Here is a 72,089-nt window from a genome sequence, read left to right on the forward strand (position 1 = left end):
TTTTAGAAATAATTGATATAATTACATGTAAAGGGAATAGAAATAAATAGCAATGAGTCTTATTTTACTTATGTTTTTCCCAGGTTCCTGGGTACCAATAGGTAGATTTATGCACATATATTTATAGGTTTAGTATTAAGGAACCAGAAGGAAAGTGGGCCCCTACTTAAGTACTGTCTCAACACAAGACCACCTTGTTCTAAGAATTTGGCAGTATGGATGTTCACCTTCCTGGCATGATTGCTGAAGACAATGGGTGCACAAGCAAATGTGGTGAAGAAAGCTGATGGTTCCCAGCGATCAAAAGATATAGCATCTAAGGTCTTAAAAGCCTGAAGATAAACAAGTGGCCATCTCACTGAGAAACAACAAAACCCACATGGAAGAAGCACACCAACCTGTGAGATCACAGGATGTCGAAGGGATCAGGTATCAGGCATCAAAGACCAAAAAACAAAACAAAACATAGTATAGTGAATGAGGGGGAGTGCAGAGTGGGGAACCAAAACCCATCTGTGGGAAATTGGACATCCCCTTGCAAATGGGCCACAGGGAGGAGATGAGCCATTCAGGGTGCAGTGTAGCAATGATGAAACATACAATTTTCTTCTAGTTCTTGAATGCTTCCTCTCCCCCACTATCATGATCCCAATTCTACCTTACATATCCAGCTGGACTGGAGGATGTACACTGGTGCAGACAGTAAATGTAAACACAGGGAATCCAGGACAGATGAACCCCTCAGGACCAGTGGTGAGGTAGAAAGTGGGAACAGATTACAAGGATCTATATATAAATACAAGGATCTATATATAAACTCCTCCCTGGGGGATGGACAACAGAGAAATGGGTGAAGGGAGACATTGGATGGTGTAAGATATGACAAAATAATAATAAATTATAAATTATCAAGGGTTCATGTGGGAGGAGGGAGTGGGGAGGGAGAGGAAAAAATGAGGAGCTGACACCTAGGGCTCAAGTAGAAAGCAAATGTTTTGAGAATGACGATGGCAACAAATGCGCAAATGTGCTTGACACGATGGATGGATGGAATGTCATAAGAGTTGTATGAACCCCAATAAAATGATTTTAAAATAATAATTTAAAACAAAAAAGAATAGCACCACGCCTGGTCACCAGTAACGACCCTGGGGGAAAGTCTTGCTTTAGAGCTGCTCCTTCAGAGCACTGCATGTTTCCACTCAACACACTGTTTTTCTGATTAGTCAGAACCTGAAGCACAAATTTCCCAGGGACCCTTCCCATTCCAAAATCTTTCATTAGAATTCTCTAAACCAAGCTCCAAAATAGTCCAGATAACTTCTCCATCTATCTTCAATGGTTCCTCACCAGTCTTTGAACACAAGTATATGACTTTTGTCAACATATTCCTCCGTTTAGGAAGTTGATGGAACTCCAAGAAGAAGTTTGTCATCAATCGACATTTCACCTGTTTTGACAGGAGAGAATCACTTGTACGCTCGAGTGCTTCCCATAGTGTTGTACTGTTAAGCTGTGCTCAACACCACCACAGTTTCTGTGGCGTTTTTCCAGAGCAGGAAGCAATATGTCACAGCCACATGTTGTTCACTTAAATCAGCTATCACAAAAAAAAACAAAACAAGATATAAGCAAAACTGCTTCTACGAAAAACTTCACAGTGACCAGAGAGAATCTTCCCAGGAGATCCCACTGTATGCACTAACTCAGAGTGAGCTGCTTGGTTCTGTCCTAGCTGGAAAATGCTTACAACGAAAGCTCCGCCCAGCAAAGCTTTTGTTTTGTATACCCCTTTGTATTCTTCCTTCGTAAGGTTGTTATCACACTGCCAGACTGTTTCCATGTGGGGAAACCACCAGGGATGGGAAAAGGGGATAGGGATGCCTTGCCCATTAAATCATTTATACTGCAACAATGGGTACAAGTACACAGCGGCTTCATAAGCGTTTGTGTCAGTCACTCAATAGGATGTCTTATGATGTCAATTCTCACCCCTATGTGCCTCCTACCATACCAAACCACATAAAGCTTTAATGAGATTTGCTTTTCATTTTACCATATAATAAATAGTATGCAATAAATATAGCTCTGAATTACTTAAATGTCATATTTTTAGATTATAAGGGTGATAGGCAAAATATTTTGTAAAATATTTCTATATTTTATATTATTAGTAACAACATCATTATTAACTGAGTGGAAGCCTTTATCTTTTTTTCTGTAATTAATACTTCATTCTCCAAAAACTTACTGATATATATTATAGGTCCATGAATACTAATTACCATAACATAATAGCAAAATCATCAGAAATTTGATAAAGGCAGTGGATATGTAAACACTGGCAGCAACCTAAACAGCACCTGTTCTGTTAGCTTGTGCAGATTAAACTCTGCGATTCAAAGTTTCACTAGTTGGACAATAACCACTGCTTTGGCTGGAGTATATCAGCCCACTATCCCTGAAGCTATTTGACTCATGGAGAGACCCCATAGAGCTTCTCCTCCAGGTTTCTGAGTCTGTAAATCTTCACAAGTAAATTAACCTAGAGTTGTCATCACCTTGCAGCTATATTGGTAGAAATACCCTGGGATTACAAAGGAATCTCTTTTAAAAGATAATCATTTCTTTAAAAACTGCACAAAAATTTAAAAACCGTCACTGTGGTCTCACCTCCTCTGACCGGGTTACCTGACGAGGTCCACACAATCCGACACCTCCCCAGTGTCAACAGTGCGAACACATTTATTTTGTGAGGATGGGACAGAACCAGGAAATATTTTGTACTGCTAAAAGTAGGGCTGCTGCTTGGCACCTAATAACAATAATTCCTTAATCAATTTATGTAAAGTTGATTCTGACTTACAGCAATCCTGTAGCTTCCCATTCTGTTGTCCTCTGGAATCTTCACCGACCCATATGACCACACCTTTTCTACAGTGCAGCTGGTAGGCTCCATCTCCGACCTGTCTTTAGTCACTGAACACTAACCACTGTGCCACCCAGACTCCTACCAACAATGCCCCTGACATGAGCCTTCGCTCACTGGGCCTAGAATTCTCTGCAAGGCTTTCTATGACTTCAAATGACCTATAAGAAGCTCGTGGCAATTTCTCCCGACAACTCTCTTTCACCCACTCTGGGCTGGTCCTGAAGAGGCGGATGTAGGAACGCCCTCTTCAAGGTCTGTTAGCACACCTGTGTCTCATACTTTCCCCTCCGCCCCTCGCTGTTTAGGGAAATTGGTTTTCTATTTGCATCAAGCCTGGTGGTGTAGTGGTTTGCTTTGGGCTGAAATTAGCATGGCCATCAGTTTGTAACCACCAGCTGCTGTGTAGGAGAAAGACGGGCTTTCTACTCCCATGAACAGTTACAGGTTCGGAAACCCAGAGGGGGGTCATTATGAGTCAGTATCAACTCGGTGGCAGCGAGTTAGGTGTGATTTTATGGCTATTGGGCACAGGAAACTATATATACTTCTCTTTGCTTTTTTGTTTGCCTCAAATATTTAGTCTAGGCTTGGAAACTATTCCTTTCTCTAAAGGCATAGACGTTTGGTAAACAAAACTAATGGGATTTCCCTTCTTTCTGACCTGTCACACCTGTCCCCTAAGGGATTAGACAGCTGCTTCAGAGGGGAAATCTTCTCTCAAAGAAATAATCAGAGGTCTATGGGTAGAGGAAGGATACTGGTTAATATTTCAAGAATTTTTAAAACTGAGGGTTTGTGCCTCAGACTTTTAAAAAATGGCTTTTTATTCAAAATCAAAATATGGTTACGTGATATGAACTCCTCACACAAATAAATAGATCTCATAAAACACTTCCACATGTATACTACTATACCCTGACTTAAGTTTTATATCATCAATGGACACGTGGTATCTGGAAGAACACTTTGGGCTTGAAATTGCTAGGCAAGATCTTCCTAGTTGGGAGGGAGGGGATATTTGAAAATTGGAAACTAGACTTAGCCAAAATACAGATTTCATTTTTTAAATGCCACCTAACTCTAAGGATTTTTGAATTTAACGATGAACAGACATTTCTGAAGACCTTCATCAGCCATTACATCAGGCAGGACGAGAAAGCCTTTCATGTAACACATACCCAGGAGAGATGTCCTGCCGAGCCAATGTCACCAACAATGTTATGTCAGGGAATTCTCTAAGCCCTGCATTGCCAGGCACCTGTGCTCCGGGGCATCCATCCAATCAACCAGAGAGCAGGCACCTTGCCACTTCAGCAGATGGGTATTAATGTTGAAGGCAAAGGACCCATGTACAGTATATATTTCAATTATGAGTGTGGAGACTTGGAGTCCCAGTTGGAATCATGTCCATTCCAACTTCCTGAGTCTAAAAAATGAGAGGCTGTGCCCTCCAGAACGCAGCTTTACATGAATTCGTTTTCAGGGAAAATACACCTTAACAAAGGAAAGAGCCTATTTCGCATGACAAGCCAAGAGTCAAAGGGAAGGAGATGAATACTCCTCAAAGTCCTTTTCCAGGCGTTTTATTTCGACTGAAACAGCACTGAAAAGTCAGGGGGAGTGGAGCACATCCACCATCCAGACATAATGTGTCAGAATTGACAGAATTTTGAAAACCTATGTTTCCAAATGTCAGATGTACACTCAGTTTATCCAAAGGGTTACAGTCCGACAAAGCTCAGAGGCAAACTGGCTTCTCGAAGGGACAGGAGTATCACCCAGTTTGGGTGTAAGACCCTTGTAGGACAGACTGAGACTGTCCTGCAGTCTGAGTTCTACCTTGGTATATGTAAAAGTATCTACCTCTTACACCGAGGAACACCATCAATGCTGACAATTTTAGGATGTATCTCCACAAGGTCGTTTTCAATAACACGATCAGAGGTGATTCTGCCCCTTATTCTGGCCAGTTGGGGTTACGGCATAAATGGCTGCATCTGGACGAATGGCTGCCATTATCTAAAGATGCATCGTCCCGATCGTCTCCTTTCCTTGGAGAAAAATCCAGATTCCTTTTGGAAAAGTTTGTTTTTAATAAAAATTAACTCAATACGTTTTCTTTTTTAAAAAAAGTAACAAGCTTATGTATTAAAAGAGTTGATTTTTTTCATATGGGCCCAACATATTAGTGGACATCAGACATCTCAGTTCTATTAAATTGTTCTATTGCACCTGCATTTAAATAGGGGAGGAGAATACTAGCTTCTTGTGGAATGCCATCTAGCCCATAACATGCCTTTAAATTTTCACGCAAAGATTCAACTATGTATTTTACTGCCCACAACCAATCCTGATATCCTTAGTGCCGTGGTCACAATTCACAGGCCAAATGAGACTTTGAAATAGTGATAGAATCCCTATCACTCAATTTAGACAGAGTTATGCACCAGTTTTGACAATGTAGATTTCAGACTGTTGCAATCATCCCAAACCCCCGTAGATTTGCTTACAGTCGGAAAAGGTACTTGGGACCCACTTTCCATTAATCATTTGTTCCAGTAATTTGGGAACACTGAAAGTTACTGCTGCCGTGCCCAAGGGAACCGTTTCCTCAGCTAGAGGACTGGCTCAGTAGCCAACGAAAAGGAGTAATAATGGCAACAAAACCCCCACGGCACCACTGGGTGTGCAATATTGGCTGAGGAGTTTTTTATTGAATTCCCAATGTCCCCACCTTTTCCTGTTAAGAATAATTCCTGTCAACCCCCTTTTGCACAAGTCAGGCTTAATTTCAGAAGACCCCGCTATTCTTACCATCATACGGAAACAAGAGGTGTGATCAGTGACCAGTCTAGCACCAGGCTGACTAGGATATCTGATCACCAGCCAGTGACAGACTTCCTCGACTATAAGAGCCATCTTGCTCTTACATCTGACTTACACTTGCACCGACACCAGCAGTACCACTCCGGACAAATTACTATACAAACAGCTACTACCTGGTGTCAGTTAGGGATGGCACAGACACATTCAGCTGCTAACTAAAAAACATTAGAGGTTTAAATCCACCCAGAAGCAGTCTAGAAGAAAGATTTGGAACTCTACTTCTGAAAACAAAACAAAATTCAGTTATTCAAAATCATATGACGAGCGAAGAAATTAAAATGCACAAGGAAACAGTTAGCCCAAAGGACTAATGGACCCTATGATCCCAGCTTCTGTGACTCTGAGATTAGAGGAACTAGATGGTACTTGGCTACCACTGCTGAGTCCCCAGAAAAGAATCATAGTTGGAGGTCTAGGATAAAGTTGGAGTAAAATGTGGAACTAAATTCAAAATCATGGAAAGACCAGGTGTACTCATCTGAAAGAAATTGGTGGTACCCAAGAGACCATATTATTTAGATGCCCCTCAAGGCTTTACCTAAACTTAGCCCATGGCTCACTAGTATTTTCAGGTACCAACAGGATCACCCTAAGTGAACAAGAGTAAGCAAAGCTTACAAACTAAGAACAAGCTACAAAGAAGGAGCAGAGTGTGTCCTTCACAGGAATTAGCCATTGAAAACCTTGTGGAGAACACAGACATACTAACACATACTGAAAACCCTATGCCAGACGATGAGCCCTTCCGGAGAAAAGGCCCCCAAAATGACTGAGGAAGAGTTGCCCTCCCAAAGTAAATATAACCATATTGTCCTGGGGGATTAAAACCTGCAGGAGGAAAGCCTTTAAGACCTTCATCTGCCGACGGGTTATTACTCAAAATGAGAGGAAAGAAGAGCAAACATCTCTTAATGACTGGAACTTAGAATGCACAAAATATGAATCTAGGAAAGTTGGAAATTATAAAAAATGAAAGAGAATACATAATGATCTCTATCCTCGGTATCAATGAACTGAAAGGAACCTGTGTTGGCCATTTTAATAAGATGATCATATAGTTACTACACTAGCATTCAAGATGAATAGAGTCACATTCATCATCCAAAAGGACATTTCAGGATCTATCTTAAATTTCTTAACGTACAATGCTGTCTGTGATAGCTCAATAGTCACAGTAAAATCTGAGCCAGAGGTCAACTTTGGAGCATACTATCAATTGCTCCCATGCAAATTCAGGTTGAAACTAAATAACATTTAAACAAGTCTAGGAGAGCCAACATGCAACCTTGACTATATCCCACCTGAATTTCAAGGATATCTCAAGATCAAATTTGACACATTGAACACTAATGACAAAAGCCCAAGTAAGCCATAAGAGGACATCCAGTGCACACATGAAGAAATAAACAGGTCATTAAAAAGACAGGAAAGACAGAAAAGATAATAGTGGAAGTCAGAAGAGGCTCTGAAACTTGCTCTTAATTGATGAATAGCTAGGCAAAAAAAAAGAATGAGAGAAAGAAAGGATGAAATCAAAGAGCTGAACAGAATATTTCAAAGGACAACTTGAAAAGACAAAGTAAAAACATTTATAATGAATTATGCAAACACCTAAAGTTAGAAGACCAAACTAGAAGAACATGCTCAGTACAGCTTCAGCTGAATACACTAAAGAAAAATTCAAGCCTAGAGTTGCAACTCCTGACTAATTACTATACTATTTGTATACTATTTGTATAGTAATTAGTGACGAGTGGTACTGGTACTGAAAAAAGAGAAAAGAAAGATTCTAAGGGCAAAATACTGAACGATGCAGGAAACATTAAAAAAATGGAGAAAACACACAGTCATTGAGCCAAAAAAGAACTGGCTAACATCCAACCATGTCAGGAGGTAGCATATGCCCAAGAAGCGATGGTGCTTAGGGAGGAAGGCCAAGAGTCGCTAAATGCATTACCCCAAAACAAGGCTCCAAGAAATTATGGACAATCCATTGAAATATTCTAATAAACTGATGAAACACTTGTAGCGCTCACTAGTCTATGCAAGGAAATGTATAAGGCTCAAGTGCTTCATCAGTTTATTAAAACTGTCAGCTGGGTTGCATTCTAAGCTAATTATTCTATAGTCTCATCTGGTAGTCCTACTGTGTGTGTGTGTGTGTGTGTGTGTGTGTGTGTGTGTGTGTTAGGGGTAAGAGGTGTTTAACTTCCCAGCTGATTGGCATGTGTGTTGACTGCACTCAGTCCCTAGTTACACTGCTGAGGAAGTAGTATCTGACTTCTTCCACGTATTCCCTGATTGGAAGAGAATCATATTTGCACCCAGTCCAAAGGAGGCCCAAGAGAATTATCAAATGATAGAACAATATAATTCATATCACATGCATAGAATTTTGCTAAAGATCACCCAAGCAGTTGTAACGGAATATTGGCAGGGAGCTGCCAGAGATCCAGGCTTGATTTAGAAGACACGGATCAAAGGATCTCATGGCTTATGTCAGATGGATCTTGGCTGAAAGCAGAGACTATCAGAAAGATGTCTACTTATGTTTTCTTCACTATACAGAGACATTCAACTGTGTGGATTATAACAAACTATGGATAATTGTGGGAAGAGTGGGAATTCCAGAACACTTCCTTGTGCTCATGAAGAACCTGCAAATGAATCAAGGGGCAGTTGTATGAACAGAATAAGGGGATAAAAACTGCCTGGTTTAAAGGTGACAGGCCTTTTCCCTCTCACTATACTTCAGTCTATATGCGAAGAAATTAATCAGGGAAGTTGTACTATATGAGGAAGAATGTGGCATCAGGACGGGAGGAAGGCCTATTAACAACCTACAATCTGCAGGTGCCATCACCTCGTTTGCGCAGAGTGAGGAGGACTTGAAGCAATTGCCGATGGAGAGTAAGGCTTGCAGCCTTCAGTGTGGATCAGTCAACAGATAACAGCGTGAGAAGATAAAAATGAAGTCGTCAAGGAATTTGTCTTGTTTGGATCCACACTCAATGCTTATGGAAGCAGCAGTCAAGAGATCAAACAAAGCAATGCCTTGGGTAAAAATCTGCTGCACCAGATCACTTTAAGGCGTTGAAAGCAAAGATGTTGCTTATGAGGCCTAAGGGGTACGTGACTTAAGTCAAGGTTTTTCAATCACGCCATATGTATGTGACAGTTGGACTTCAAATCAGAAAGAAAGAAGGAGAATCAATGCTTTTGAATTATGATTCTGGCAGAGATTACTGAAAATATCATGGACTTCCAAAATAACCAACAAATGTGCCTTGCAATAAGTTTAGCCAGTATGCTCTTTACAAGCAAATATGGTGACTTTGTCTCAGATACTCTGGACATGTTGTCAGAAGGGACCAGTCCTTGGAAAAGGACCTCATGCTTGGTAAAGTGCCGGGTGGAAAACCCTCAGTGAGATGGATTGACACAGTGGCTACTCAAACATGGGAACAAACCGCTGTTCAAGCAATGGGCCCAAGCATAGGAATGCTTGTGAGGGGGGCCCAGCGCCCAGTGCTGGTTTATTCTGTTGTACATGGTGTCTCTATGGGGTGGAATCAATGTGTTGTCACCTAACCACACCAACGATCATTCGCGGAGCTTTCATTGTGCATCAGAACCATGCCCAAATGTATCTTGTTTAGGCAGTACCTTACATAATTATAAAAGGGTTTCCACCAATCAGCATGTGTGTGGGCACTGAAAAGTAGTGCAGGGCATAGTACACTTCTCAGTGATGGGACTGGTGGGCCTCTAGCACTCCTGGTCTCTGTCCACTAAATGTCAAGCCTCTGCCAATCCTATGATGATCTTTACATCTATTTTATAGATTAAAAATCTGGTTCTCAGATAATTGGAATAAATTGATTAAATAAAAAAATAGCTAATAAGTGAGATACAAATCCAGATAGTTTTTATTTTTAAAGCATGAATTTTTCTCATCACATTGACCTACTGGATCAATTATTGCTCCCTTTTGAAGAAGCACAGATAATATAGTAATGGGCTGAGATGAAGACTAAGCAGCACCCAGCCTCCAGATATATATTCTAGAAAGGTCTATTTATGCTCAATTTTGAGTATGATGTTTCTATACAGCACTTTCACTATTTATTTCCTCATTCATTTTTTCTGAATTACTGTGTTAATTTCTACTCTGAATTTAAAGCACTTTTACATGAAAATTCCTAAAACAAATCAAAGAATATGAACTATGAAACCAAACAATCTACTTTAAAGTTTTAATGAATTTCAAGTGTTGCCTTTACTGTTCTAACATAATTGCTTATACTAGAAGATTCTTCACGCCAACACTGAACCCCTCTTTCAGGTGTAATCATAAACATTCCTTCCATTACATCTCCCCACTCTCGGGTACTTCACTTTGATCCCCTGATTGCCTAATATTCCGTTGTCTAATTTATTCTCTGAATCAACCAAAACCCCCTCTCATGAAGTCAATTCAGATTCATAGTGAATCTATTTAGGGTTCTGAAGGCTATAAACCTTTATTTTCTGAACAGGACTGTAAAATGGGAATTTTCTCCACCAATTAAAAGAAGCCCTACTCACATAATCCTGACATAACATCCACTAGCCTAGCCAATGTCCTATTGCTAGAAACATTACAACAGTGTTTCCCCAGCTTGAGTGTGCATCAGAATTACCCGGAGGGCTTGTTCAGAGACAACTTGCTGAGCCCTTTACCCAGAGTCTCTCGTTCAGCAATCTGGGGTGAGGGTCAAAGTCTAACTCATTCTCAGGTACTGCTGATGCTGCTGATCTAACAGCCGCATGTTGAGCATCATTGGAGACACACACATTCCTCCACTGCTGTGTAGCACAGGAAATGCTAATTGTGAGACACATCTAGCTAAGACGCGGTGTCTATGTTCTTGTGTGCATCCCAACTAAATATTGACAAGGGAGTGCTGCAGCTTTCATTTTAGCAACTTAAATAAAAACTTCCTTGAATTCCTGTTGCTAGGTGACAAGGAGATGTTAATATCCAAACCAAGTTTTCATAGGTGGAAACTAGACACATTGCCTAGGAGCTTAATTACCAGAGGAAGTCATGCTATAATTAAAGTGACAACAACCAAAAGCATAACAATAAAATAATAGTAATAATAGCAACATATTTTAATTGAATATTTACTATAGACGAGGCAATGTTCTAAGCACTATGAATTATCTCATTTATTATCCATCTTAGAAGATCAAGTTATACTTTTATATTATCAGTAAGGAAATAAGACTCAGGGAGTTTATATAACATGTCCAACCACACAGAGCCAGTGAACTTGTTTTGTCTGGTTGGAAAGGTAAATGCCTGCTTTTTGCTTCCCCTTCATTAGGTATTCACATGATCTAAATCCCTGGAGCAACGAGCCACGGTTTTTCACAAATGTAACAAATGGACGTCACATATAGAACATTTTCAAGTGTGACGCTGTATCTTTTGTCAAATGGTTAGCTGCCAGATGGGTGTGATTTGGGAGCCTGAAGATTAAAAGATTGTGTGATCCCTTAACCAGCCTACGTTTCTTTATCATATGCAAATCCCACCATTCAGTCCTGATGCTGCAGGGGAAACTATGTTCATGGTTGGTTAGCATGTCTCAAATTTATATAAATGGTGTAAATTCAGAACAATGTTAGCATTTTTATATTCATTTGTGTCATTATTACACAACTTTGATTAACTTAAATCAAGAACATGCTTTTGAAATATTTTGGCAAAAATCAGCTAAGGCAGAATGATTTTTTTTATTACAATGACTATATGGCCAGGGAAGCCAATTTTATCTTAACCTCTGCAGCCAGTCCACAGTCTGAAACGAAAGCCTCTAAAGAAAGAAAAACAGGGCTTAAAATGCACTTTTTCTACATAGTTAAAAACAACAACAACCCCACTAACAAAACAAACCTTTAAAAATTATTTAATAAATGACTGTGAATATGAGTAAAATGTCACTAGGGTAAGTGATCAACTATTGTGACATTAAGAATCGGAATTAAGTCATACATATTCTAAAAGGTTAGCCAATAATTTGAGTGTCATTTTACTTTATTCACACAAATACACATCTCTAAACACACCGTGATAAATGAAGCCATCAATCCTTGTAGCACAGTATTCTTTCAACCAAAACCCAACCCTCACTCTTTTTGAGAAAAAAAGTCTATAATTTTTAATAATTTTATGGCAAATAAAAATTATAGTTTGATTTTTAAAATCACTTAGCGCCTACTTCTCGATAGGATTCTGAATAACGGCCCTGTGACATTCTGAAGCATGTTCTGAAACATTCATCTTTAAGTCACTAGAACAACTTTGATTTGACTCTGTCTTTTCTGTGGGGAAGCAGCCCCGGTGGCCCTGGCGAGTAAATTGAACCCACTAGTTGCTTCAAGGGAGAAATGTGACAGACTACTTCCAGAAAGATTCCAGCCTCGGGAACCCCACAAGATAGGCACACTCGTTCCCGTGAGTTCCCATGAGTCAGGCTTGATTCTAAGGCAACAGGTTTGGTTTGGGTAACAGCCCCATAGCAATCACAAGATGCTCACTTCTAAAAACAGCAAGCTTTTCAGAATACTTTGTCATGTAAACAAATGCTTATCAGGATTTAAATTTTTAAGGTAAAAATTTTAAATAACATTTCCCACTTGCTATTCTAATAGAAGGAATTCTGGTGGTGGAGTGAGTAATGCATTGGGCGGCTGACTGCATGATCAGCACCTGGACCTCACAGCTATTCCAAGCTAATATAAGGCTGCCCTCCCCCATAAAGCCTAGAGCCCAGGTAACTCACAGGGACAGGTTCCTCTGTTCCATAGGATCATGGGTTGGAATAAACCCAATGGGAGTGATTTTGAGTTTTTTATTTGGCTTTACTTCGAATAGTGACGGTAATTTCTCACTGTGTCTGAGCAAGGTGAATTAAAAAGGCTAAAAATTGCAAGTATGAGGAGGTACCCACCCCCCAAAAAAAGGGTAAAAAGTTCCTCTGAGAGAAGATGTCATAGTCACATTTTTAGCCCACTATGAGAATCAAGCAGCTCGCTCTGAGTTAGTGCACCCAGTGGCATCTCCGGGGAAGGTTCTCTCTGGTCACAGTGAATTTTTCATAAAAGCAGTTTCGCTCGAACCTCGCTTTTTGTGATGCCTGATTGAAGGGAACAGTGTGCAGTGTGAAATGGTGTTTTCTGCTGTGGAAAAGTGCCGTAAAATATGCTGTGATGTCGAACACAGTTTATAAGGACAGGGCCATGGGAAAAACTCAAGTGTATGAGTGGTTTTCTCATTTTAAAAAAGGCAAAACGTGGATTGATGACAAACCTCATTCTGGAAGTCTGTCAACTTCCTGAACGGATGAAGATGTTGACAAAATGCTTGCATTTGTGCTGCAAGACTGAGGAAGGACCATTGGAGAGATGAAGAAGTTGTCTGGACCATCTTGGAGCTCAGTTCAGCAAATTTTAGTGTAAGATTTGGGAATGGGAAGAGTCACTGAGAAATTTGTGCCTTGGGTTCTGAGTGACCAGGAAAAAGAGTGTCCAGTGGAAACAGGCCAGGTTTGAAAGAACAGCTCTGATGCGACCCAGACGTTTTTCCCCCAAGGTCATTACTAGTGACTCAACAAGGTGCTATTCTTACCACCCAGAAAGAAAGCATCAATCAAGCCAGTGGAAGACACCATCATCACCTCGTCCCTTAAAAGCTTGTCAAATGAAATCAACGATCAAGACAATGCTCATTTATTTTGTTTTTTGGGGGTTTATTTGTGTTTTTGATGTGAGGGGCATAGTGCAGTTGGAGTTCATTCCACCAGGTCAAACTGTAAACCAAGCTTTCTATTTAGAAGTTCTGAAAAGATTGTGTAACAGTGTGTGACAAAAAAGGGCCAATTTGTGGCAGGCAGGGGACTGGTTTTGCCACCAAGACAATGCATCTGTTCAGGTAGCCATCTCAGTGCACCAGTTTTTGGCAAAAACAGCATGCCTCTTGTCACACCACACCTACTTACCTGACTTTGCTCCATGCGACTTTTTGCTTCTTAGAATGAAGAGGGATATAAAAGGACAGTGATTTGACAACATAGAAGAGGTGAAGGGGGGAAAAATAAACGAGGGGGGTGCTGTCAGCCATCTAAACAGATGAATTTGAAAAACATTTACAATAATGGAACTGCAGATTTGACAAATGTATTAAGTGTAATGGAGAGTACTTTGAAGGTGATAAGGTTGTTTTGTAAAAATAATTTAAACATATAACTTCGAAACATTTTTTCCCGTTTTTTTGAGGGTACCCCCTCATATGCACAACATAAGAAAACACTTCCTGGTCATGTGCTATCCTCAGGATTATTATGTTTGAGCTCATTGTTACAGCCCTTGTGTCAACACAGGTCATTGAGGACCGTCCTCTTGTTGGCTGCCCTCTGACTAAGTATGATGTCCTTCCCCAGGAATGGATCTCTCCTGTAAAAAATGTGGAGCACACATAAGTCTCGCCATCCTATCTTCTAAGAAGCCTCCCGCAGGTACTTCTTTCAAGACAGATACATTTTCTTTGACAGTCCATGGCATATTCAATATTATTAACAACATAAAGTTCTTTGACCAAATTAAATAAGTAAGCAGAAAATGGGGGGAAAGGTCATATCCAGGAAATATGAATTTTATGATTGATTGCTACGCTGATTTTAGGATTGTTGTTCCTACGTGCTGTCAAGTCAGACTTTAGAGTAAATCTCAAAATATCAGATGAAGCAATTTAATAATTTTATAAAATCTGCCTGTAGTACACTGCAATCATATTTAAAATTGTACAAACTCTGAGAGACCTCTATTAACTCTTATAGACATTTTTACATGCTCTTCTATGAGTGAATATATATAACATGTAGGATTTTTAAAAAATCATTTTATTAGGGGCTCATATAACTGTTATCACAATCCATACATACATCAATCGTATAAAGCACATTCGTACATTCATTGTCCTCATCATTCTCAAAACATTTGCTCTCCACTTAAGTCCCTGGAATCGGAGCCTCATTTTTTCCCTCTTTCCCGCTTCCCCTCCCTCATGAACCCTTGATAATTTATAAATTATTATTTTGTTATAGATTACATTGTCCAATGTCTCTGTCCACCCACCTTTCTATTGTCCCTCCCTCAGGGAGGAGGTTATTTGCAGATCCTTGGAATCAGTTCCCTCTCTGCAATCCACTCTCCCTCTACCCTCCCAGTATTGCCACTCTCACCACTGGTCCTGAAGGGATAATCCACCCTGGATTTTCTGTGTCTCCAGTTCCTATCTGTACTAGTGTACATTCTCTGGTCTAGCCAGATTTATAAGGTAGAATTGGGATCATGATAGTGACAGGGGGGCGGGGGCTGTTGTAAACATTTAGGAACTAAAGGAAAGTTGTATGTTTCATCGTTGCTACACTGCACCCTGACTGGCTTGTATCCTCCCTGTGATCTTTCCATAAGGGGATGTCCAATTGCCTACAGATGGGCTTTGGGTTCCCACTCTGCATTCCCCCTTATTCACAATGATATGATTTTTTGTTCTTGATCCCTTCAACATCTCGTGATCACACAGGCTGGTCTGCTTCTTCCATGTGGACTTTGTTGCTTCTGAGCTAAATGGCCGCTTGTTTACCTTCAAGCCTTTAGGATCCCAGATGCTATATTTTTTTATTGCTGGGCACAATCAGCTTTCTTCGCCACATTTGTTTATGCACCTATTTGTCTTCAGCAGTCATATCAGGGAGGTGAGCACACAATGATATGATTTTTTTGTTTTTTTGATGCTTGATAACTGATCCCTTCAGCACCTCATAAGCACATAGGCTGGTGTGGTAATGTGTAGGATTTTTATGAATTCTGACAATAGGTAAATGTGGACCCAGTTATGCTTTTGAACCTCACACAATACACAGAACCTAATAGTTTTTTTAAACCCTGGTGCAGCACATATATTTCCTTTTTAAAAGTTGATAACTCATAATTAATCCAGGTTTTTGAAGGCAGCAATGTGGTTGCTGGCTAACCCTTTCTTCCAGCTAAAAGATTGACATGACCATTAAAGTAACAACATATGGCTATGAATCCTGGCTCTAATCTGTTGATATGTCATCCAAGGAAACCTCGGTCTCCATTCCCTTCCCCTAGACTCCCTGAGTGGAGACAGCCTCCTGATGGTGCCAGACTGCTTTGGTGTGACTCACGTGCAACACAACCTAGTCACAATGCTTTACTCAGGTGCAGTCTCTATGACGGCTGGAAGCTGTAAGCTCTGCTGCACACTATCACCCAAGAATGGTGTCTGTGGCTCAGAACTAGAGGGGAAATTAATTTTATTTGATAATAAAAATAAATGAACCATATACACACACCATAAGAAGAATACTTTCAAATCACTCTGAAAAGCTGTTAATATCCACTCCTCTAAGTATTGAAGTAGTTGTTATTTTCTTGCAATACTATACATCACAAATCACATTTAAATTGCCATTCCATATTTCTGGTTCTGGATAGCTGGAATCATGTTGTAAAATCTGGGATAAAGATTTTGGCTCTGCTGGGACTGACCAGCTGCTGTCATGATAACCTGGATCAGAAAGAGCAGATGTAAACAAGGATGGGAGTATCCGCGTAGCACAGAGCACTTATTTTTCCTGAAGCGCTTCCATAAACAAAAAACAGACTCACTGCCCTTGAGTCAAGTCTGACTCATAGAAACCCAAAGCCCCTACATAACCCAAAGCTTGTGTGTTACTACATGTCCCAGATCCCCTCAACTACATTCAATATGAAATGGCTTATTGGAATTCTGTGACTCTCCTTCCTATCCAGACACTGTCTTGCCTTGAATATCCTACTACGTTTCTTTCTTATCTAAAAAATCAGATTTTTCCCTTGAAATCTTACATGCGAATGTAAGATTTTTCTTTTATTGTTCGCATTCATTTTATGAAAGTAAGTCAAAAGAATTCCTAGTAGCATTCCAGTGCACATGTACATGGGTTTATATGAATCGAAACATGTTCAAACATCTCTGTGATCCAAAGAGGGCTGCACACATTCTCTCAGTAATACACTTGTCTTAGTCTCATTAGTGAACCTTCATTAAAAAGAGTCTAATTAAAACAGTGGCTTCTAAACAAATCTGTTTGACTCACTAACACAGAAAGATCAGCTTAGAAGGTCAAGGGGATGATTTGGAGAGTGACTCCAAAGAGCTATCGTGACAGACTTCCTCAAAGCATGCAGGAGGATCACGGGGGCTGAGGGAAGAGGGGGGGTGGGTGGATTCTGAAGAAATTTTAAGAAAATTAAAAACTGTAATTGCAAGGGAAAGGCCAGGAAATTTGCAAGAAGGATTTTTGTTTTCAATCAGGGCAACATCCCTGCTCCTTCTCCAAAAGCAGCAAGGGCTGTCCTGTGAGAATTTGTTGAGAAAGGTTACCCCATTCACCTGACAGCCTTCATCTTGTTGCCAAGCTCAAAGATCATTTAAAATGCACACAGGTCTTGTCCCTGGAGTGTACCCAAAATGATGCTTTGATGTAGTGTAAATCTCAGAATACAAAATTATTTGAGGAAGAGATAAAGAGGTGAAAAAAATCACCTTTAGAAATGTTTGACCCCGCCCTCCAGAAGAACTTATTTCAAAAGACAGCATTGAATCTGCAGCTCCGAAAGAGGGAAATATCTGATCAGAGCACACGGGAGAAGATGAATGGGGCGGAGGAGAGAGTGGAACACATCCTGGCCCATCAGGCCTTCAGGACGATGACCCCAATTAGAGCACAGTCCACAGAGAGGACCACATTGCCAGCCCCACTATGAGACATGACACCCCTCACTGACCCATGGCCCTGTGGGGGACAGCACCTGAGACACATTGTGGGAATTGCGCCCGACTTGATCCCTCCACATCTAGGCAAAGCACTGGAGGAGTGCAGTGGAACAGCAAGGGAATGGAGCAGCAAGGTCCTCAGGGAATGCTGAAGGTGGACTTTGGGGCCAGGGTGTGGTGCCCCAACAGACTGGATTGCAAAACCCTCCTAAAGGCCAATAAACAATCCTTGAACTAACTACAAACTTGTCTTTCTTGTTGTGTTTTGTTTTGTTGTCAGTGGTCTGTTGTTGTTGTTTTGTTGTATATTGTTGCTTGGTTTTGCTCTGTCTTTTTTGATGTGCACATGTTATTATCTCCACAGGTCTCTCTAAATAAGATAGGCTGGATGAACAATCTGGAGGAGTAAACAATGGAATCAACAGTTCTAGGGGGACATGGGATAGGGGAAGGTGGGGGGAAAGGAAGTGGTGTTAACAAACCCAGACAAAAGGGAACAAGTGATCCAAATTGGTGGTGAGGTGGGTGTGGGAGGCCTGGTAGGGCATGATCAAGGGTAATGTAATAAAGAGGTATTGCTGAAACCCAGGTGGGGACTGAGCATAATAGTGGGACAGGAGGAAAGTTAAGGGAAATAGAGAAGAGAGCTGGAAGCAAAGGGCATTTATAGAGGTCTAGATAAAGACATGTATATATGCAAATATATTTATATATGAGGATGGGGAAATAGATCTATGCCCCTATACTTATAGGTTTAGTCTTAAGGTAGCAGAAGGACATTGGGCCTCCACTCAAGTACTCCCTCAATGCAACAATACTTTTTCAATTAAATTGGCATTCTGTGATGTCCACCTTCCTGGCACAACCGCTGAAGACAAAGCGGGTGCATAAGCAAATGTGGTGAAGAAAGCTGATGGTGCCCGGCTATCAAAAGATATAGCATCTGGGGTCTTAAAAGCTTCAGGGTAAACAAGCGGCCATCTAGCTCAGAAGCAGCAAAGCCCACATGAAAGAACACACCAGCGTGTGTGATCAGCCGAAGGGATCAGTAATCAGGCATCAAAGATAAAAAATCATATCATTGGGTGTACACCTCCATGATACGATCGCTGAGGACAAACGGGTGCATAAGCAAATGTGGCAAAGAAAGCTTATGGTGCCCAGCTATCAAAAGGTATAGCATCTGGGGTCTTAAAGGCTTGAAGGTAAACAAGCTGCCAACTAGCTCAGAAGCAACGAAGTCCACATGGAAGAAGCACACCAGCCTGTGCGATTATGAGGTGTTGAAGGGATCAGGTATCAGGCATCATCAGAACACACACAAAAAATCTTACCATAGTGAATGAGGTGGGGAGTGCAGAGTGGAGACCCAAAGCCCATTTGTCGGCCACTGGAGATCCCCTTGCAGAGGGGTCTAGGGGAGATGAGTGAGTCAGGGTGTGATGTAGCACCGATGAAAAATGCAACTTTCCTCTAGTTCCTAAATGCTTCCTCCACCTCACCCCTCACTATTATGATCCAAATTCTACTTTGCAAGTCTGGCTAGACCAGAGGATGTACAATGGTACAGATAGGAACTGGAAACACAGGGAATCCAGGGCGGATGATCCCTTCAGGACCAGGGGTGTGACTGGCAATACTGGGAGGGTAGAGGGAGAGTGGATTGGAAAGAGGGAACCGATTACAAGGATCTACATGTGACCTCCTCCCTGGGGGACAGACAACAGAAAAGTGGGTGAAGGGAGACGTTGGACAGGGCAAGATATTACAAAATAATAATTTATAATTATTTATAATTTATAATAAATTATCAAGGGCTCATGAGGGAGGGGGAAGGGGAAGGGAGGGGAAAAATGAGGACCTGATGCCAAGGGCTTAAGTGGAGAGCAAATATTTTGAGAATGGTGAGGGCAATGAATGTACAGATGTGCTTTACACAATTGATGTATGTATGGATTGTGAAATGATTAAAAAATCGTGTTTGAACTTAAATGAAGGACACGCCAAGAAATAATAACTTCATATTTTGATATATTTGTTTATGTAAGTTTTCTATGAATTTATAGCAATATTGTTTGACTTAGATTCATATTGAAAGCACATTAGTTGTTATCCTATTGCTGAAATATTTTTCATATATATTCTCCTAACAGTCAGTATAGTTTGATGAGCAAGTACACTTTCTCAAAAGAATTCTCTTTAACTCTTCCCCCAATAATTCTGTGTTCCTAGATTTACACTACAGCAAAACATCATTTTGGCTACGCTCCAGGGACATGACCTGTGTGCATTTTAAATCTACTGTTGCTTAGAAAGCTCAAAGGGAGGGACCACTGGGGTCAGACAGTCATTATCCTGAGATTCCATTAGACTCGCTGTGTTCTACAGCTGAGTTCTGAATCACTTTTCTACAGCGTCTGTTACTGGAAGACTACAGAAATGGTCTTTTTATTGTTTAAACAATCAAACATGGCTGAAGACTTAAAGAAGACTGAGGGTACTAGGGAGAGGGCAGAGCATGTCCAAGTCTGAGATCCCTGCCTCACCTTTTGGTTATTCAGTTTGGGGTTAGGGGACAATGTGTACGTAGGTCAATCTACTCAATGACAGTGAGTTTGTATTTTGGAAGTTGAGGTCAGTCTATTTTTCCATGAGCAGAATGTGTGTCTTAGGTAGAGATAAAGAACTCAAATAGAGATGGGAAGAGAAAAGGTAAGGAAAGATAGGGGCGGTGGGGGGGGGGGAGAGAAAGAGAGAGAGAGAATTCTGTTAAGAAAACCGTAAAGTTGTGCATGCCCAATTAAATTTTGTTAAGCATAATTTTTATTACAAGTAATTTAAATGAAAAAGAAGAAAAAATGCCTTTCTCTGTTTGCAACCCATTAAACCCATTTTCTTATAATGATTTTATTATAAAATACATCTACAATTCTAACTTTCCGTAGTTTTCTCTTTATGAAGACAGGGACCAGCCTTAATTATTTCTACAGTCAATTTAATGCCTGACATTTTTGTGCTTTCGTATGTAGTTGGTTCTATAGCGCAGTAAACCTATGTACAGCAGGAGGAAAGTGCCCAGTCCTGTCATTCTCACAGTTGTTATGATTGAACCCTTTGTTGTAGCCACTATGCCAACCCATCTTGTTGAGGGACTTTCTGTTTTTCATGGACCTCCCACTTCACCAAGAATGATGTCTTTTTCCAGGGACTAGTCTTTCCTGATAGCATGTCCAAAGTATGCAAGATTAAATCACGCCATCCTCACTTCTGAAGAGCGTTCTGCCTATACTTCTTCCAAGACAGATGTGTTTGCTCTTCTGGCAGTCCACTGTATTTTTCAATGTTCTTTGCCAACATCATAATTCAAATGCATTGATTCTTCTTTGGCTTTCCCTATTTATTGTCCAACTTACACATACATGTGACATGATTGAAAACACCCTGGCTTGGATCAGGCATATTCTCAAAGTGATATTTTTGTTCTTCAATGCTTTAAAGTGATTATGTGATGCAGATTTCTCCCAGTGTAGTACATTGTTTGATTTCTTGACCATTGCTTCAATGAGCATTGATTGTGTCTCCAAACAAAATTAAATCCTTGACAACTTTAATATTTTCATTTATCATGATGCTCTCTATTGGTCCAGTTGTGAGGATTTGGGTTCTATTTACATTGAGATGTACTCCATACTGTAGGCTGGAGGCCTTGATCTGCCCCAGCAAGTACTTCAAGTCCTCATTTTCAGTAAGCAGGTTGTGTTATCTGCATAGCGCACGTTGCTAATAGGCCTTCCTCCAATCCTGAGGCTGTATTCATATAGTCTAGTTTCTCAGATTGCTCAGCAAACAGATTGAATCAGTATGGTGAAAGGATATAGCCCTGACAAACACCTTTTCTGATTTTAAACCTTGTGCTGTTTGAACGACTGCCTCTTGATCCCTCTTGAGCCACGTACAGGTTCTGCATGACCCAATGAAGTGCTCTAGAATTCCCCATATGCCTTTCAAGATGACTTTGAGTGAATGATGACTGAACAATGGAATAAATGACTGACTTATAGTTCTAAAGCACAGTTGATGATTTCACTGCCCTCACTTTGCTTTTCCATTCTGGAAATGGTCAATATGTGTGTCAATGTATTTGGTTGAACCACTTTATCAGACCAGGATATAAATTTTTGCAGTTTTATGAATATTTAAGTTAATTGCTTAAGATTTTTCCATTTGCCGAAATTTTAGTACCTTTAGTATCTTCCTTACTGTGACAGACTTCACTCTTTCTTTCCAGACCAGAATTATGTACACTTAGTATGACATAATCCGCCTTTCTTTGACATGAAAGAGGTGATTTGAACAGTTTGCTAGAGGGTTATCTTGGGATGATATGACTTCTTTGCTGTTTCTAGATGACGAGTTGAACATTTTGTCCTGAAAATTTTAACAGCTTTGAGATATAATTCTTATAATTCACAATTCATCCATTTAAGTACATAATTCAATGATTTCTAGTATTTTAAAGTTGTAGTTCTAAGAATTCTTAATGCTTTCCTGTCCACTGCTTCAATTTTAACCTTGTTGGCTCATATATATGAACAGGCCACAATAGTTACTTCAAAAAAGAAACTAAAGCCTTTTTCTAGTGAGACCCAGGGCTGAGGGAGGACCAGCAACTTGTAAGGTTACAATTTCTTGGATTAGTCTCATAAAGTACATGATGATTATTTCCAGAATACATGCTTTGCCCCATTCTGGTGTGCCCGAGTGAGAAGGAAACTCACAGTTGACAACACTACCCTCACAACCCTGCTATTGAGTTCTGTTAACAGCTCAGACTCCCTCCAACACACATGCAGAGGCACGACCCAGATTACTCTTCAGAGGACAGGCTGCTCGGCTGGAGAAAGTGGTGTCTCCAGGAACCTCCAGCTTCCATTTCCTTCACAGTTGGCCTCAGTTTCAGAGAGTTCTCACATACGGTCCAACCCAGTAAATGAAGCAGCCAGAGTTCCCCAGGTATAGTCTACAGGGAAAACTTCCCTGACACTTAAGCCATAAGATCTGAACCTCCCTGCAGTGTGGGACGTTTCAGAGATTGTTTTGGTGGGAGCTAGGCCATGCAACGTCCCAGTGGGATAATCGCAATGCAGGATCCTGAAGATTTGTGGCAGGATTTTGTCAACTACAGAGTAGACTTATACACCTTTTGAAAAAGAATTCCTGGTATGTTTCTGGGCTGTGGTAAAGGTGGAACACCCAATCTTCATTCATCAAGTGGGCAGGACATCAAAATTATCCATTATTCATTTGGTCTTCTAAGTCTCATAAACTCATCAGATAACCTCAAGAACAATCCATCAAAAGCCAGAAATAATATATCCATGACTGAGTTAAAGAAGGGTGAGAATCAAGGACTCTCATACAAATGCCACTCCCTTAGTTCATTCCTGGGGCTATCTGTGAAGCAAGCTAACTCCACACAGCCAGTTTCTATGGATTTAATCCCAACTCATAGTGACCCCATTCGACAGAGTAGAACTGCTTCATAGAGTTTCCAAAGCTGTAAATATTTATGGGGTTTAAAAGGGAAATAATTTGAATGGTCAGAACTTTGGGTAGTGAATGAATGAATTAATATTATTAATTTCAGATGCAATGAGACATCAGCCGTAGTTATAAATAATTCTACACTTGAGCAATGATGAAAAGCCTCTGCAGGATCATGGCAAGACAAAGAATAGACATCAGAGAATAAGGAGTCTGGATTACACCTATGGGATATCTATATGTCTAATAAAACCCCTTTAAAGTGTTTTTTTTAAAAGCTGTCACTTTGAGGACTAAAGTAAGCCTCACCCAAGCGATGGTATTTTCAATCGTCTTATATGCTAGTGAGAGCTGGACAGTGAATAAAGAAGACTAAAGAAGATTGGGTGCTTTTGAATTGTGGCACAAGTGAAGAGTTTTGAGTGTCGGGAAGTGGCCGAATTAGGAGCAGATCTATGTTGTAGGAAGTTCAGTCAGTGTGCCGTTTTAGCACCGAGGATGACGAAGCCTCACCTTCAGAGAAGGGCATCAAGCTAAGCAAAGTGTCAGTGAACAAGAAGCACATTCTCATGGCGATGGACTGGCAGTGTTTGCAACAATGGGCTTCAATGCAGCAAAGATGTGGGGCTGGTGCAGGACGGGCAGTGTTTCACTCTGTTGATCATAGGACATCTGTGAGGAAGCACAGACTCAGTGGCACCTAACAGCAACCCAAACAACATAGGATGTTTTATGAAAAGGGCACTAAGTGTGGGTGCTTTAATCATATGTTATTGCCCAACAAGGAGCATCTACCCAAAGAGATGTACTCTATGTAGACAGCACAATTCGACCAGTTCACCTTAGACAGTCTCTGTCCCTGGAAACCCCAGTGTTTGCTGGATGCGCACATGAATAAAGTAGTCACAGTGGCAGGAAAGGTGACCATGGATAAAGCAAATCATGAACCTCTATTGATCATGGCTAAATTAGTGATTTGATTTCCAACCCACCCACAATGGACACCAAGATATAACCCAAAAGACTGCCCAAGCAACCAACCAGACATCCTCATGGGCCATCCTTTACTTTATGATCACAGGAATAAATACAGCATGCTATTAAGGTATGATGTTTTACCTACTCTTTGTGAGGAATTATAAAATGTTTACCTCACTAGCATGAGATCCATTATAAGACTGCCTCAGACCAGAGAATCACTTTACAATATACTAAGTACCATAATTTAAGGGGGGTAACACCCCAAACTGGATTTTTTTCAAAGCTATGTATCTAATTATATTTTGTTTTTTTACAAAACAACCTTATCACCTTAGAGGTGCTCTCCTTTATACTTAATAAATTTGTCAAATCTGCAATTTCATACTTGGAAACATTTTTTCAAACTCATCTGTTTGTATGGCTGACAGCACCTCTCTCTTTTATCTTCACCTCTTCTATGCCATCAAATCTCTGTCCTTTCATATCCCTCTGCATTCTCAGAAACAAAAGGAAGTCGTATGGAGGAAGGTCAAATGAGTAAGGTGCAGTGAGGCAAGAGAGACATGCTGTTTCTTACTCAAAACTGCGTGAGCAGGTATATTGTTGTGGTGGAAAAACCAATTCCCCGTCTGCCACAAATTAGGCATGTTTTTGTTGCACATTGCTACACAATCTTTTCAGAAGCTCTAAATAGAAAGTTTGATTGACAGTCTGACCTGGTGGAACAAACTCCAAATATACTATGAATTGACATTTTCATTTGCTTGGGAAGTTGACAGACAACCAGAATGAGATTTGTCATAATCAACATTTCACCTTTTTTGAATGAGAAAATCATTCATACATTTAAGTTTTTCCTAAAGCATTGTCCTTGTAAACTGTGCTCAACACCACATTTTCTGGGCATTTTTCCCAAGCAGGACACACAATTTCACAGCCACATACTGTTCTCTTAAATCAGCCCTCACAAAATATGAGATTCAAGAGAAACTGCTTTCATGAAAACATTCAGTGTGACCAGAGAGAATCTTCCAAGGTAAAGCCACTGGGTGCACTAACTCAGAGGGAGTTGCTGAATACTCTACTAACGGGAAAGATGTGTTCTATGAAAGCTCCACCCAGTGGAGGTTTTCTGTTTTGGGGACTGGGGGTAACCCCTCATAGATTCATGACTGCTATATCTATTATATTTATAATACACCACTCTGTTTAGACTTGCTGGTCTAATAGAGATTAGGAATCACTTGATTAATCAATAGTGAAAACACCAGCTCACAGGCATTGCTCCATGAAGATGGGGTACCATCTTCCAGAATACAATATGGACCTTAAATCACATACTTTGATAAATAACTGTGTCTGTGAAAGAAAGTATTAAGAGGTCCAGGATCTATGGGATGTAAATGGGCATGGCTTTATTTTTCATTATTTATAAGCAGATACTCACTGAAGGACTTGGTGCTACCTGTTCCCACAACTCTGAGCTCTGTATTGTTCAAGGTCTTGATTAATAAAATGGATACCATTAAACCAGAGAACACAATGTAAAGCCTTATAAAATTACAAACTCTAAATTCCATTTGGGAACATTGGGCAGGGAGAGGAGTCACGGTGTTGGCAGTGTGGGTAAAAGGAGTCACAGAACTGACTCATCAGGAGGAGACAATCCTGCTGTTGCACACTGAGAGCTGTGAAGGCTATGCAGAGAATCAAAGTGATCTGTTGAGTGCCTGGTGGTCTTCCCTTCCCCTCTAATAAGTGTACTGGGATCAACATAACAATGTAGGCATGAGGAGGCCATGGTAACCAAGAGATCAGCCTCCTCAAAGAGGAGAGTTCGCATACTGCTACAGGTACGCTATGAAGACTAGCAGAGTGAGTGACTTGTCTGAGAGTGCAGGGAATCTGAAAGGAATAGTATGCAGAGAGAACGTAAGTATCAATTGGAACCCTGAGGTCAATTTTTGCAATGCTGCTCTACTTTGGCTATAATTTGTTCCACTAACCTCCCTCTTTTCAATACCCCTGAAGAAGAAATACCCACCAGAATGCCAGACCATTTGCTTTCCAAATGTAGATGGAAAGAAGGCACCAAAACGGTTGACTGTGGCCAAAATCAAGACATGCTAAGTGAGATTCTTCTTTAAGAAAGAACCTTCTGCCTCCAGGGTCTGACCCAGTAATATTAGCTATCTACTTTTGCTAACAAACAGCCATGTTGGTGTAGTGGTTACAAGTTGGGTTGTAATCCTTAAAAGTCAGCAGTTCAAAACCACCAGTGCTATGTGAGAGAAAGACTGGGCTTTCTACTCCCATAAAAAGCTACAGTCTCAGAAACTCACAGGATCAATTCTACCCTGTCATATGGGGACACTATAAGTGGGCATAGACTCAATGGCAGTGATTTCTTTAGTACTGTTGCTAACAACCACCCTAAGTTTAAAAAAAAAAAATCTTAACTCAAAATTTGTGGTTTAGTAAAATAGAGTATGGTTTAGCAATCTCTGGCTAACCACATAACCAACCCCACCGCACACCCGGGGTGGGAGGGCACGAATAACAGAAATCATAGGGGAAGGGAGACAGTAGTCAGTGTAAGATTTTGAAATAATAATAATTTATAATTTATCAGGGGGTCATGAGTATGGGGAGGGAGGAGCTTATACCAAGGGCTCATTAGAAAGTAAATGTTTAGAAAATAATGGTAGCAACATATGTACAAATATGCTTGAAACAACTGATGTCTGGATTATTATAACAGCTGTAAAAGCACCCAATAAAATGACCTTTTAATAAAAGAAAATACAAATGTTGTGGTTTAGGAAAGTAGAGTATAGTTTAGCAACCTCTGGCTTATCTCATGAGGTCGCAGTAAACTATGAGCTGGGGTTGCACTCCGATCTCATTATTCTACCGTCTCACCTGGTGGTCCTTGTGTGTGTGTGTGTGTGTGTGTGTGTTAGGGGTAGGAGGTGTTTAACTTCCCAGCTGACTGGCATGTGTGTTGACTGCATTCAGTCCCTAGTTACACTGCTGAGGAAGCAGTATCTGACTTCGTCCAACTACTCAAAGGAGAAGGAGCATATAATTCCACACATCGCCAGCTGACTGTGAGGAGGCAGAGGTCATACATGACTCCACTGTCTGATCTGCTTTTACCTTATTCTGACTCCTCCAGTTTTTCCGCCCATGGCATTCTACTTCTCAGATGGATAATGCTCCAATACCATGGCTATGCCGGACTCCAAGACAATATTCACTATTATGGGGGTTTATGAGGGCAGTCAACAGATTAACACAAGCTGGGATAAGAAAGGTTTAAAGTCACAGTCTTTTGTGCATCGATTCGGTGACTGTGTAAGGCAAAGGTAGCAAGATCTGTTGTGCCCAGACCTGTGTCACTCAACAGATAATGCTCGATCTCTAGCTTCCTGGGGGCTGACGGAGATATTTTCAGGCCATTTGTTCAACTTCTGCTGCTGCTGTGTCTTCCTTTCTCTCCCTATTATCACAAGAATGAATCCCTAATAAACAGCTTTCATTTCAAAATCCATTTTAGTGTCAGCTCTGGACCAGCTAATCTGTGATGCTCTCTCTTTCCTTACAGTAAATTCATGAGAGATTGGAGAGTGTATTTTCTTTCCTACTATCGATTGTTTCCCTCCCAAGAGACTTCAACTACTCTCTTCAAATTCCTCCTCGATGGCCTCAGTTATTGAAAAGTGGCATACAATGGTCATAGGTAGTCTTATGATATGTTTATCAATTAACTAATACCTGCTGAGCTTACATTCAAGATGGTGATGGAGACGCTAGGGGGGTAGTGCAGAGGTTCGGAAAGGCTTTGACTAATGAAGAGGTCTATCTATACCTTCTAAATCAGCCTAGACATGCAGCAATCAACGGCACAATGACAGTTTCCTTGAAATTTCACCAAACCTACTTTGCAAACTATTAAGATATTATTAGGTGAGAGGTTATCTCCCAGAGGAACATGGAAATTATTAGGCAGAGCAAATGAAGCAAATAATTTGGTTTTGCTTTGTTTAATAATTCAGTAATTTGAAAAAAACTGGACTGCAAATACAATTGAAGTTCCACTTACCAGATTTATATCCCATAATGAAATGGTCTCTAATTAGTCTGAGAGCACAAACGATCAGACACGGTACCTACAATTAGCAAGAGAACTGTGAAGAAAATGCAATGAATTCAAAGGCCTTCAGTGAGATCACCTGACCATCTGGCCACTAAGGCATTTACTAATTGATAGAACATGAGCACTCACGTATGAAGGCAAGATGGAAAACTCTGCTGTGTTTTGATTTTCTTAAAATGTCTAAAGAAATTCAATAGAATTTTAATACATAGAAGAAATATCTCTGATACACTATATATATTCATATACTTATACATACACATATGAGTATTGCAAACTTCGTAACTATTATGCTTGTTTTTCAAATATTTAAATAATAATTTCTCACATTTTAGGTTGAATAAAATCAGTGCTAAACCTTAACTAAGGATATATAATATGCAAACAAAATTATATTTTGAATAAAATTAATTTGTTCATATAAGACATATGTATAAGCATCTACAATGTACCTGAAATTACTCTCGACATTACAAACACAGCAAAATAGGTAGGTGTCTTTGTCTTCATAGAGTTTGCATTCTAATCAAGGAGACAGAAAATGAGATGTGTGATAGATAAGATATGTAACGGGCCTTCAAAATATTCATGTAAAATTTAAATGAAAATGAAACTGTTTACTTTATTCATGAAAAATGAAAAAATAAGACAATGAATAGTTGACACCCTCTCATCTAATATACACAGTAACAAGGGCTCAAACAACAAACCAAGAATTACACAGAGACAGTACTCTAGATGCCAGCGGAAACATAGGGGTAAGAATTAAAGTGGAGACTCTATAGCCAAGAAGACCTCACAAGAAAGCGCTTGTAGTAAGCACTGTAAGGGAATGAGGAGGGGAGCGAGGCTGCATCCTGGAGTGAAGCACCCCAGAAGAGGAAGCCGCGATTACGCAATCCCTGAGGCAAGCGTAGACTCCTCCGTTGTGAAAGGAAGAGAGCGCAAAGTGGGCGGAATGGCTGCTGCTTACGTGAAGGGCAGCGGTGAAGGACGCAGGTGCACTCCGGAATACCTTAGGGTTTCAGAAAGGCCTTTGACGTGACTCTGAGGAGGAAAGAAATGTTTGGAAGGTTGACCATGCGTGTGATGGCAAGATCCATGTGGGCTTTAATAGAATCATTGCAGGGCCTCCGCGGGGCAGCACCTAGGGCCAACTCCAAGCAGAAGGATAAGTTGGGTCTATACGACGGGGACCTGTCTAGAAAGATGGCAGCAGGTCTGGCTACTTGATTTCTTAGCACCTGCGATTTCCCAAACACCCAGCATGGAGAGTGCTGTCTCTCACACTGAGGAGTGTGGCTCAACAGTGTCATTGCCCTCATTTCATACAGCACACGCCTTAGGAATCTTTGTGGGAGATCTGGCCCTTTTGGTCTGTTTGTTTTCCTTTTTCCCCCCTTAGACATTTCTGAAGTGTAGCATTTACCATTGGCTTACAGATAATGACTTATTGATAATGTCTACTTCAGTTTTGAATAATAATTTTAAAAGTTCAAGGATCGATTAGCTTTTGGCCCATTATCATGATAAAGAGGAGCTGTGGAGAAAAATGCTGTTGAATAATTTCTTTACCTTAGTTGGTTCCATGTAAGTGAAAGTAACTGTTGGCCATTTGGAAAGGGAAGAAGCAAAGGGGCAAGACAAAGACGTGAATGTCTTTAATTTCAAAGGATATCTATGCACTTTTTGACTACATCCATACCCTTCCCCACTCAACAATAAATATGGAGTTGTTGACGCGGTGATTCATTTCCGAGTAAGTTTCTGTTACACCGTAATTTTATTCATATAGTTTAGAGATCCAACAATTTCCTTCTGAATCCAAATAACCAGTAAGTGCGACGCCAGGACACTGGTTTAGAGATGGTAACCCATGGATTCTTCAAACTCGAACAACGCTTCTCCAGGCTGCTCCTGTCTCTGCCTGCCATTTCCTTCTTTGCCTCTTCGTTGATCCTGCTCTTGAACTCCACCTCTGCATGAAAACTCAGCATGTAGGGGACATTTCATTTGTTCTGTTCCATTGGTTGGTAGTAGGTTTCACTTGTCTCTGCTCTCACCACGATATCTTCCATCATTTCTACCTCTGACCTTCTAACGTGGTTGTGGTTTGTCTTCCAATCCCCCCTTTTGCCACGAGAGCAGTGGTTCTGTCTTCCTAATGCCGCGACCCTTTCATAAGTTCCTTATGGTGTGGTGACCCCCCAACCATAAAATTATTTCCGTTGCTACTTCATAACTGTAGTTTTGCTACTGTCATGAATCAGGAAACCCCTGTGAAAGGGTTGTTCAACCCCCAGAGGGGTCACAACCCACAGGTTGAGAACCACTGCATTAGAATATAGGCTTCTTACTCTCTAATTTCTAGTATACTACCTTAAGAATAGACCTGAAATATATTCAATATTTAATTGAATATAATTTGCCCTATGTTTATAAATATGTTAATAAAAATGGATGCTAATTTTTTAGACACACAGCATTGTGGTAGTTGTTAGAGATATTGGAATCAATTATACTGTTGCTTAATGCTTTTTATTTGTTTGTTTTCCTGAAGGAGAATATAAGCAAAGAAAGTCAAGTTGAGGGCATCCTAAAATTGTAGGCAAGGTGAAGATTAAGGCAAAGAGAAAGCAGTGAAACTTACTGTCAGTGGCAACAACCAGAAAATGGAATGTCTTTTGATACAATGTCTCAGGATAAGACAGGGATGTAAGGGTTTGGCTAGAATTGTTTACACATTGGACCAAAAAAGCAAAAGGACCTGTACTATAGATCTTAATATCTGAAAAATCAAATCAAATTAGTACAGAGAAACAAAAAGAAAAACCAAAGACAATAAAATGACATACATCTACAGAAGAAAATAATCAAATATACAGAGTTATTAGGACGTAGAGGCAGTCATTCCATTGTTCAAATTACATTCATGGCTATAATAAGCCATGAATGGGACATTTGCAATCCACTAATTGCAAAATGACACTTATAGATGCCTTTCCCAAAACATAAATAAAATTTTAATCATGAATCATTTGAAGGTGGAGAATAAATTAGTTTGACATATTTTGGAAGTAAGCAGGCCATTCCTGGAAATAATTAGGTGTAATTAATGTGGGGCAATCTACGGTGAACTTCTTCAAAAGTGGTTGAGGAAAAGAGCCAACACAGAATAAGATGGTCAAATCAGGATTCCCAGGAATCAGAGATCTTACTGAATATCAAAAGCTACTAGATAATGACAAGAAATAAGCATAAAGTCGTGCATTGGGAGCAGGAAGATATGAAACACCAAGTCAAGGGCTGCTTGCTTGGCCCTTTTGTTCAGCTAGGAGGTGCACTTCTCACCCAGGGTAACAGTGCAATCTGTAAGTGACACTCTTGGGTTCTCAGACACAATGAGTGTTTAAATTATGATAGGTCTCAATCTTTTACCCCGTAGAGTTTTGTAGGCTATCTGATAATCTCCAAGGAGCTATATCACAGAGACCCTGGGTTCTATTTATGTTGAACAATGTTTAGTAGAGAATATCCTCAAACGGACCTTTCTGATACAGTAGAATCCTGGACCTCGACGCTAATCTATTCTAGAAGGAGCATCAAGATGCGATGCAGTAGAGTTTTGAATCATTTTTTCCCCATAAGAAACCACGGAGGATGGGTTAACCCATTCTCAACCACCAGGTTTTTACCCTAACCTTGCCTTTTTATACAAACATTACACAGAAATTTCAAAGTAAATAAGTTCAAATTTAAATAATACAATTTAGATAAGAAACACAACATTAAAAAGCTATGATCCACACCTTGAGATGGATGAGGATCTGGACCTGTGGACATGGATGTGCAGAGGAGGGATGGAGAGAGAGGCATCGTGTGAAAGGGAGATCCCCTTCCGTCAAATCAACTGGTAGCTGCTTTTCAGGCGATTTTCCCTTCTTTGCCTTTTTTCACTAGGACCTGGCTGGCTTTCGATAAAAAATAACATTAAAATATTCTGTCAAATATGGTCTCCTGCTGGCGTTTCCTTAACTGTTTTCTAAATGGGTTTACTAAATTATCATCAACAGTATCAATAACACGGTTAACCAGTTTCTAAGCATGATGATTCTGCTCAAAAAACTCTTTCTTAGGACCCATGTTTTGTATCTAAAATCATTTTTAAAAGGCACAAAAACTAAGAAAGTTAATGCAAAACGCTTGGAACACAGCTGTAAAAGATTTTAACAACTCATACTAACAACGCCAACTAACGCTGAGTGAGCAAAGCACGAACCGCTTTTGTTTACAAAAATCACGTGTTTTGGGTTGGATTTCCAAGTTTTGTTCGAGCTCTGATGCGAAATTTTCTCGTCGAAATCCGGTGATGTCAGTTTTGTACTGATGCGGCTGAGTACCGGGACTCTACTGTGGAAGTCTTCCTTCTAGCAAGAAACAGTCAAGTATTTGCCCAAGGGAATCACTGGGACATTCTAGGTTGTCTGCTAACGCAGAGTGGAGGTTCAAGTTTGCCCAGAGGTGCAATGGAAGAAAGTCCTGGCAGTTGTATGCTGACATTCAGAGCTTTCATGAGTTGGAATTGTCTGGGCGCCATCTGGGTCATTTTCCCCAAGGATCCACTTGACGAGGACAATAGACTGGGCTACCCCTGTCTCTTCTTTCCCTACCGGCCCTCCCTCGAGTGAAGGGAGAGACAAGAGTTCAGGGATATCAGCCACTTCGACACTTCCCTCCCGAGGGTGTAAGGCGCTGCTTCTTACTATGAAATCGTGCTTTCAGTAAGCCCCACAGGGTACATTTTAGTTGCACTGATGATGTTTTCTGTGGGTATATTTAGGATCAAATTAATAAATAAATGTGACCATATATGTGATTTTAAGAAAGTAGGGGAGTGGGGTAAAGAAGACAGAAAGAATGAAAATAAAATATAAAATTCCCCTCATCTACTATTGAAGATAGAGACATGAGAAGGATGCTTGCAGAGAGTGTAAAATAAATAATTCTGCTAAAGCTGTTTACATTTGGCCCTTGGGTGCTGGGGGGTAGGGGAGGGGGAGGCTGATGTGTTTAACATGCAGGCAACTTGTGGATCCTTTTCTGATTAGTTGCAATGAAGATGCCCAAGCTAGCACTCTGTGTGAGTTAGGTGACTTCCTCTCATGATCAATTTACTTATGGTTAGAAATGGACCTACATGTAATAGGTATTAAAACGAGAGTGTTCTTGTCTTCAGTGCAGTAGAACATGAAGAGGCTCCATTCCTAAGTGTGTAGTGTAAGATTGATCACCATTCCCTAGACTGCTGCCTGTGAGAAGTCAGGAACTCCACGGCAAATATTTGAGCAGTGAAATGCTTAAAAGTTCTAGAGCCAAGGAAGAAGCTGCAGACTCAGGAACAGGGACCACCTGCAGCCCAGGACCCTGCAGGGAAATGTCCTCCAGGAAGGAAGGGTATCCAAGGAAACCTTAAATGCATCCACGCCAGAAAGAGTCGACTTTAAATATCTGCCAGATTCACTACTTGCCATGTGACTTAGGAGAGGAACTAGGAAAGTCTAGATTTAATTTTCCTCTCCTCCTGCCCTCCTTTCACTCTTTCCCTCCACATCCTGCAAAGGGTTCCCTTAAACCACCTGAGTGAGAAGGAAAGAAACTAGATCGGTTGAAGACATGGAAAACAGTAGGTCTTTCTGTATTTGAGTTTTGTCTGCTGTCACTCTTTTTTTTAAATTAAAAGATCATTTTATTGGGAGCTCTTACAGCTCTTATAACACTCCATACATCTATTGTATCAAGCATATTTGTTCGTATGTTGCCATCATTCTTTTCTAGACATTTATTTGCTATTGAGCCTTTGATATCAGCACTTGTTTTTCCTCTCTCCTCGTGACCCCTTGATAAGTTATAAATTAGTATTATTTTCATATCTTACATCGACCACTGTCTCTGTTCCCCATGGTTTCGGTTTTTCGTCCCCCTGGAGAGAGTGAGGTGGTGGTTATGTGTCGATCAGTGTGATCAGCTCCCCTTCCTCCCACCTTTCCTCCACTCTTCTGGTATCGCTACTCCCATTCCTGTTCCTGGATTCCATGTTTTGAGCTCTTTTCTCTTCTCTGTACCCCGTATGTGCTCCGGTCTAGTCTGAAGTGAGAGGCAGCACTGGGGCATGATAGTTGGGGGAGGGGGGGCGGGAGAAAGCCTCAAGAAACCAGAGGAATATTGTGTGCTTCATCTGTGCTAAACTGCACTCTGGTTGACTAATCCCTTCCCTGAGACCCCTCTGTGGGAAGAGGTCCCATTGTCTACAGATGGGCTTTGGATCTCTGCTCTGACCCCACTCCTTCTCAACAATATGGCTTTTTGTTTGTTTTTCTTTGTGTGTTATGGGTCTTCTGATGCCTGTTATCCCTGTGATACCTCATGATCACACAGGCTGGTATGCTTCTTTCATGTGGGCTTGTTGCTTCTCAGTTAGATGGCTGCTTGTTTATCTTCAAGTCTTTAAGACCCCAGATGCTATAACTTTTAATAACCAGGCATCATCTGCCTTCCTTACCACATTTTCTTATGTACCCATTGTGTCTTCTGCGATTGTGCAGGGAAGGGGAGCATCACAGAACGCCAGTTTGTTAAAGCAAAGTGTTCTTGTATTGAGGGAGGGTATGAGCAGCGGTCCAAAGTCCATCCGCTATCTCTGAATTGCCATACAAATATATGTACATAGGCCAATACCTCTATTTTTATTAATTAATATATTTACATTTCTACACATTTATGCTTATACCTGTACCCATAGCTTTGCTTTCTAGATTGTTCCTGTTTCCTTTGACCTTCTTCTGCCCCACCATCATGTTCACCCTACTTCCGCCTCTTAGTACTTCCTCTCAGCTAGAGTGCCGTTGCTCCCCAGTGTGTCTACATCCTCCTAGTTGTTGATTTTAATTCCCTCGTGGTCCTCCTATCGATGGTGTTGTTCGCTGACCACTCCCTTCCCCTGCCTCCTTCTCCCCCCATATCCCTCTTGGACCACCAGTCCCATTGCTTTCTCACTTTGAGCTTGCTTCCCATGCCTGTCTTATAGAAGTAGGCAAACCAATAATAACATAGGTCAAACGAAAAGAAAACAGAAGATTGAAAAGAAAAGGAGAATAAACATACATAAAACCAGGTCTATCTGCTGACCTTTGTAATGCCGTGAGTCTTTAATAGGAGAAAGAAAACATTCCCTTTTACATCATGAATTAGAGCGAAGACTGCGTGTGTGTGTGTGTGAAATAATGAGAGAGGAGAGAAAGATTTCTATGACCAATGAGTAGTCAGAAAATATTTTTATTCAGATATCAAGGTAGGGATAATACCCACTGATTAGTTTTAATGGGACTGTGGGAAACAAAATAAAATTGCTTTTACAGTTAAGCCATGAGAAAACTGCCTGGTCACAATTATTTCTTAATTTGAACCCTAATATCCCCACAGAAAACATAATTAATGTAACTGAAAGCACATTAATTGAGAAAAAGGAAAACAAATCAAACTGATTCTTAAAAAATGCACATGATTCAATGTTTCCATTCATTAAAGTAACAGTCAATAATTGAATAATAATCAAAAAGTGCATATTGGTTAGTTCAAAAACTAAAAATAGACACAAAGTCAAAAATTAAAAAGTGAAATAGTTGCAATCTATCTTATGAAAATAACAGCTATTGGCATATTAAATTGTTTCTTTGCAGATGTTTGCATACATGGAACCTTCTCTGAACTTTTTCACACTGAAGAATGTGAAATAAACATAAATCTTAACTTTAAATTTTAGATTTGTATTCTATCCCATTGTATCACTTGCTAATTCTTCAGTTTTACATTAATATAAAGAACAGTATTTCTTTCACAATTATTTCTTAATTATGAAGAGTCTACAAGGATAGACCCTTGTATAATATATTATTCCTACCTTTCCATTAATTTTGGGAATTCCTAGAAATAATACTCGGGATTCCAGATACTCATACATTAAAGAGGAAGAGGAGAGAAGAGAAGAACAACTATATGGATACAATCAGCAGACTTTAATTTTAGCAATTAAAATCCAAATGATTCTGTATAATCAATTACAAAAAATAAAAATAAAACTATCCCAACAATGTCTTGTCCTCTCATTTTTCTTTCCTGAGATAAGAGTTATCAAATCCTTAGCATTTCATTTTTACATGCTTTTCAAAAACATTAACTCATATTGAGATTTATTTTTAATTATTCCATCTACTGTGGACCTTTAGAATTTCACTTTTTTACAACCTCCTTTCTCCTACTCTCATCAGACCTTGGCCCTCTACCCAGGAAGCAATTTAATATAATTATTGGTTATATTGGCATTCCATTTCTACACAGCAATGACAAAGAAAAGGTTACATTTTTGGGGGGAATAATGAGGAATATTAAAGAGAATCTAAAGCATTTGAAGAGTTTTGGATTACCAATGAATAATTAAGTCATACAATTCTTAGAAATCTGTTTTTTGCTGGAAAGTGATGTGAAAACAAACTTCAGAAATATTTCACTGGATTTTATCTTTATATGAATGTATGAGTATTCTTTTGCTTATGTGTGAGGAATCCTGAATAACTCAATAGGGTACAAGAGGACCACCCCTGCCCCCCCCCCCTTGAGGCTTTAAAAATTTTTTTTAAATTTACTACCACAAATTATGCAGTCGAGTTTCCCACATTTGGGAAATTGCAGCACATTGGAGTGCAATGGATAAACCTTGCCCTGGGAAAACCACCTTCGTGATCATGGTATCTCCCCTGCCAGGTAAGTATCCCCTGGAGGGTTTTTTTAGAGGCTCTAAAGGAAGGAATTTTAGGGCCAATTAATGAAGACTCAGACACCCCAGTTATTACGATCTTTCATGTAAGAGGGGGAAAGGCACATGCTGAGAATCTGTTATGTGATACATGATTTTATCAGCATTATATACTTGCATTTAACTCTCAGCACATAAATTAAGTTAGTACTTCTCTTTCTGTGCGGATGAACAAACTGAGACTCAGAAACACCGTGCAGTTGGCCGAAGCTCACTCACATAAACGGCAGGACACTTAAAAGACAAGAGGTTTGCCTGCTTCTAAACCCTAGCTGCCTTCAACGAAATGGCCACACCTCATAAGGTGGGTCACGAGAAATATGGATTCGTAAGTTACAATGTTAGCATGAAAGTAATCATGAAGACTATAGAACAAGTCCATATAATGTGGGGGTGCTGTGGATTTTATCCTTCGGGTATAATTCACCATTTAAGTTCCTGGTACAGTGGCTCAGCTAAAACCATATATGAGAGTATTTTGGACTATGTAGAGGGAAACTTTTCAGTATTATAATAAGGATTTTAGTATATGGAAAACTCCCTGTGAGCAAGTATAATAAATGAACAAATCTGTCTTGACCATACAATCAGAATGTTTCCGGGAGCCAAGGAGGGAAGACTTGGCCTCATGTACCCTGGACACGGTGTCAAGGGGTCAGTTCCTGGAGAAGAGCACATTGCTTCGGAAACTAGTCCGTGCAAAAAGAGGACGACCCCCCACAAGATGGACCAAAACAGTGGCTCCAGCAATGGACTCAAATCGCAATCATGAGGATGATCCAGGGCTCGATCGTGTTTAATGCTCTTGTGCATAAGGTGGCTATGGATTAGAACCAACTCAATGATACCTACCAATGCCAGCACAAGCTCCTTAACGGTTGTGACTTTATTATTTTCAATAACGCAGATTGTAATTTAACTTTGTGCATTATGACACTGTGTTCGAAAGATGAAAACAAGGGACTGCAACAATGCTAATGTCCTGTAGTGCAGCGAAGTGTTCAGTGTGACTGCTTTAGTCGTCGTCGCCTTTGCTGCTCCCGGCAGGCAGTCCTCATTCCCTGATGGACCTGAGTAGGAAGGTAGGCAAAGCCACTGCTGGGTTAGAGGACTCCACTGTAGCTACTTGCTAATAGGGTGCGGTGTGATTACCGCAGTGAGATTACCGTCCTCTGAGGTCTGAGACCCTCTGTCTCAGAAGTAGCAACAGGGAACTCGCTGCAGCAAGAGAGAAGAGCCAGGAGTGGATCATATCCTTTGGACACTGCGATCCCTGCACATTGAAATTCCTTGGGCTAGGAGACAGCTTTCACACCGGAGGAGTAGCAGAAGAACAGCCGCGGCAGAACAGAAGCCAGAGTGAGAGGAGGCGCAGTGGACGGCCCAGCACACAGAAAAAGGAGAGCTGAGTGCTTTTCAGTAGGAGGTTGGCTTGTGGAGTTGGGTGTCTCTGGGCACTTACTTGGGCAAGCTGCTTTGCTTTATCCACAGAGCTGGTGCTGGGTGCCTTCTGGGGGAAGCTTATACCATTAAGGTACATATTAATGAATTGCATGCACTTTGGGAAATTACTGTCAACCCTGAACGAGCTTTGTAACATTGCCCATGGGGCGCAGAGACCCTGTAAAGAGTGAGGGTTAGGAGAGACATATTTGCAGAGACGAAACTGTCCTGACTTAAAAACTGTGTCCTGAATATTTCTCATCTGACCTGTAGCCGGTTAACTTCTCCAGTAAACCCCATAGCCCTGAGCATTGTCTATGAGTTCTGTGTGGCCATTGGCAGGTATGATCAAAGCTAGCCACAGAAGGAGAGCAGCAAGGCATGAACAGTTGATGTCAGAGTTGGATCAAAAGCGATGGAGGGGGAGGCATGTCTGATCTCTCTGGCTGATGGCAGTCATCCTTGGGAGCTGGAGAAGGCCAGACAGGTGCCCCCCACCCCCCCACTGCTCCTCACTCTGTAAGTACAAACTACCACTCCCAATTTTCCCGAGGGTGCATACTATTTTTGTCACCATCAAGGAACAATGTAAGCAGCCCTATAAACATATTGTTGGAGAAGAAGTACGATGGCAAAGCAGTCAGAAAGGCTGCCTTCTGACCCCTCACATATGTATTCTGATGTTCCCAATTATTAAATAATGTGAAAGGAAGATGTTTAGACAAGTACCCGTTGTCCTTCTCTATATACATCCTAGCAGTTATAATTTTAAATAATATATGCCCATCTTCAAACATTTATTTGTTTAGCAAGCACTTATGAATAAGCTACTCAGGCCTGGATGCTGTGGGAGATGAAAAATAAATACAAAAAGAATCTCTACCATGTGGACATTGTAGCTAAATAAAGTAGATGTCATATATACACACACAAACAAGTTACAGTATTAAGTGTAAAGTGTCATAGCTAGAAATAAATTAGTAATGTGAGAATTCAAAGGAGAGCTTACTTTCATCTGAAGAAATCAAGGACTTTAAACAATGTTTACTCATGAATTGGGTGGCGGTCATCAGAGCAGATCACTGGGTTTATAGCCAACAATGTGTCTTTCACTTCATCTCACTGGTGGCAACTCCCTCAGCCAGGGTCCCTTCACTTACCTCCACCCTCCCTTTGCACTGTTTCCACCCCACCGTCTTTCCTAACCCTTCTGAGCTAACTCTTTGAGTCCTTTGGATTGAAATCATTGATTATTCTAAGGTGTTTATTATATTTCACAAGTATTATTGTTCCCCTTAACCTTGTCTATTGTTTGACTGAAAATTGAGCCATGAAAGGGAGAGGTGGATTCAGAGCCAGAGCTGAAGAGTGACTAAGAGCTATTGTCTCTGGAATCCCACTAACCTCTATCTGGCTAATAAGCCTGATTTCTTTGATGACTTTGAATTTGTTCCACGATTTTATCCCACTCTACCTAGGGCCTTCTAATGGTCTCCCTTTCGGCTCAGTTGGTAGTGGCAGCCAGGCAGCATCTACCTCTTCTCATCGCAGGGTCATGGGGATCCATGTCCACGTGAGTCATTTGTCCACTGGATTGAGTGTTCCCATGTGCTGTTGACTTTCATCAAGCCCGCCTCTAGCCTGGGAATGAGCAATGATTACACCTTAAGTGGCTGCCCATGAGCTTTTAGGACTCCAGGTACTACTCACGGAGGCGCAATGTACAACACTGTCTTCGTGGATGATGTTATGCTAATTATCCTTGATGTCTTTGGAGACGCTGGTCCTGAGTCCTCATGGTGATTTCTTGAAAGAGTAGCATTTGATCAAAGTTTAAAAATGGTCCTTGAAATCTCTTGAATGCCTTTAGTATCTATCGAGGTAAAATAATTATTGATATCTGTTAATTTATTAATGTAATATTTTATTTCTCTGACAATTTCTTTATCTATTGAAAGTGATTTTATGATAGCTTTTTTAGTTCCTCCAACTCTATGAGCAGTCTAGTAACTGTGTTTAAGTTTACAACTCCTTCCTGGGAAAACTGAAATAATTAGTATTTTCCCAAAAATGGTCCTTTCATTTCGGTGAGATGTTAAAACTTAGTTGCATAGTGCTTTCCATGCTTTCCCTCACAGTCTGATATTGTATTCCTTTTATGACATGATATTGTCTCTTTCAAGTATTGTTTTGTTAATTTCTTTGTTTAGTTTGTCCAAGAGGGCTGATTTTCAAACAGAGCAAGGTTATGAGGCACAGTAAGACCAGGCAAGGATATGTTAATTGGCTGGATTAAATACATACATACAGGTGTAAAAGAGAGGGGGAACCGAACTTCCACAAAATGAAATAGTTCTTCTGGTTAGAAATGAACTAAAAAGGAAAACAAGAGCTCTTCCATAAAATAGAAAATATTGTTTATCAATATAACATAATACTGGGGTTTCTAAAGCACTACTTCAATATCTTTGATTAAATGTGTACTGTACCATTATAGGCATCAAATAGATGCCTTCAAATATAGGTGGTGTGGGCTAAAGACTACATTTACCCAGAAAATGAAGAAATGCTGTATGCTATCTGTGGTCCAGGTTCTGATAAAGATGGTTTTAAGCATCGTGTTGAACATCCACTTGTTCATTGTGTACCACATGGGGCTATTTGACTCATCTATGTCCTCCCAGGGTATTTAAAAAATAAATGAAGAAATAGACCATGTGTTTAAAATCTTTTAAAGAATAGTAAGTTAAAAAATAATAAAACCTTCAAAGTTTTCTTTCAACATTTATCTAGAGCATTGGTTCAAAGAGGATCTTCTTTTTCTTTCTTTGGTTTGGTTGGTGAGCGAACTCACTTCATCAGAAGACACATATTTCAATTTCCACAGTCAAATTAGTTGACATCAAAGTTATTAAGAAGTGGAATCTCTATTACGAAACTGCTCAAAGCTGTGTTGTAATGTCCCTCTGATGTAGGGCAACCAGAAACGTTAAACATCAGGACTGTCTCCATATTGAAATAAGTACAGCCATTTCCCTAGGATGCCCCGGTTATTTATATTGTTCACTGTCTTCTCTTCCATCAGCAAGCCCAAGCACAATGAGACCCTGGAACAAATGAGCTTATTAAGATCATGGTTAGACATATCGTTTTTCAAATCACACTCTACAAGACAGATATGCTGGCAAAGCTGTAATAAATGTCAAAGCTCAAGGCATCCACCATTCTTTTCAGCCGCCCGATGGCTGGGCTAGAAAAGCTTTCCATAAATTTCAGCGCACACCTGTCAAGCGGCAGGGGTGATAGTCTGCTGTCGCCGAGCCTGAGCTGTGATTTCTGGGCTGGCAGTGCTGTCACCATTTTCCTCGCAATCATGTGCTTTTCTCTGTTTGTGACCGATGCAATCTATGTGATCACACCGAGGATCGGTGCATCTTGGCAGATCAGGGGTACTCAACACATAGAGATGATTTTAGATTGGTGGCCCTGAGGTGTTATTTCCCATTTACTAGCGCAATGGGGTTTCATGACTATGACACTGAAACGCATTCATTTGTATATGGGTTTTGTGCTTGCTGTGAATACAGAAACCCGCTCCAATTTTTCTACACCGCTTTCATGCGCCTCAGCCAATCTTCACCTGAAAATATTGCTGGGTTAGTGATGCCACATTTCTTAGGAGAAAAAGAGTTGGGGACACACCCTTATTTTGCTTGAACTAGCTAAATGTGTGAGTTAGAAATCAGCATGGTGATTCAAACATGCAAAATAAAATTATATTCCATATGTGTACATATACAAACATAGATGTTCTGAAAGAAAACTCATAGAACTGTTTATGGTGATACTACAAAACAGGAGGAGTAGTTGCTTTGATGGCAAGTCAAGGGAACTTTTATCTTCTTCTCTGCATGGTAATGTGTGGATTTCTACAATGAGAATATATTCATGTATTCTTTATATCATAAAAAAGTAAATTTAAAAATGGGAAGACCTAAATATTAATATCAAGAAGAGGAGAGGGTTCCATAAGATGAGACTTTGATGAACAATGCCATGCATTTATAGAATTCTCTCACTTATATCTCAGCACCAGATCCTTACAGAAAGAAAGTGAGATAATTAGATCAGATATTAGCATTTCCATTTACATAGATGGAATCTAAAACTTAATGAGGTTCAGTGGTGTGCTCAAATTTCTTGTAAGTTTCTAAACTGGAATTAAGAACCTGTGTCTTCAGCTTTCCCCCAGATCCTGGATGCTTCCTCCCCACAACTATCATGATCTGAATTCTTCCTTGCATGACTGGATAGGGCAGAGGTTGTACACTGGTGCATATGGGAGATGGAGGCACAGGAAATCCAGGGTGGACGATACCTTCAGGACCAGGGGTGTGAGGGGCGATGCTGGGAGAGTGGAGGGTGAATGGGTTGGAAAGGAGGAACTGATTACAAGGATCCACATGTGACCTCCTCCCTGGGAGATGGACGGCAGAGAAGGGGGGGAAGGGAGACTCCGGATAGGGCAAGATATGACAAAATAACAATGTATATATTACCAAGGGCACATGAGGGAGGGGGGAGCGGGGAGGGAGAGGAAAAAAAAGAGGACCTGATGCAAAGGGCTTAAGTGGAGAGCAAATGCTTTGAGAATGATTGGGGCAGGGAATGTGCAGATGTGCTTTATACAATTGATGTATGTATATGTATGGATTGTGATAAGGGTTGTATGAGCCCCTAATAAAATGTTTAAAAAAAAAAGAACCTGTGTCTTCTGGTCCATCCTCTCATCCCTATGCCTCCATCCCCACTACTCCATTGCCTCCTGTTCTGAATGAAAGAGCAAATACAGTTTTACAGTTTTCCTATTAAAAATACTATAATGTTGTAAAAGCTATTCTTGACATTCACATATTTGTATGTATTTCAAGTTAAACTATAGAGTGGCAGCTTCATATTAATGAAATAGATCAATTACTTAGTCATATTACCCAGGCGCAAACTTGGAACATAACAGAAATTTTAGTTCTAAGCTTTCATTGGAGAAAAACAACCGTAATTATATTTATTAGCACAGTAACATTTCCCCAAATTATGGCAATTGTAAAATCCCTCGTATGGCAATTAATGGATGTCTGCCATAAACACATTTTTAGAAAGAACTGAAAACATGAGAATATTAGTTTCTATTAATGGCATAGTCTAGTGGAAGTAGTAGCAAATCTCCAGTTGAATACAAGCATATTAAAACAAACAAACAAACAAACCCTATAGTCTACTAACCAATGATCACTTGAGACAAAAGCTTAATGTGAGAATTTTTTGAGATTGCTTACTTTTCCACACCTTCTTTATTGTCAACTTTATGCCCCTTATGATATGACTGTTACTTATAACAAATCAAATTATGCCTCACTGTAATCTGCACCATGTGGTCACAGTTGTTCCTTCTGGTAATGGTACTCCACTACCATCACGTCAATTCCAACGCCTAGCAACCTGGAGTAGAGTACAATTGCCCTCTGGAGTTTCAGAGACAGTAAATCTTCACAGAAGTAGATGGCTCCATCTTTTTCCCTCCTACGGATTGGTGGGTTTCTACCCTTGGCCATTTTGTGAGTAGCCCAATGCTTAACTCCATGCACTACCAGAACCCATCAAAAGCCTTATAGTGCCTAACAGAGATGCCATACGCCTCAGCCCTCAGCCTTCTCACCATTTGAGCACTACCTGTTCAGAGCTTGCTGCACAGGCAGACTGTCGGCAAATCTTTAACCCTCCTTTGAGGCTGTGTATGGCTGTACATGTGCCTCCCACAAAGATATGGAACATGTGAATGCTACTTTTTGAAAACAGTCTTTGATGGAAGTATTAGTTAACATGAGGTCACAGTGAGTCTTAGTCCAGCATGAAGAGTGTACTGATAAAGTCAGGGGAAGAGGCCTTCTTGCCTCACTGGATAAAATAGCTCATAGAGCCCTGCTTTCTAGTGCACGGAGTTGGGAGCATGAGACACAAATGTATTATATTTAACAAGTAATTGATGTGTTGGTGTTTATCTCTATTTTCATCCTTTTTCTCTATCTTCTAGTAATTGTAAGCTTATCTTTATTCCGTGCCAGATATATTTCTAATAGCTTTACCTGAATTAAATCATTCAGTCCTTAAAACATCCCTAAGCGAAGGATACTACAATGATCCACATTTTACACATGAAATACTGAGGCATAGAGAGGTTAAGGCGATGTACCAGTACAGAAAATAGTAAATATTGGAACCAGGCATCATAATCTCAAGTCTCTGTCTGTACCACCTGGAGCTTTCCCTATATTTAGAGACTCTCTGCCCACTAGTTCTTTGCCAGATAGTTCTCTCTATCTGAAACAAAACATGTAAGATCCAGGCCTCTTATACAGACTCATGAATTTAAAACTAAACTATTTTAATTAAAATCTTAATTTTGAAATTGTAGGTTTGAAACAAGATTTTATTTTATTCAATAATCTAAAGAGTGACACAAAGTGTCATTCTTCACATATAGCATGTCCTCCTAGAATTCTTAGCTAATATTCTTCTTTTGTTGAAACGTGATGCATTTTATAAACCATCTCTCACCTCAGAGCCCACGAAATAGCAGAAGGCCAATCTGACCTTGACATCCCTCCTGACCTGCAAGCAGTTAAACCCTTGACTACAAACTGAGGCACAGAGGTAACTCAGAAGAAAACCAGGAAATCTGCATTTGAAAGATCACAGCCTTTCTGCAAACAAGTAATACTCCACAGCCTCCAAAAGCCACATGCACTGCCATTGTGTCAATTCTGACTCATAGCAACCCTATAGGACAGGGTAGAACTGCCCTTGTGCATCTGACACTGTCACTGTTTATGGGAGTAGAAAGCTTTGTCTTTCTCCTGAAGAGCCAGTGCACTGCCAGGACTCCGTCACCAGAGACAGCCATGAGTGAAAACCAACTTGATGGCAACTAACAAGAAGAAGAAGAAATAACCTTCCTCTCAGTGCACATGTGACTTTCTTTTCAATGGCTTTTAAAGCCGTCAGTTGACAAGGGTTTGAAGGTAATTGTGAATAAGAAAAGACACAGGCCTGATTCTGTCCTCAGAAGTTTACACCCTTAGATGAAACCAGGTACTCTGCATAGGTAGATTTGAGAAAGGATTTCCTGGAAGCTCAGCAGCTCTGGTACTTTAGAATCCACAACTGTTTCCAGTATGAAATGAGTGTTTTAATTATGTACCCAAGCTACACTGGGGTTGGGTGCTTTCCTCCTTTGTCCTTCCTCTGGTGTTGGATGGCGGACCCAGCCCTAGGTTGTGTACAGAGATAGTGCTGAAGGCAGAGCACTGTGTTCCAGATGTCAGCTGGTGTCTGCAGTCAATTCAGCATTCTTCAACACAACACATGGCTTCGACGGGAATTTTTGTTTTCATATTTTAGCTTGCCAACTTTCAGGGATCTCTAAGTAGCATTAATAGTGCCATTGTCCTTTTCAGCTGTCATCCAACTGTCTTGGAAACAAATTCCGACATTTTGCCTAAAATGGTGATTAAAAATTGTAAGTCAGTGAACAAAGCAAAGGAGACTATTAAGCCAAAAAAGAAATTCTTATTAACTCTTGACAGGGAAACCATTAATAGTTGAATAGTTTTTGGGAGTACAATCAGACACCTGCTGAATTCAAACCCTCGTTTCTCTGGCAGCTCATACAATCCTGAGGAAAATGGGGCTTTTCCTCACTAGCTAAGATGGCAACTCGAAAGACTTAACAAAGACATAGGACCTACACAGAGCTCCTTGGCTGAAGTGCTGGATGGCTGAGAAACTAAATCAGATGCTAAGAAAGAAGCTCAGGAGGTTCGTTTCTCTGATGTTCTTGCAATAGGCGTTGGCTGACTGCCTTCTCTGTTGCATTCAGTTTGACATGAAACTGTAATTTTTATTAAAGGAAGGTGTGAGATGATTGAGTTTCATTTGTAAAATACAGCCACGGTTTAGTCGGATTGTAAACAGTGCAAGCTTCCCTACCTGCATGGCTAGAGGTTTATCTCATGCGCATCAAGCCATCTACTGGCCACAACTCTAATATCTATGGCTGAGGATAAACAACAGTAATGAGGTGTTTTGTGGACACCCCAAGACTCTGGTTCAATTGCTGTCTGCCTGGGCTTGTATAAAAAATGATATGAAAACCTGAAGCACCATCATTTCTTTATAGGTAGCTAGGTGAACAGTCTACAATTAAAAAGAAAATCTAAAAAGCCACTTTTGGATTCAATTACAGAGAAATCTTTGATTATACTAACAACATCGTTTCTGACAGTGCTACTGAGTTATAGAATTTCTGTCAATTACATTTCACAAATATGCAAGGTACGTACTATAGGGTTTCTTTTGGACAGTATATTAGATTTCTATGGCTGAGTAACAATTGAGAGACACTGTATCACTTAAAGCAATGCAAATTATTTACCTCACGGTAGCTAAAGATCAGCCATAAGGACACAGGCTACCTGGGACCTCTGTTTAAGTCTTAGAAGACGGAAATCAAGGGGTTGTTAGAACTTTGGTTCTCCTCTGAGCCTCAAGCGTCTCTTACACGATCATTCCAGTTGTTAGCAGAAGCCAGTTCTTCATAGTTCTACTTTCTTGCTAAGTGTTGGCTAGAATGCCTCCCCCTTCCTAGAGGCCATTTGCAGTTCTTGGTACCTGGCCACTTCCTGCAATTCTTGTGGCATTCGGCTTCTCTTTCACCCAGAGTTGTTCTCTCTGACTTAAAAAATAAATAAATAAAAATTAAAAACTTTTTGTTGTGATTTGGGTGGAAGTTTGCCAAGCAAATTGGTCGTTCATTCAAAACGTGATGCTCAGATTGTTTGTTTCAGGACGTTGATTGCAACCCCCACAAGGTAACAGCACTCTTCCCAGGTCTTTTAGTTTTTCATCCCCATTTGTGCTGTTGTCGTATCTCTGCCTGCCTTCTGAGCATTGGCTCTGTGCGAGTGCCCCCGCTCGATCTCCGGTGGTTGGCTGTTGGGAGGAGTGCTTGCTCCTCTGCTGTCTGTGTTCCCGTAGAGACTAGTTATTGGTGCACTCTGAGTGGAGCCACGGGAACGGTTCCGTTCCAGGACTGAAGGGTGACTCTGGGCCACAGATGTACCCTTACCAATACCTCCACCAGTCTTGAACAGACCTCTGAAACTGGTCTTTTTCATCATGTAAATTTTGCCCCACATGATCTTCCCACTCTAGCCGGGTGTCCTATTGTAGTGCCTTTCAGAGTGGTCGCCGGGCATGGTCTGGTTCTTCCAGTCTCGAAGCCGCGGAGGCCGAGGAGGCTTGGTCCATGTGTCCTTGGTTTCCATTTATCTTTGATCATTTTCTTACTCTTCTTCGCTCTGCACGAGGAGAGACCAACAGTTGTACCTTAGATGAGTATCGTTGACGACCCCCAACATTACATACAGGGTAGAATATGAAGCTTTATCTTCATGAACCACGTCATGCCCATTGCCATGGTGTTCCCTAAAACTACGGTCCTGACTCCTAGCCCCAGAAGCACAAGGTCTCAAGGGGGTTTAGCTGAGGTTAAGAAGGTTTCATAGCTTTGCCCCGATGAGGCCTACTATCACCTCAGGAATATTTGCAGCACATCTAAATACATACAGTAACATCCTCTGTGAAACCTGTGTACCAGGGGCTCCAAAAAGTTCCTGGGAAAATGAAAAGAATTCAATTTTCCAGGAACTTTTGGAAGGACTCCGGTGTACATATTGCCTTCCAACACCTGGTGAGTTTTCATGTTTTTCTATGCAGGTCACTCATCTTATCACTGGGATTGCAGGATTGTGTGCAGTGATCTTTACCGTAGTTTCCACTAGCCCGTGCACCTCTCCCAGTGTCTCCCTTTGCTCTGAGCAGCTGGGGCTTTACCTCCAACACTGCGTAGTCCCTTCCCTTCCTCCTAGCGAATTGATGGCTACCCTCTAGTTAGGGACTTCTCCTCCTGTCTGCCCCCACCTTTGGCAATCTTCAAAGAGTGTTCCTTTCTGTGACTACATTTTTTCTTGAATTTTTGGTAGTGATCACATACAATATGTGTTCTTTGCGATTGACTGGTTTCGCTCATAATGTCCATCAGATGGATCCATATTAAGAGGTGTTCTGGAGATTCTTCATTATTCTTTTAACATTCCATAGTGTGTCTGTTGCATAGTTTGTTTATCCATTTATAGACACTTAGGTGGTTCCATCTTTCTGCTACTGTGAGTAATGCTGTGTTGAACAAGTGTGTTCATTGCGTCTGTGTCGTGCCTCTTCATTTTTACAGAGAAGGAAATTAAGGTTCTAAAAAGATAAATGACTTGCTCAAGGTCATTCATCTAGTCAATGAGCCAGCCAGGACAAGAACTCTGCTATGTCTGAAGCCAAAGCTAATCTTTAGACCGAAGGAGAGCTTTGAGACCGAGATGCCAATGATGGGTCACCCTTCAGTTGTTTTGTGACAAGAAAGGAAAGTCCCTTGACAGCTACACATCAGTGACATAATGTATTTAAATCTTACTTGTCACTTAGCTTATTTTCATATGTCATAATAAGGTAACAAAGCCAGCACTTTTCTGTGTGTCCTAGTCTTTTTTCTAAATTTATATAAGTATAAAGAAACATAAGAGGTGGATTCACAAGTTTGTAAGAAAATCCCATTGTCTTTACATCTCATTTGTCCAGGAACTTTATGAAGCCCCCTTGCATATGAGGTTTATATACCCTTTTATTCTAAAAATAATGCCATCATTTTTAACATTACCTCTGCAATTTTCACTTAATATTTTATACATAATCTTTCAAGGTAACAACACTACTTTAACATATTATTTCTCAGAATTGCATTCTAATTCCTGGTACATAAATCACCTGTATTAAAACTCCTCTGTGAGAGGGCATTTCCAGTTTTTACTCTGACCCCCCCCCTCACAAAAAAAACCTGCCAAATGAGTCTTACACACACATACATTCCATTTTTATAAAAAACATTTGAGTCTCCTCATGTATGTGTTTTTGAGTATGTGTGTGTGTGTGTGTGTTTCTACATGGAATGGCAATGAGGTTTCTAGTTTATACATGTACGAGGTTTTTCCATACAAAACAAGTTTAAACATGTCTCTGCAATCGATGAATAGCTTCAGGCAAGTTGTCTCAGTCTTACACTGTCTTATTCTTGTTAAGTTATCTTCCACAATGAACCAGTGAAAACACTGGCCTCTTACAGGTCTGCTTAGCCAGTTAAATTCAAGGCTAAGAGGTCAGCTCAGAAGGTTATGGCAACTGTTTTGAGTGTATTCCAAAGGGGATATAGTTTCTCAAAGGCCACAAGACAATCACAGGAGTTTATTAGGAAAGCGTTTTGCAGAAATTGAAAGTGGTATCGGTGAGGAGAGTTGCACGGAGGACTTCTTAGGGCTGTCCTGTGAGGATTTCACTGGGCAGCCTTACCGCATCCACCCTACAACCCGAATCTGACCTCGCGGACGTCTTTTGTTCCTTAAATGAAAAAGATACGGCAAAGAACAGAGCCAGCATCCTTCAAGGAGGATGTTAGAACTTCAGTGTGAATGTGTTGTAAAAATTGAAGAATCGAGAATTCTTCAAGGAGGGATGAGCAAACGAGGAATGCCGCCGTCAGAACTGTATAGACTTTGTTGAAGGAAGTATTGAAACACAATAGATTCGCCTTTTCATATCCTTGATTAATTAATGTTCTGCATTTTGCAGCAATAGTTTTTATTTATCCTCATATGTGCATATTTATATGTATCTGGGAGGGTGGAGAAAGACAGAGACGGCAACTAGAGGGGGGAGATGGGTCTGTGTCAGTAATGTTCATTCCCGTGGAGAGTTCACACCAGAGAAAGGCTGGCCAAATAGATGTGAAGGGATAGAACCTTGTCTAAACTGTTGTATTATTTCTCACTTTTATATTTCCGTGTGAAAATGATAACAACCCAGCCAGCAGAATGTCCTCAGGGGTGTGTGGCATGAGGAGATGGTGTGACATTCATCTGCCGGGGGCCTCCTGCTCCCCCTCCAGGTGTTTCTAACGTTGAAATCCTTGCTAAATGAATTTAGATGTCGAAGAAGGAAGGCAAAGGGTCACAGACAGATCAGAACAAGGGGAGTGACATGTTCGGAATGTGCATGAAATGAATTTGGATCAGCTCTTCTCAGGCATCCCCAGTGCTTCCTGCTTTGTGTGTATACCAGATTTTTCTTTTTTTGTAGGGACTTGCTTCAGTCAGAAATATGGTCCATGTTTCACAATTAGTTTTATAACAATAAATCAATAGCATCAATAGGATGACTAATATTTACGTGGTATTATTTAAACCATAAAGGTTTTTGCATAAAAGAGCAAGAAACAGGAAATAATCCAGTTAATGTGGAGAAACGGCAGAATGAATGGTACAAAGTGAAAAAACTGTGAGACCACATCCCAGAGGTGTTGGGCTCCTGTCTGAGTGTGTGCGCTGATGTAGTTATTGGAAAACCGTTTTCAGCTGAGGATGGAAATGATCACGGGAACCGCCATGATTGTAGTAGGTACATAGCACCAAGACTATCTGTAGATCTTGTTGCCAAAATGAAGCCATGTCATGGGGAAGAGGGAGAGGTATGCAGAAACTAGCTGTGCTTTCTGGAGATGTTGGAACTTTGGAGTCCTGTAGGATAATTTACTTAATTTCTAGTACATTATTACAGTGGCTTATGCATTTCTGTTTCTCTTACTTACCATTGTATTAAGATGTCATTCTTCCATAGTTGGTTTTTTTAATGTTTCCATGTTTTTTCTAGTATGGTAATTGCTGCAACAAACATAGGTATACATGCCAGTTCATGTTATAGTTTCAATTTCTTATTCTCACAGCAGAGTCCATCATTTCTGTGGTAATCAAACCCTGCTGTTGGGAGAGGTTTGGAGAAGGCGATTAGAAGTAGCTATTACCTCTCATTGAATTCCTGAGCTAGCCAGATCTCTGTGACTTGGCAGCCTTTGAAAAGCAGGAGAATTCTAATTTCTGAGTAAGTGAGCAGCTTTTAATTCACTAGAACAAACGACAGAATATTCTCAGATAATATAATCAAAGGATAGATCCAGTTTTTCTCAGACCTTAAGCTTATTGTTTGTAGGCCTCTTTGAGAATATAAAATCTCAAATGCATAATGTAAAACAAAATGAATATTTATTTAGAATGAGGAAAGAAATCACAGCAAATTAGCAGTTTAAAAAGGCTGACACAACCAAACATATACATTCCAGAAAAACAGCAATAAACAAGTGAAACAATGTCAAACATGTAATTGAGCATACTCTTATTTTTACCTTTTCATATGATTTTAATTTTATGCTAGCATATTTCTAATAGAAAGCAGAATGAGGATTTAGTCTTTCCTCTGACACAGTTGATTGAAATGTTTTTATTATTGATCATTCAGATGTATAAAACATGACTCTCATATTTATGGTGTACCATGTGTTTACACTATTGTTTCAGGTTTGTGCCCTCAAACATCATGATCCTGTGAGATTTCCCCCCTTCAAAATATGACACGCATAGTATATTTGTTATTGTGTGCAAATATTCCCGATAGAAGAGAACTTCTATTCAGAGTCGGTGTCAATGAGAACTGAATCTTGTAGTTAAAATTTTTAACATCTGCTCTTTGGAAAAGTTTGCCATATAATTGGCTCTGTACAATTCCAACCTTCCTTCTCCTTGCTAACCCATTGGAATTTCATGCTGAGTGCTGTGAGATCTTTCCACATCACAACATGGGTGCTAGCTCTGTTCCTCCTATTGTTATAGGCGAGTCCACACATGGAGTACTTTTCTAGAAGCAAGCCTGGCCTTGAGAGAGGTAGCAATAATCTAAACAAGATGTGACTGTACTCATTACAAATCTCTCTTTTAAACTATAATATTAACACATGTCCGTAAATACAATGTGCCCAGGCTTTACCTCCCCTTACTTTCATACCCCGTATGCCCGTGGCTATGCAAACATCCTTAAAGAAGGGATAAAATGATGGGTATCCTGGTGGATGGAAACGTCAGTCATAAGGAGAGTGGTTAAAATGTAGTTCTCTGTGCACCTCATAAAACATATTATGTTTTTATGGTTTTACAGGAACACACGTGTAAGTCCATCTCCTGGGCGACTGAGGGCACTGCAGTTTAACTTTAGTAAGTGCCTTGGTAAGTCAGCCTCGTTATACAAAAACCAAGGATCCCATCTTGCCTTCATTCTCCCTTTCCAAAGATTTCACTGAGGAAGAGGATCAGGAATACATTTGTGATGGTTTGAGTGTGGTTCTTTGAAGGTGAGCAAAGCATCAAAGTGCAAGGTCAAGAAAATTTAGTGAGGAAAATTAGATGGCAGTGAAATTCTAAGGGACATCTAAAGGAGCATCGGCAGTAAGACTTAGGAGAAGAAAAGAATCGCTCAGTGAAACCACAGGGCAGTGGTACCTGGGAAGAAGACTGCATTGTGCTCTACTTTTCTGACGCTCCATGGATACTCTATAAATCCACACAATAAAAGGCATTCAGCATAAAAACGTACCCACTCTAGGAATACAAAAGGGAAATCATGCTGGTAAGCATTGTTAAGCAATGGCATAAACCACTCTTGTTTGGTTGATAGCCTGGTGGCTTTGTCCCGAAATTTACTTCAGATTTCAAGGAGTCACCCAGCTGAGGAGATGCTGTGTGTGTGTTGGTGCATTAATAAAGCTACCGGCAAGGAGCAGGATGGCAATAATCGATGCGAACAATTTCCACACTGAATTTTATCCCAGGACTGTCTTTTTTGAGCTCAAGACTGTAGTAGAGTGACTTTGGAAGAAACGCCAGAAGGATTCTTTTTGCTACCAGAAAATAAACAACTCTCCTCCCGCAAATACACACACATGCATCGAGCCTCACAACTGGGGAAAAAATGTTAGTATACTCCTTCGGTTTCCACCCTGTGATGACACAGATTGCCGATGGTAAAGCTAAGGCTACTGCTGCTGCTGCTGTTGGCCATCGGTCAAATCCAACTCCTGGTGATCCCGTGCGTACAATTTGACCCAGGAATGTCGATTGAAAATACTAGTTCCTATTTCAAATGAACAGATTATCTTCAGTCTGAGAACTCGGGCACTTCACAAAATAATCAAAGTTAGATACTTAACCGTTAGAACCTAGTCGCAGCTGTCATGTGGAAGAGAAATACAATTACCAGGAGGAAAAAACTTTGAGTAAGGATGCAAGTTACAGAGAAACATATTTTGATTTGTTATTAGGGGGATAGTTTTTAGGATTACACACCTGTTGCTTGCAAGTCAACTCCAACGCTCAGCAACCCTGAAGAACATTCTAGCGCTGTCCTGAAGAATCTTCGAGGCTGGAAATCTTGATGGATTAGACTGATGTGTGCTAGTGATCTTTCTCCTGCAGTGATGGGTGCTAGAGCTGCCAGCCTTCCAGTTAGCAGTCACTCTTTAGCCACTGAATGGCCAGAATATCATTTCACAAACGATTGCCAGTCTCTAAAAACAGCATCACCTCGTTTCCTCTCAATAGCTTCCATCAAAGGCAATCAGGTTTGAACCACATCACCGAGTGAATTGAAGCATTGGTTGGTTTTGAGATACCATTCAGTCGTGAAAGTGTATGATGAGAAGGAGGGCGACATTAGAAAGACAAACGAAGTAGGGAAGAAAAAGGAAGGGACAGTCATTGCGAAGGAGTAAAACTGAGCTGGTGTTAAAGACTTGCTGGCGATATAGTTCAGAAAGGAGGGCAGTGAGAACGGAAGTGTGCTATTAACTTCATTTGGGGCCTCTGAGTAACTCCTGACTGGGGACTCAAGGCAACCCCTTCAGTGGTATGACAGTACCGAAGTCTATTTTCTTCAACCCATTTCCACATCTCTATGAGCGGTTCTGTCATTTTCAGGAGTTAATGCAAGGTCAGAGGAATTTCCAGGAGTACTTGTCAACCACAAAGTCTTAGGAGATCCTTACACAGAGATTCCAATTCTGGAAGTAACTGTGGGATGGGCTAGTGATTTTGTATTAAAATAGATCCCCTTAATCAATACAAGAGCAGAGAGCATTAAAACCAAGACTTCAAAATGGGTCAAAGGGGCGATCAAACAGTATTACATTTGAACCCAACTGCATCGGTCACAAGCAGCCCTGGTGACCTGCTGGTTGTGTATTGGGCCGCAAACCGAAAGATCAGCAGTTCTAAATCAGTCGTTATACAGGCGAAAGCTGAGACTTTATGTTCCCATAAAGATTTACAGCCTCAGAAATCCCCAGGCAGTTTTACTCTGACTTAAGAATTGCTATGAGTCAGTGTCAACTCAATGGTAGTACGTGAGCGACATCTGCCACAATCCACTTGTGATGCTTTCTGTCTGATGGCAAGGTTATCGACAACCCTGAAGGATGGTCAGAGGGAATTCACCGAGGACTTCACCCACGGGAGGGCCCTGCAAAGGGACTTAGGGCTTCGACACTCATCCGTAGTGTTCTACAAACCGAGTGTTCATAATTTGAACTCTCACACGTTCCCGTCTTTGGGTTTGGATTTTAGTACTTACAATCCTGAGATCATAAGGGCTGAGTTGACTCCTCATTTAGTGGATTGCTTGTTTTAATACACAATAGCCGGGATAGGTAAGTCTATAGACAGTAACTGCGTGAGCCATTACATAGGACACTATGTAAAGGGAGGTTTGGGAGAAAATGGGGAGCTAACAACCTAAGCATGAGAAGAAAAAGTTCTGAAACTGAGCATGATGATGACTGACGGTGATGACTGCCCAGCTCTTCTTAACACTAGCGATAATTTAACTGTAGATGTGAAGTATATGCTAATAAATCAATGTTTAAAAACATAAACAAAGAAATAAAATAGATCTCCTTGGGCATTCCGATGCAGATGGCTCACCTTTCCCTAACTATTTGGGAAGGTGTAGTTCAGCTTGCAATCCCTGTCCTCCTGAAATTCTCTGGATCCCAAGATCTTCTCCAGAAAGAGAGTTTTTAAAGGATGATAGCCATCCATTGTGTTCCACTATGAAAATGAAAAAGTTGGAAGAGCACTTTTTCACCCTGTTGCCAATGAATCTGCCAACCCATCAGCAGCTGTAACCTCGGATTTTTCCCTGCCATTGCTGCCTCAATGGGTCCGCTCACCATTCATGTTCCACATGGGCGAGCTTTTCCTTTTGCATACTGGATCCATCCCTGCCTAGCCGAGGACATTTGCATATGACAATCTCCTCTCTTCCCCATGTTATCACACTTTAAGTCCATCCTCTCTACTGTATCACTGACATCATCATAAGAGTATCACAGGTAGTCCCCCGTTCTACCTCTAATCTCAATTTATTTCACTCTCCCTCCATCTTTTCAACATGTCACACAGCTTATCTCTCCCTCCTCCTTACAGCTTTTCTCTCTTTTTAAAATCTTGGTTGTTAAACCAAATCCAACTCACTGCCATCGAGTCAATGCTGTAATTGTTTACAGGTATTGAAAGCCCAGACTCTGGGTCTCCACTCCTACCCTGCTCATTCACATCGATATAATTTTTGGGTTTGGATATTTTTGGTATTTAATACCTGATCCCATTGACACCTCATGATCATACAGGCTGGTGTGCTTCTTCCATGTGGCTTTATTTGCTTCCCTGACAGTTGCCACTTGTTTAACATCAAGCCTTTAAGACCCCAGATGCTACATCTTCTGATAGCCAGGCACTATCTGCTCTCTTCACCACAGTTGCTTATGTACCCTTTTTGTCTGTGTGTGGGACAGGCCAGGCACTCTTTCCATACAGTGTCTCCAGTGTTGTTCCCCTATAGCACTATGGGTCAGTGAGGGGACATCATGCGTCATGGTAGGGCCAGCTTCACAGGCCTTTCTGTGCATTGCCTGCTCTGAGCAGGGATGTCATCCCCAGGGTTTGATAGGCCATGATGAGGTCCTCTTTCTCCCTCTTAGTTTGCACTGGTGTGCTCTGGACAGACCCGCCATTCTCCCCGGGCTATCTCTTCACTGTTGTCCTCTGTATCACATTCTTCTGGGGAGGGGGTCAAAATAGCTTGGCTTGGGCCTGGCCCCATCATCCTCTCTGTTACTTTGTTACCCTTAAATCTTGGTATTCTGCCTGGGATGGGGTCTGGTCCCTCTTCCCTTTCCCATGGAGAAATAAACAACACCTTCTACATGGATGTATTACAATCCCTCGTTGTTTGTTTGTGTGTGTGTGTGTGTGTGTGTGTGTGTGTGTGTGTGTCTTTCCCCCTCCTTTTTAGTTGGCTGCCATAGGCATCCCTGGGTTGGATCTGAGCCCTGCCAAAGTGCCTGAACCTCGACCCAGAATGTTTGCATTAAGTAGCTTATCCTCTATGCCCATTGTACTTTTTGAGCTTACCTCAGTGGACTCATGTGTCTTGTCCCTTTGTGCTTGGCTAACTTCACTTAGCATAATTTCCTCCAACTCTTCCCATGAGGCAATGTGCTTCATACATTCATCACTGCATTTTAGGGCTTCAGGGAACTCCATTGTATGTATATACCAGAGCTTTTTAACCCACTCATCAGTTGATGGAAATGTAGATGGTTTCCAATTTTTCGTGATTGCGAGCTGAGCTGTGAGGAATATTGGAGCACAGACGTCTAGCCTTGGTCTGTGTCTTACTTCTTCTGGGAATATGCCCAGTAGGGGGCTTGCTGGATCATATGGCAGCTCAATTCCTATTTGTTTTAGGTTTTGCCAAATCGATTTCCATAATGGCTGCACTTACCCACAGGACAACCAGCAGTGGATGAGAGAGGTCCTATCTCACCACACAGCCCCAGCACTTGTTTCTGATTCTTGAATTGGGCTGTCTTTGAGAGTATTACGTGGTATCTCATAGTTGTTTTAATTTGCATTTCCCTTATGGCTAATTATCATGAACATTTGCTCATATGTTTATTGACCATGCAGATTTCCACCCTTGTGAAACTTTGGGTCAGGTCTTTTGGTCACTTGCTCAGTGGGCTCTTTGTTTTTTTCTTGTGGTGGGCTAGCAGATTTGAGTCATTGTATATATTAGTAGTGTGTTAGTCTGGGTTGACTAGAGAAACAAATCCAGGGATACTCATATATGTGGAAGAGAGAGTTTTATATCAAAGAGAGCAATTGTATTTTGAGAAAACATCCCAGTCCAGATCAAATACACATAAGTCCAATATTAGCCCCTATGTCCTGTAATGGTCCATAAATTCCTCTTTAGACTTGTGTAGCACATGCAATGATGCCTGTGGCAGTTATATAATCTCCTGTCAACTTGAGGAAGGGGTGGAATGAAGAATCTTCACATCAAAGAACATGCTTGTCTTCTGAAAGCCCTGGGTTTTTGTAAGTAGGCAGTATAGAAATTGGATATTCAAAATGGGGCAGATAAAGGCATGAAATAGGTGGCTTACAAGCTTTCACAGGTAGGGGAATCTGCTCACAGGCCTATAAGGATTAGGGTGTAGGTGTTCACTTAACTGCAATTGTTATGCATAGAATATTGTTATTTTGTTCAATTATAGAATATTGTGTTTAAATGAGGCTGGCACATATTGAATTGTATGAATTTTGGATCTATTCTGTTAGGTACAGATATGATTTTATTATTGTTTCATTTAAAAATTATACATGGCTAGAAAGTTGCATAAACGTGTCAAGTTGACAAGGGGTGGTCTGTGACAGTTACATAATCTCCTGTCAACTTAAGCGAAGGGGTTGAGTCTAACACGTCAATCAGGTCACAGTCTGATCCCACCTTGTGAGCATGACCTTCTCATGAGAATTCTGGGTTTTTTCCCCCAGAAGGCAGGACACACACTCTCTCTGGTTCACATTCCTGATGACAAGCCACATAGAGCAATGCTGATGGCAGCCAAAGCCCTGGAAATGCTTCCATCACCACTGGATCCACAAGACTTTCCACCCTCATGCTTATGATCTTCCTGCATTCAGCAACATTGTATGTGCTGCGTGAGTCTAAAGAAGATTTTATGGACTAGTATCATACACATGGGTTAATACTGGACTTATGGACTTGATCTGGGTCCACTGGGATGTTTCCTTAATATATAATTCATCATTGATATAAAGTTCTTTCCTATACATATATGAGTCTCCCTGGATTTGTTTCTCTAGTCTACCCAGACTAACACAATGCTAAATGCAGGAAGATCACAGGCCAGTGGTGGAGCCAGTGGTGGTGGAAGCCTCTCCGTCCTGGTGTAGGTCTTTATGTGGCTCCTTCAGCTCAAGGGGGCTGGCTGCCATCAGCATAGCTCTGTGTAGCTACTCAACAGAAATATCAATCAGAGAGAGAATGTGTGTCCTCCTTCCAGGGAGGAAGACAGGAGTTCCCAGCATCCTCAGGAAAAGGTCATGCCCAAACAGAGGCCACCTTAGCTATGACCTGATTGACAGACTAGATCCACCTTTTCACTCAGTTGACAGAATATTATGTAACTGCCACAAATAATAAGAACTTTGTCCAATGTGTCATTGCTAAAGATATTTTCCCAGTCTGTGGGCTCTCTCTGATTACTCTTTTGTTGAATTATTTCTATGTACACAGGTGTTTTATCTTCACTATATCCCACTTGTCAATTTGTGCCTCCACTGTGTTTGTGTCCTTCCTATTTCAAATAGCCTTTGTATTCCCTTCGCCAAAGTTCTTAGGTCTGTCCTAATTCCCTCATTAGTGGCTCTAGTAATTTGGGGTTTTATATCAAGGTCTATGATCCATCTTGAGTTTATTCTTGTGCATGGAGTGAGGTGAGGCTCTAACTTCATTTTTCTGCATGTAGTTCTACATTTTTTTCCAGCATCACTTATTGAAGATGGAATTCACTTCAGATTTGATATTTAGGGGGCCTTTATTTCATTTCTGGGCTTTCAGTTCTTTTCCTTTGGTCTGGATATCTGTCATTATACCAGTACCACACTGTTTTGACCACTGTGACTGCATAATAGGTGCTAAAGTCAGGTAGAGCAAGACCTGGCTTTGACCTCCTTCATGAGGAGTTCTCTGCTAATTTGGGGGTTCTTCCTTCTCTATCTGAAGTTGGTTGTAAGTTTTTCCAATTGCTTGAAAAAGATGTTGCTATTTGTATCAAGATAGCATTAAATTTATATAGGGTTTTTGGTAGAATTGACATATTTTCTACGTTGAGACTTCTGATCCACAAGCATGGGATTTAATTCCATTTATGGTGGTTACTTTTGGTTTCTTAAAATAGTGTCTGTAGTTTTCCTTGTACAAATCTTTGGTTTTTTGGTTAGATATATCCGTAGATATTTCCATTTGTGCTTGGTTACTGTGAAGGGGGCAACGTGTTTGATCTCTTCCGTGATCTCATCCGGTGTATATGTTTGTTGATCTTGTATCACTCTGCCATTTCCTTCTATCTCTTCCAGCACTCATCTTGTGGAGCTTTGGGGGTTTTCAATATAAAAAATCATATCATCTGCAAATAATGAAAGTTTCACCTCTTCTTTCCCCAGATGAATTCCTTTAATTTCTTTCCTTTGCCTTATGTTTTTAGCTAGGATTTCCAGTATTGCGTCAAATAAAAGAGAAGACAAGGGGCATCCTTTCTGGCCCCCTTTTTCAGTGGGAAGGTTTACATCTTTTCTCCATTGATTAATATATTGGCTGTTAGTTTTTAATATATGGCTTATATTATATTGAGGAATTTTCTGTCCAGTCGTATCTTCTTGAGTGTCTTAAACAGGGATGAGTGTTGGATGCTGTTGAATGCTTTTTTAGCATCTATTGATATTATCATGTGGTTTTTATCCTTTTTCTTATCAATGTGGTGAATAATGTAGATGTCCATTTGGATATTAAACCATCCCTTCATCCCTGGAATGAATCCCACTTAGTCATGAAGAATTATTCATTTTATGTACTTTTGTATTCTATTGACCAATATTTTGTTAAGGATTTTTGCACCAGAGTTCATTATAGGTGTCATTCTATAGTTCTCAATTCTTGTGGGAACCATGCCCACTTTATCAGAGTTATACTAGCTTCACAGAAAGAGTTTGGGTGTTTTCTGTCCTTTTCTCTGCTCTTGGAGAGTTTGAGTAGGACTGGTGTCCGGTTCTTCCCTGAATGTTTGGTAAAATTCGCCTGTGAAACGGTCTGACCCAAAGAATTTTTTTGTTGGTAGTTCCTTGATAAACTTAACTACTTCTTCTATTGCTTTGGGTCTGTTGAAGTTCTTGACATCCATCTGGGATAATCTAGGGATTGTTTTTCCAAGTATTTGTCCATGTCTTCCAAGTTGTTGAATTCACTGGAGTACAGGCCTTCATAGTAGTGTGTAATTAACCTCTTAATTCCATTAGGGTCCATTGTAATATTTCCCATCTCAACCCTTATCCTGGCTATTGATTTTTGTTCCTTTCTTTCCTTGGTTAGGTTTGTCAATCGTCTAGCAACTCTGTTAATCCTTCCAAAGATAGTTACCCCAGCCATGTCAAGCACAACAAAGGGTTGGTGGGGCTGCCTTAGGCAGCATGGAGCACTGTGAAGGGCAAGTGAAAATTATTCAAGTAACATGAGGTGGGGTATGGAGGGAGGGCAGGAGTGTTCCTAGCCACTTGTAGGGCCTCAAAGGGTGGGTTGGAGTTCCCCCAGCTGTGCGGAGGGCCTCAGAAGGCAGGCAGGGGTTCCCACAGCTGCGTGGAGGCCAGGCAGAGTTGGATGGTGGGGAGTACCCTAGAGGCCTGCTGTGGTATGAGAAAGAAAAAAAACCTGTAGTAAAAAAACTGAGCCAGATGCTACTGTGGTGGGAAATGGAAGAGAGGAAAAAAGGAAAGAAATAGAAAAGCCCCATCTGCCTTACTGTGGGAGTAAAGGGGTTTAAACACTACCTAAAGGTGTCAGTAGCTATGGTGGTGTTGAAGTAAAGCCCTTGGGCCGGCCAAGGTAATCTGGCACCTGCTGTGACTGTTTCAGGGCCAAAGCCAGTCCCAGTCAGCTGCTGTGTGGTAAGACAAAAGCTCACAGCTCTTACAAACCTAGTGAATCTGAGTCTACTTTTCTGTATGATGCTCCTCCTGTGACCTGGAAGAGTGATGAATCCCTCTCAGTGGCTCTCCTGCATTGATTACCGCAGAGCAGCCCCTCCTTTGTGTATTACTTGGTGGCCATCTTGCCCCTGCCTCTCATAATTTGCCTGCAATGCATCATTGAATTCTGCTAAGTATATGTTCAAATAAGACCTAACATATGCTCTTTTCTTCTGTACCACCCTAGTCCAAGCCCTCACTCACTCTCCCCTGCATTCATTGCCTGATCTCCCATAAAGGCATGCTCTTGTTGCTCTAGAAAAATCTATAAAAAATTCTCCTCACAGCAGCCATTGTGGTTGGGTGCCTTCCAGTAGACTCAGACTCAAAGCAAATGTCTGTACCATGGCACAAAATGCTGCCTGGTCCTTTACCATTCTCACAGTTGTTCCGTCTGAGCCTATTGTTACAGCCACTATATCTGGCTGTAACCTCTCCGGCGGATCTTCCTCTTTTTTCTAGCATGATGTCCTTTTCCAGGAACTGTTCTATCCTGATAAAATGCCCACATGAATATTAAAATTATAAATCATGACAAATTCACTCCTGGGCATGCTGTACTAATTTACAACATGTGGCATTAACTCACAATTTCTTTCCCTGACCTGCGAGATCCTACCAGATCTGGTTCTGGTTTCTCCACTCCCATTTCCTAATCTTCTGCTCCTGACTCGTGAGTCTTTGTAAGTTTCAAACACTCCCCTATACTTCTGAGTCTTTAATCCACTTTAGCTGTTTTATGAAACACTCTCCAAATATCCACATAGTTTACCAACTCACTTCATATTTTAGTCCAAATGTCATTTCTTCAACTCTTCTAGCTAATGAAAACACCCTCTACTCTGTCCCTATCTCCTGCTATCCTTTTCTTCCTAGCACTTATCAGTACTTCTTTGTATATTTCTTGTTTATATTACTATCATATAAATGACATGACCATAAGGTCTTCTGATTTTTTAAAGCACTATAATTATGCCTAGACTATCATAGCCACAAAATAATTGTGAATGAATTTCTCTTCATGCACATACTAAACCTTATATGGCTTAAAACATGTAATCTTAACTTTGGTAAGCTTTTCGCATTTTATCTGTTTACCAAATGAGTGTTTTCAGAGGCAGTATACCAACGCTGCTATTAACTAACTGAAAAGAAAACCCCACACATTTTTTATCCTTCCTATCATTTATCCTTTACTACTTATCCCAAAGTGAAATAAAATAACTTACTACACAGCAAATGCTCTGCCACAGCACATAAACTAAGTACAAGAAAACAATAAAAATAATACCAATAGTTCACATTATTAAAATCGTTTCATGTATAAAAAATCAAATAATAATCAAAACAATGTTTTCAAGGGTTGCCTCACTCCAGCGGAATGAAATTGACCCCTAGACAATGACGTAGCAATGGGAAAAGTTTAAATTCTTCCAAGAGCAAAGCAATATATACATAATGGGTTTTTTAACAGCATTTTGATGGAAGAAGCAATATCTGTCTTTTAAAAATTAGATTTGAATGCATTTTTTGACATCTAGCACTTGAAGATGGGAAAATTGACAACAATGAATGGAATTGTACTGTCTCACTAGGAAGTGGAAACAGATTTTTGAAAATCACCATAATAACTATCTAACCTAAAAAAAATCTGTGAAAAGACTAAATAGACTGATCGTCCTACTTCTCCTGTGTGGATTTACATACAATGGTGATTTAACTTCTAAATATTAGCCTACTAACCAAAAGTTCGTAGTTCAAACCCACCCTCTTCCTCTGAAGGAGAAAGACCCAGCAGTTTGGCACGATGTGTGTCCTTGTCAATATTTCAGAGATCCAGTTAAGAGAGGCACGATGTGACATAGGCTTCCATTACACACTGAGGGAGCGCAAATGGAACATGGTGACCTGATGTAACACACATCACTCTTCCTCATATTTCATTGGTCAAAGTGGGTTTTGGGTTGTTATCAAGTCTGCTTCCCACATATAGAGACCCCATGCAATCAATCCATGTTGTTGGGACTGTTACGATCCTTAAGTTTTTCGCTAATTCAGAATTAGATCAGGAGGCCTTCCTTTCTAGTCCGTGCTATTCAGGAAACTTCACTTTAATCTCGCTCGCACCATAGAAGCATACAAGCCTTTACTAACATATAGGTTGTGGCTGTGTAAAAGGTGCTTTGCGGTTGTGACTGGAAAGTGATTAGTCTGCTATTGAGCTGCCAATTACCCTATTGAATATTACAGAAGGAAAGTGTCTGTTTAAGATCATCCTAAAACTATAAGTTGTTTGATTTTGACATTGAGACAGATGATATACAACATGTACAGATGGCAAGGGCCATTAATCACCACCCTTCGTATTTTAAGTCAAATACCCATAAAATGTTCAGAAAGGAAATATTTTCAGCAGAATTGGGATAAACCTAGAATAATCCATATTTTGAAGAAGCTTTAGCATTATATAGAAATAATGTAATTGGCTTAAATCTAGGAATCTCCAGATTTTGATTTGAGCAGGGTATTTGGCAAAGCCCACAATATGGGAATCGGTTAGCCTCAGCTACAACACAAACCAGAGATCAACTTTGGCTGGGACAACTTTCCAGGAAATTCACTGAAAGAATATTAACTGTATAATACTTCACCCCAACATTTGGAAAGCATTTCGGATTAGGAAGAAAACATTGTCCTTAATCTCCAATAGGCTATCCATCAAATTAAACTAGAGCGCTAGAGAGAGTTAGCTATGGTCCCAAGGTCTCAAGGTCTAGAAGTGATTTCGCTGTGTAACTTCCTGAGGCTGAGCAATCAGCAGAGGCTTAGAACCACCTCTCCATCCTGTTCAAGTGTTGATTGTCTCTGTCTTCCTGTTTAAGTATTGATTGGTTTTACACCTCTATCACTACCAGCAATTTTCCTTCTGGTGCAGAAATTCGGAAATGTATATTCCAGTCATTCTGCTCTGGTGGCACAGTGGTTCCTTGTTGGGCTGTGATATGCAAGGTCCTCAGTTCAAAACCAACAGCGGCTCTGCAGGAAAAAGACTGGGCTCTCTATTCCCCTACCAGTCACAGCCGTGGAAACTCACAGGGGCAGTTCTCCTCTGTCCTGTAGGGTTGCTATCGTTGGCACATACTTGATGACAATAAGTTTGGTTTCTGGATATCCACCAAAAAAAACTCACACATGAATATTCACAGCAGCATTAATCAGATAACCACAAAGTGGAAACAACCCAAATATTCATGTAATGGATAACAAAATTTGCTAAATGTATTAGATGGAATATTATTTGGAAACCCAAAGAAATAAAATTTGGATTTATGCTACAACATAAATGAAACTTGAAAGCATAATGCTGAGTGAAAGCAGTAAAAAGCAAAAATAACCACATATTTTCTGATAAATCATATGAAATGTTCATATGAGGACATTTCAAGAAACACAAAGTAAATGATTTGTTTCTAGATTCCAGTAGTAGGAGGAATAAATAGTGACTCATTATAGAAGCATGGCTTCCTTCAGGGATAAAATATTTAGATAAAAATAGGCTAAAGTTAGATAATGATGGTGGTTTCAGAATTCTGTGAATATACTAAAAAAACACTGAATAGTACACTTTAAAATGTGGAATTTAAGGTATGTAAATTGCATATCAATAAAAATACTATTTTTAAGTGTCTATGAGTCATTTTTAGCTCCAAATCTATCCTACACAACACGGACATTTGCTCTGTATCATGTACAGACAAGCCCACAAACTCTATGCATTTCAAAATTTGAGAACATGGATTTTCATTAATTAATGAAAAATTATCTTCTTAGTGAAATAAATCAGTAAGTCACTTCTACATAAACATACCAAACCCTGAACTGTCACAAAACTTATTTGGATAAATAACTTCCATTATTTATCCAACGTTTGATCTCATGCAAATGGATTATTCTTGAAAAAGTTCATTGTGCTGCTCCAACCTGAAGGCGTTAATAAGTATGTTGATTTGTATCAGGTCACTGCCATTATATTAAACTTTTAAGTATTCAAAATTTGTTAGCCAAGACATCTCTTTACACTTTTTCAGCCTGCACCATAAGTTTGATAGCTATGAGAAATCAAGAAAAAAATTAAAATATTTACGCTGTCATTCTTTAGCCCAAATAAACCATTCTGGAAGATAGTATTACCACTTCTGCAGAGCAGTAAACTCATCAATTTATATAGATCATGCTTATTTTACTCTTCCACAAATTCCTTATCTATTTCACACAGGCTCTCTTTGAGAAGCCACTGGTATGAGAGAGCAACAGAAGGGTGAATTTTCTAACACCTCTTTCTGTCAATATTTTCCTTTAAATTCTTTCTTGTTCCATTACAAGTTTGAAGCACAAGTCATTTTCTAGTCAATAGCTCTTTGTGTCATTCAAGTGAACCAAGAAATCAGGAGACATTCGAAGGAAAATCAGAGTTCTGAGTGGCCATTATAAAAGAATCAATTTTAGTCACAAAGTACACTGGTTTGCTTCAGATGGTAATTAAAGTAGTGCAAGAAAACGAAATGATTAATTCTGTGATTGACATAGTACACTCTGAAGACAACCAATTGAATTGTCAGCTGTGCTTGAGCAAATCATAAATGACACTTTAATATTTAGTATCTTATCATCCATATCATACAACCGGAACTTTATAACACAGCAGAATCATCAAAAACCTGTATCTTTATATGAACTGCAAAGAAACGTTATAAACTTTAGCTCAAGTATTTATTTACACACAATAACAAAGATCAAGACTCCTAATTATGATTGCAGTTGTAACACAATAGACCTTTATTATATTATAATTAATTTGAGGAAGATTTTTATATAGAAAAATTTGATACAGGAAATGGCTATTATAAAGTAGGTACATTTAAGATAATGTCATTAACTGAAATTTTACCAAAGGAAATTAACATGCTAACATTAGGATGTAAAATCAACCATAGGTGCGTTAGCTATTTCCCATCAAAATTGGTAATTGCAAGTGATAGTAATTAAAGTATTTAGAGGTCCTGACTTGCAGCACGTCTAAAGTTACTAATCTAGACACTGACCTCATCCCAGTCGGTAAGACTGAGTGTTTTTATGGGAAAAGAGGAAAATTCTCCAATGACCTTTTGAAATGTTTAAAAGACAAAAAGAATTGATTGACTGTCAAAAGAAGGATTTAAGTTGACACTACAATTTTAAGGTTGACCAGCTATGTGCTAACATATTTAGAAAGTAAACTAAAACATTCTCAATGTCTTTTTTTTCCATGCTAAGTGCCCTTGGGTTAGTTAAGGGGAAGGATTGGCGAACTAAAACTCTTGTCCCCCAAATCGCAACAGTGAAGTCAGAAAAACAAATACCTCAATAAGTCAAAGTCAAGACCTAGATCAAAAGTCGCAGGCGAATCCTGGGAAGGCAGATATGTTCTACAGACGTGTCATTTTTTGCTTGCAAAGTGATTTTTACAATTTTAACTTGCTCTCTATGTTTAGAAATTGGGATATTTCATGTAAAACTCTGGATGACTGGCTTTTCTGGGAGTAAAAAAAATCACACAATCTGGTAACACTGCGCCCATATTTCAGACATGCCAAGAAAAAAATCTGCAAAAAAGAGTAAAGCATGCTTTTTTAGATGTGAAGCAGGCCCAAAACATCATTTTTAGTTTGGCTGTGGATTGTAGGATTTATAATGCCTTTTATCCTCCGTTTTGCCAATTTTTATTACCTGTCTCTCTTAGTAGCAGAGGCTATAATCCCATCAAAATGAAGTTCAGTGTCACTATTTTAAAAATTAAAACAAACACAAAAACACCAAATTTAGTTTTTAAAAAGTTTTAAATTTTCCAGAGTTCATTTTTAATGCTTTTATTTTTATTTAAAATTATCATTTTGGTTATTCTTTGAAGCTGTTGTTGCTAGTTGCTGTCGAGTTGATGGGACTCTCTAGACATACTGACACACATATTTGATTACATCTAGTTTTCAAGGCAGCATGGGCAGGAAGCCTGGAAAAGCAGTGTAAGATGTGTCCTCCATCTGTGGATAAACTATTGGTAACTGTTTTGCCCCAAGTCACTTAGGAATCTACCACACTGGCTGATCTAGCACAACCAAACCCAACTTTTGAGTATAACTAGGGTTAGACAATACAGAAAAGAAGTCAGTTCTTTCCAATCAGACATACACAATATTTTCCCAAAAAATGGCATTGCCTAATTCCCAGATTCAACCTGGTATCTGGCCTACTCATAATATTCATATAACGCTGTTAGGCTATAAAGGGCGGTCTGGTTGACTCCGACTCACAGCAACACTGCAACAGATGTCATGATCCATACAATCGAATGCCTTTGCACAAACAAGAAACACCACACTCAGTCCTAGGCCATCTTCACAATCCACCATCTCCTCCAGGATCTCCTCTTTTCCTGACCCTCTAATTTACGGGAAAAAATATGTCCTTTCCAGAGATTGGCATCTCCTGTCAACATGTCCAAAGTAAGTGAAATCTAGTCTCACCATCCTCGCTTCTAAGGAACATTCTGGTTGTACTTCCTTCAAGGAAGATTTACATCCTCTGGGAATTCATAAGACTTTCTATATTCTTCAGTTCCTTCACTTCATCATTTTTTCCATTCACCATAGCTAATGTGCTCAAGAGAAAGTTGCAGGGTCTCTTCTGACACCTGCTTTAGTCTGTTCCTTCTTTTCTGCCTTTTAAATGACTTTTCTTTAATGTCTTTTAAACGACCCTGGTAATGTAATGGGCTATGTGTTGGGCTGCTAATTGCAAGGCCATTAGTTTAAAACCACAGGGGAGAGACGTTCTCCTCCCATAAGGGTGCACAGGCTTAGCAACCCACAGGGGATGTTCCCCTCGGTCCTATAGTCTCCATGAGTCAGAATCAACTTGCTGGTATTAAATTTGTTTGCTTGGCTATATTATTGATGTCATGTCATCACTCCTCTGGTTTTTGATCACTAGTGTACAATACAATAATCTTTTCTTTGGATGGTTTCTAAATTCAGGTGTATACTTAAGATTCCTCTGGACTCTCATGAACTTGCTTTAATTTTCTTTAGCTTCAACCTGACCTTGAGTATGAACAATTGATGGTCTTGGGCCACAACTTGCCCCAGACCTTGTTTTGGCTGATGATTTTTAGCCTTTCCATTGTCTCTTCCCAACGATGCAATCGATTTCATTCCTTTGTTTTGCATCTGGTAAGATCCATATGGTTTTTTTCACCATTTCTGTGGTTTAAAAAAGGTATTTGCGATAGAAAAGTCGTTGGTCTTGCCAAATTCTGTCAAGTAGCCTCCAACTTTGTTTACATTACTACAGCCATATTTTCCAGCAACTTTTCTTTCCTTGTAATTTGTGTTCGGAGAGGTTTTCTGGAGAAACTAAGCCATTGGCGACTGTATGTGGGTAAGAAAGAGCTTGATATCAACAAGTAATCTTATATCAAAAGAAGGCACCCAGCCCAGGCCTACTCAAGTCCAAAAGTCCAAAGGAAGCCAGGGCTTCTTGAGCCTCTTATGGCAGCTGACCAGTGAGGCAAAAAGGTGAACTGGGTAGCAAGAAGATCCCTGGCCGGTGGGTTCCGAGTTTCATGGATCCAAGGCCGGGGAAACATGACAGGACATGAACAGCTGTCACGCTCAGGCAGCTCACTTGGAGCCACCCCTGGAAGCAGAAGAGTCACAGAAGGCAGAAAGAGGAAGTGACAGAGAGAGGGGCAGTTCCCAGAATTCCACACTTTCATACAAAACCCTCTACTCTCAAGGAGGTGTCCCCCAGCTACCACTTGATAGATTGGACTCTACCCCTAGCCAGAACTGTCTAGTTGATGTAAAATTATCCAATGACCACACATTTATAACTTTCATATTCCAGTCACCAGCTATTAAGTATCACTCCCTCTTGGTAGCGTGTTTGATCAATTTCAGACCTCAAAGTTTGGTAGAATTCTTCACTTTATTCATCTCACTGGCTTTCTAAGAAATAAAGTCACATCTCTCAAAACATTAACAGAGTGAAATTGGAGGTGATCTTTATTTTCCTCTTCATATGTTTAGTTTTTGCCCACTTTTATAAACTAATAAAATGGTATTTTAAACCAAAATGTTATTAAAATCATATTTTGCCTAATAATTGATCTGCACTTAATAAATGAGATGCACATGATCTTATTATATGCAGAATGTTCCAATACATGTGTTATAATAGCAAAAAATAAAAATTAAAAACTCTCCAAAATAACAGTATCTGACATGTTAATACTTTCATTATTCATTTATGCATTTATTTAACTTTTAATATAAATAGGTAGGTGAGGAACATGTGTCTTCTCTAAAGATTATTAAACATCACTAAGATTCTTTGATAATAATGTCAAAGTGAGTCAAACATGTGGGTAAAAATAAAAGAGAGCTTTCAGAAGAGCAACTATGTATGGTATATGGTATAATATTAATTTGGTGTTTTTTATGTAAATAGAAACAAAAACACTAGTCAGGTGAGGAAAGTCAATAGAAAATACACTTAGATACAAGAAACAAACAATCCAAATAACAAAATCCTGGAGTTGAAAGATTTGGAGCTCATCCTGTACAACATCACTAGCAGGTGACAATTCATTTAACAGATGAAATTTTCTAAATACCCATTACCTTCCAAGGTTGCAAGACTAGACCATGCAATGGCAATCTACTGTTGTTGGTGCCTGTTTGCTCAGGAAGCAGCTGATCATTTCAGTCCCCAGTTTCTAGGGTTAGGAAATTCTTATGTTTTGAAGAAATAGTCCCTCTAGAGTTCTTTATTTTTACCCTCTCTCCTTTGATCTCCTCTTCAAAAAGCAATTTGGTTTACTTGCAATGACAGATAGAAAGATTTTTTTGGAGAAAAGCAGTTGTCACCAATGGTAAAAGCCCCACTGCAGGATGCTTCACCAAAGGCTCACGCTCCTGTTCTTGAGCCTCTCCACTGAGGCTGAACAAGACCCTTTCATCATTGGCCTGTAGGTGTTTGTGACCATGGTGTGTGACTGACTGTGGTGTGTGACTGACCTCTGCCTTCCTGTGACTTTCACTGAGTTTTTCTCTATTTCTTTCTACCAGAGGCACAATGGCCAGTTTAAACTTTTCTGTGTCAGAAAAATCCAGGCATTTGAAGTCACCAGTTAGCTCTCCTCCTTGACCTCCACATCAGGAGGCAACAGTACTGTCATATACTGATGTCTATTCATCTTTGCCCGTACTAAAACGTTGTTTGCATAAAAGTACTGCCAAATCTAGTCCTTTATAATATTTATTTCTTAAATTAATTTTTGCATCCAAGTATTTGTACTTGCCTAATGCAAATTTTGTGTGTTTATATTTCAGGAAAGATGTTGTTAGTTATCCAGCAACCTTACGTAGACCAGAATGACACCCAGAAGTGTTCTGTATCATGGAATGAAATGTCCAGTCCTAAGTCGTATTCATGACGGTCGGTGTGTTTGAATCTATTGCACATACAGGAGTTCACGTTTCCCTCTATTATATTTTATTCCACTCGTGTTGGTCCTCATTCCAACATAAACATAGCAATATACTTTTCATTGGACATAGTTGGATAAAGTTTTAAAAACCCATCAAACTCACTGGCTTCAGATCAATGCCGATTTATAGTGACCCTATAGTACAGGGTGCGTGAAACACCCCCTGTGTATTTCATAAACTGTAACTCTTTACAGGAGCAGAAAGTCCTGTATATCTTCCTCAGGATAAAGGTCATAAGCCTGTAACTTTCTACTTTTTTGTATTTCTTATGCACATATATATTTACAAACTATAACCAACACATTTCTGTTTAATCTGCGGAAAATGCATTGACATATTAGAAGCTCCTAAGAAAAGAGCACTAGAGAGAGAAACAAGAGCGATAGAATTGCTTCAGTAGGAAAGGCTCCAAGCCCCCAGGGCTCACAAACTCAGAGGGAGGTTGTGTAAATAAGAACACAGCTTAGCTTCTGGACTGGGGAACATCATGCTGGTGAGTATTGGTCATCCAGGAGGGCAGCTGTTTCTGATTACTTCCATAGGGGATGTGGGCCATCTGATTTTTCATGCAAATCCCCAAAT

The 72,089-nt window shown here is 40.2% G+C and overlaps 1 pseudogene; it reads right to left on the minus strand.

Moving 5' to 3' along the window:
- Nucleotides 1-37,077: 37,077 nt before the first annotated feature.
- Nucleotides 37,078-37,223, minus strand: LOC142425007 (U1 spliceosomal RNA; annotated as a pseudogene).
- Nucleotides 37,224-72,089: the final 34,866 nt, after the last annotated feature.

This window comes from Tenrec ecaudatus, chromosome 13 (assembly GCF_050624435.1).
Source record: "Tenrec ecaudatus isolate mTenEca1 chromosome 13, mTenEca1.hap1, whole genome shotgun sequence".
Classification (NCBI taxonomy): Eukaryota; Metazoa; Chordata; class Mammalia; order Afrosoricida; family Tenrecidae; genus Tenrec; species Tenrec ecaudatus.